This window comes from Scardinius erythrophthalmus, assembly GCF_964197995.2.
Source record: "Scardinius erythrophthalmus genome assembly, chromosome: 1".
Taxonomy (NCBI): Eukaryota; Metazoa; Chordata; class Actinopteri; order Cypriniformes; family Leuciscidae; genus Scardinius; species Scardinius erythrophthalmus.
Window position 1 is genome coordinate 20874841 of NC_138221.1, and position 72089 is coordinate 20946929.

At 38.1% G+C, this 72089-nt stretch overlaps 3 protein-coding genes across 6 annotated transcripts in view; all 3 read left to right on the forward strand.

Annotated features, from left to right (window-relative positions):
• Positions 1 to 7964: 7964 nt before the first annotated feature.
• LOC308687762 (uncharacterized protein) lies at positions 7965 to 10630 on the forward strand. Its single transcript, XM_081360486.1, has 2 exons — positions 7965 to 8416; positions 9364 to 10630. The coding sequence occupies exons 1-2, from the start codon at positions 8257 to 8259 to the stop codon at positions 10494 to 10496; spliced, it is 1293 nt and encodes a 430-aa protein (XP_081216612.1). The 5' UTR covers positions 7965 to 8256; the 3' UTR covers positions 10497 to 10630.
• Positions 10631 to 23406: 12776 nt separating this feature from the next.
• On the forward strand, positions 23407 to 43315 carry LOC308690266 (uncharacterized protein). 2 transcript variants are annotated; one of them, XM_081364637.1, is made up of 4 exons: positions 23407 to 23548; positions 26911 to 27164; positions 36128 to 38000; positions 42610 to 43315. In XM_081364637.1, exons 2-4 carry the CDS (start codon positions 27005 to 27007, stop codon positions 42647 to 42649), a joined length of 2073 nt encoding a protein of 690 aa, XP_081220763.1. In that variant the 5' UTR covers positions 23407 to 23548; positions 26911 to 27004; the 3' UTR covers positions 42650 to 43315. The 2 variants fall into 2 exon arrangements, with proteins under 2 accessions (XP_081220763.1, XP_081220762.1); XM_081364636.1 differs by having other exon boundaries at positions 23420 to 23548; positions 35978 to 38000.
• Positions 43316 to 67864: 24549 nt separating this feature from the next.
• The window catches only part of LOC308696810 (uncharacterized protein), a 16079-nt gene continuing 11854 nt past the window's right edge, over positions 67865 to 72089 (forward strand). The window contains exon 1 of one of the 3 annotated variants that reach the window (XM_081375709.1): positions 67865 to 68039. The gene's annotated coding sequence lies outside the window, so the exon portion shown is untranslated. The remainder of the gene's footprint in view (positions 68040 to 72089) is intronic. The other 2 variants (XM_081375710.1, XM_081375711.1) reach the window with 2 other exon arrangements.

Consider the following 72089-nt stretch of genomic DNA (forward strand, 5'->3'; position numbering starts at 1 on the left):
ATTCTGAATTAGTATTTTTGTTTTGTTTCCAGTCCAAATATCTAAAAATTCTTACATCAAGAAGCATTTACTAGAGAAGTAAAATGACATAACAAATTCTATTTTGTTTTAAGATAAAAAGGTCATTTAAGGAATTTTTGCTTAGAACAAGCAAAATTATCGGGAAACGGGTCACATGACCTAGCAGGCAGCCAGAAGTAGAGTTCTCAACGGGTCGGGTCGGCCCGACAAACCCGACGGGACCCGCGGGTTGGGGCCGGGTTCGGGTCGAAAATATAATCAAATGACTCTGGTCGGGTCGGACCTCGGGCTTAATCTTTTCCGCTCAGTCAAAAAAAAAAAAAAAAATTATTAATCATCGCTGCTGTTCACTGTAAAGAAAGTCTGGCTGCTGCGTGTAACGTGCACCATGAGAGCGGCGGGGGCAGACCTGATGCCGCTGTGTGCACGCCTTTAGCCTGGAGAAGAAGATGGAGTTGGTGAGAAGTAAATTTGCCGCAGGTGAATTCACCGTCGCTACTACAGCCTATTTATATATTTAAAGTTTATTGTTTCAGTTGTTTGTATTGTTAAAAGGGGTAAACATTGAAGGATGATTTAAATTCCCATCTGCTGATCATGATAATGGCCTACGTGTATGAGAGAAAAAAAAATCTGACGCGGCGTCGGGCCGCGGGCCAGGTTCGGGCAGATAATTCATGTTTATGTGTCGGGTTACATCGGTCTGGGCTTTAAAAGCCACGGGCCGGGTCGGGTCGGGTTGTAATTTTCAGGCCCGTTGAGAACTCTAGCCAGAAGCACAGTTGTTCTTAAACAAATCCATAACCATCCATGGTATTTATTTATATGTTTGACTAAATCATGCCAATAATGTAATCTAGAGATTATAAACCTTGGTTCTGTATGATTACTTTGAAAAATACTGCACGGATTGATGAAAACTGGGAGAAGTTTTGGAAGCCAATATGATTGAATGGCCGATTCAGCTTTTGACAACAACGTCACTTGCGGATCGTAAAAAAACACATGCAAATGTTACAATCAATCCCAAACTTCACCTAATTCAATTAAATGTATATTCTATCAAAAGTATTGGGTTTGAAACAAAAAAATAGTCACCTTCATAGCGGATTTTGATGCCAAACACGAGAGAAATGTTGCTTCGCTTATAGCTTTCTTCTTACGGCAGCCATCTTGAAAATTCGAATGTGAGAATCAACGTGATGACGTAATTTATGTCACTAGTATATGGGCTTTAGAGGTATTCACAAAGCAAAGATATGACAGATTTCCTAAGTCACCAACGCGCCTGGCGCTGATCACCTGCTGAGAACACAGCCGCGGGAACAAAGCGCTTGTGCGTATATAGGTCAGTTTGTCACATACCTACAATGTTTAAGTGACTGCAGTGGCTCAACCATAAGTTTATCAAGCGTCGAGAATACTTTTTGTACGAAAAAAAAAAAAAAAACGACTTTATTCAACTATTTGGTTATTTGCTTATTCGGGTTTTTTTTTTTGTGTACTAAAAGTATCTCGTCGCTTGATAAATCGTCAGTTTCTGCACATAAAAACTGTTACGTGTTAGAGATCTAATTACTTCAATGTAGGTCTAGTAGGGGTGGGCGATATGGCAAAAAAACATATCATGATTTTTTTTTTTTTTTGGAAAAATCACGATTCACGATTTTATCACGATTCTTGGTTGTTGGTTGTGTTGGTTTTACTATTTTGTGACTGAGCATTACAGCCACTAATGTCCAGTGCCGGCCAGAGGCTTTTTGGGGCCCTAAGCAGAATTTGATTTGGGGGCCCCCTCCCACCACGCGGAGTCACCTGTGCTTGACGATTATTGACACAAATGTCACGCTATAATGAATTATAAATTAATACAATAAGGTTATGTATTAATACAAAGTAAATACTTAATAAAAAATAGATAGCCTACTTAAAAAAAAGTTTTTAACTTTTTCTTTAGGCTACTCTTTTACTAACTGTTTGAAACTTCTGAAAACAAACTGTCACAAAACATATTAAATAAATTATTTGCAAAATATCATCCAACGTTTTGCAACACTTTGCAGTTTGAATGATGTCTTGTATGAACATGACGGAGTATGTTTTTATATTTCCACTGTTTGATCGCGCCCGCGCCTCACACAAACAAACACACACACACACACACACACACACACACACACACACACACACACACACACACACACACACACACACACACACACACACACGCCTGTTCGTTATAGCCGTAATAGAATATAATAAAATAGTCAACCTAACATATATAAAAATTACACTGCTATGTTTAAATAGTCAGTTGTACAATTCGTACATTCAGCATAAGCTCCGCTCCACTGTGATGTTTCCAAGCACATTTTAGCGCAAGTGAAGAGGATGATTTTTTTCCCCGTCAATATTGGAACGTGAGTAAAGTACAAAGCCTAGAATAGTTTACCATCCAAATACATCGCGAATGTTGAAACATTTTGATTCTTTTGAGAGAGATACGTGAGCCCAACGCCGCTTACTTTCACTTTCGCTTTAAATTATTTCGTTTTGGCTTGATTATAGTTATTTTTTTACTCTTGTTCTGTTCAGAATATTATTACATTTAAAGGATAAATCATTGATTTAAATGTAAATCATCAACCATTGATCAAATCCAATTTTTGTGACTTTGCGCACGAATTGTCTATGCACGCGAGGTTATGCGCATGACTCAAACACTGGCAGACACAGTTGTTGTAGGCAGGTATATTGATCATGAAATCAGAATTTTCTTGTCTTGAATTAGTCATTAATTCATTCATTTATGTCACTTGTTTAAGTTAATTATGTAAAAAAAAAAAAAAAAAAAAACTCGATTGTCGAATCGATTGGGGGCCCCCTGGTGGCCACGGGGACCTAAGCAGCCGCTTAGTACGCTTATGCCTCGGGCCGGCTCTGCTAATGTCTATATTTTAAAAACAAAGCCTTAGGTAACAAAATATAACATAAAAAAGAATGACAGACAGGGGCGAAGATAAAAATATTTGTCATTATTTTCTTTGTTATTAAATATTAAGATCAAAGATACACATTACACATACACAACTTAATATACAAATTAAATAAACAGTGCTTTATGTTTTCAGATACAGTAAGTGTATTTAACAGTAGCCTTGAAGAAAGTAATTAAATGAACAAGAATGAAAATAAAACAAAACATAGACTTCACTGTACAAATTATAAATTGATACTTATTAAAGCTACTATTAAAGTGATCAGTCAAGAGCGGTGAGTGATTTTCTCTTTGCATTTTGTTGTTTTATTAACATTAAAGGTATAGTTCTCCTAAAAATTCAAATTGTCATAATTTACTATCTCAAGTTGTTTTAAACTTGAATAAGTTTCTTCTGTTGAAAATAAAAGTTACTGAGCCACATTCTTCAAAATATTAATATTAGAAAAATATTAGAAGGAAATTAATACAGGTTTGGAACAACATTAGAGTGCTTAAATAATGAGAATTTTTATTTTTGGGTGAGCTATCCCTTTAAGGACAAGCGGCAGCGTGTTTACTATTGCTACTGTCTCTCTAACGGCGCTGATCCACTTGTCTGACACGACTGTCGCGTGGTGTCGCAACGCCTCCCCACATTGGTACGTTGAGGGCGTTTACCGCTATGGGCGTGGTTCTGACCGAGCGGGAAATGTAGCGTATTAGAACAGAGGACCAGCGAGAGACTTCCCTCCGTCTCCATATGCTGTTCTTCTATTTGATAGACGCGCCGCGTTTAATGGAATTCATTTGCATAAAGATGGGCATCGGCCAGCTTTTTGACGCGCAGCACTTTTTCAAATGAAGCGCCGCCTTCCCGGAATGCTTTGCGGGTGCGACAAAGTCGCTTGACGTCACCCATAGGAATATAGTGGAGTGCGGCGCGACAGAAGTGTCGCACGGACAAGTGGATCAGCGCCGTGAGAGCTGCGCGCGACGCGTCTAATATAAACGCATTTGACAAGCAGATTTTCTCTCAGTTTTCTTAAGTTTGCTTTCACTTTAGACATAACCGGCTTTGTTTATGTAAACCTTGTGTATTTGACAGTATTAGCACAATAAGACTCGAAATATTACTTGGTGATATAATCAGGTGCTGATAGACAGGCTTTTAGTGCATGTGAGCTTCACATGTATAACTTAACGTACGCACTGAGAAACGCGCATCAGCACGCAAATTAAATGTTTAACCAACAATTATTGCACATGCAAATTATTAACTTTTGTGAACTGCAGTGTCCCGTTCAGCTGCGTTAACATTTTATGTGGATATACGTCGTATTGTTCAGTAGGGCAGACTGATAGAGGCACCAGAACAGCAACTGATAGATGCACGATACTACGATATTTCTTAAAAAGCAGGTGGTGGAGACATTTTAATAGTCCACGATCAAAAATCATCATATCGCACACCCCTAAGGCCTAGTTATCATTAAATCAAACCAAACCATGTTTCAGTTCATAGTTAGGCTATGTTGGGTGTTTGAAGATGAGTGTCATTAGTGCTTGTCTTTGTATTATTGATGTTTTATCCATTTCTTGGGTGTCACGATTCTCCAAATCCTCGATTCGATTACATTTTCGATTCTAAAGTCACGGTTCGGTTCGATTCGAATTCTCGATTTAAACAAAAAAATTCCACGCACAAGCTATGCCATTTTTAGACTTTTATGCAATATAATAATGACCTTTGTTCGCAATGTACCACACACTACATTGTCAAATTTAAAACGTTTATTAACAACATAATGTAACAATAACTTATATCTTCAGTCAATTGGAAACTTAAACAATATAACCTATTACCTATTATAGTCCCGGGGCTCCCTGGACTCCTCAGAGCAGTCACAGGCGAATAGCACGGCGTTTTAAATTGGGTTCCCACAGCGTTTGCAATGCAGTACGAGAGAACGTTCTCGTAAGGGACCGTACTTGGTTACTTGCGTAACCTCGGTTCCCTTAGAGATAAGGGAACATTGCGTTGCCTTGCCTTGCCATGCTATTTCGCTCACATCTGGTACTTTGCTTCTGTCGATTTAAACCTAAAGTCCTTTGGCGAGTTTTCTCTGAATTTATACACTTTAGCCGCGTCCAAATTGGCGCGCTCGGGGTTAGCAGGGCGCCAAGCGCTCTCATTGAACCGCACGTCACTGCTAACTCGCCATAGGTTCGTGCAGTTGCCGCAGCACAGACAATCAGCTCGCTCAGATGAGCTATAATGCTCTCGCTGTGCAGCTGCTATGTGTTTTATAACCCTCTGGGGTCTATGGTGTTTTTGGGGCCCTTGGGATGTTTTGACATGCCCTGACATTTGTGCTTTTTTCAGTTATTTATAAACATGTTAATGGCAAAGGTGTAAATTCACTCTATATAGCACAAACAGGGCTGCCATAATATGTGAGCAACATGTATGTAGATGTTTGTATCTTTAAAAGAATAATGCGTGGTTATTGAAAAAACTAAAAATGAAAGATGCTGAAATAAGACAACAAAACTCATACTTAATATATGTGTCCACAAGACTTTTGAATAATGGATGTTGTCTCTTCGAGTTCTTAGTCTTGCTTTATCGTTCACAAAAAAAATACATTGATTTAAACTATGTAAAACAGGTTTTGCTTGGAAAGCCAATATGCGAGGGGGCGTGAACGAGGCGTGGTTAACACCTGAGAATACAATGTCCCACCCATTACGCGTAATGGCTTGCATAATGAGCCATTCATTCAGGTGTGACACTGACTGAGCCACAAGAATGAATGCAAGGACAAAAGATATATTTAGAAGACTTGTACTGACCATTAAATATTTTGCTTACATCTATATTGTAAATATGTTTAGCTATTTTAACAAAAAAAATTATTATAGGCCTACATTTTATCATATGTATTCATTAGTATGAATAAAGCCAACATTGGAACAGCTAACATCTTAGTTGATGACTTTATTTTTGACAAAATATATATCAACGAAATGTTGTCTTTCATATATCTGTAACATCGCTGCCGTTCATTCATTCACACACAGAAACGTGATTCACTTGAGAATGAAAAAAAAAAAAACTTACTACAGTATTCCTCAGCTCAGCTGAATCTGTTGCTCCTCGAAATACCAGCACTTCTGAGGTACATTTTCCATTATTATTATTACAATAGTATTATTCCTTTTCTTTATTTGGAAAAAAGCACTACACTTTGTTTTCATTGTGAGTATACACAAAAAAAATACACGCTTAACAGGATCGATTGATGTATGAAACTCCTATGGAAAATCAAAGTCAACAGAGTATTTTTGAGTCTCTTTTACATTGATTAAAAAAAAGCAAGCTGGTATCGCAGGCAACACCGCCAACCCCAGGGGGTTAAAATAAAGGCTTCAATATTCTCGAGAAAAGGAGTTTTACCTATTACAGGCAAGCTGAGGTGACGTGACATATGGGGCGTGGCAGCATCGATTTCAGCATTCCATTTTTTGATTTGATAATCGAGAATGAGCATTAATTTTGATTGAAATCGTGACACCATTATCTTTCAATAGAGCTGTTTTATAGGCTTTTATCATGTATCCAGACTCAAATAATGTGTTTCTAACAGCAGACACTCAGAATAAAGTGAGATGATCTACTGATGATCCTGAATGGCTTGTTGAATGAGTGTTGATAGTCTGAGGCTCATCAATATTAACAGATCTGCTGAAAACACTCTTTATTTCATGACAATAGTTCCTGTTTCCACCTCATTTATTATGCTGATGTCTTCAGATCTCCTGTAAATTGACACTTGAAACTCATTTCATTGGTGTGAATATAGACCGAGAGAAATTGTTGGTTTCTATATAGAAAGATAAGCCGTGTTTCCATTAAAGATTCGTGCAAAACTTTTGCGAATTTTTTTATTTATTTATTTATTTTTCTCTAAATATCTATAAAAAACTATTGCGACTAAAACATAATTTTTTCCTCTTGCCATAAGTCATTCCAAAAATCATGGCAACTGACGTTGGTAAGTTTATATATCACAGCCACATACCGCACTAGACATTATTATGATTGTGGCATTTCTTTGAGGTTTAGAATCCAGTATTTCTGTCATTCTTTTGTCTTTTATGAATTTAATAAAGAACTCCGTCTCGTATTCTGTCCAAACACACCGCGCCTTCTAAGGCTACGTTCACACCGCAGGGCTTAATGCTCAATTCCGATTTTTTTGCAAGGCCGTTCACATTTCCAATTAAATGCGACCTTTTGTGATCTCCTGTGTGAACGTGAAATGACCCAGAAGTGACCCGCATGCGCAGAAGAGTACTCAACGGTCAACGACGTCACTTGTTGTTTGCGGAAGTAGTTACACATGGATGTCGACAGTGGAGCTCGTTTAGCCTTATTAAAGTTATTTTCACAACGGAGCCAGCACAATTTCAATCTTATCGTTTTAATGAGAAAAATAAAAAGGAGGAGAGCAAGGTTTTTGGCCATGGCGTTTTGTGGAGCAGTGGTAGCAACGTCGGTACAGCGAAACGTATGGGTTCGGAGTCGCAGCCAGGAGTGGTGGGATACTGGTGTGAGTGGCTTCACTGATACATATTTCATCAGTAACTTCCGAATGTCCAGATCCACTTTTGATTATGTTTGTGAGCGCCTTCGATTTACTCTGTCACGGGAAGAGACATGTCTGCGGCAGCCCATAACAGTGCAGAAACGCGTTGGAGTCGGAGTGTATTGGCTAGCAACAGGTGCGTGCTATCGTACAATAGCTAACTTGTTCGGCATAGCCAAGTCTACGGTCTGCTCCAATGCATCAGGTGACTGTAAATGCGCAAAAACTGTTTCTATTGCAGTTTTGCGAAATATTTCTTTTTCAAATTGCCTAAAAAACCACCTCATGCGAGTGTAAAAACTTTTTTGCGATAAATGGGAGTTTTTGCAAAATTGACGTGTTTCCATTGAGCGTATTTTCAATTCGCAATTTCAACATGCGCAATTTGAAGGGTAATGGAAACGCGACTATAGACATAAATGCTTAAATGTCATTTAGTATTAAAACAAACTCAGTAACTGATAACTTTGTTTTTTGCAGATCAGCTCCTCCCACAGCAATCACATCATCAGTGAAGCTCCTCCCACTGTAATTAATAATCAGCGAAGCTCCTCCCACAGCACTCACATCATCAGTGAAGCTCCTCCCACTGTAATTCTCCAATAAATGCTGGAATATTCCCATCAGCTACAAGTGAAGACGAGCACAATGCATCAGGAAGAGCTGATATCTGTAAAGACTGAGTTTATTAAAGAGGACAGTGAGAACATGAGTGATCCAGAACCCTGCAGAATGAAACACACTGAAGATCCTGAAGAACAAAGAGGTTAGTGTTTCTACTTCATTCAATTATGATGCTGAAGAACAAATTCAAGCACTTCATCACATTTAGATTAACAGTTACACTATGAAATAGGTACTGGATTTTAAACAAATGTTCAGTAAAGAGAGGATTGAGAAACTTTCTAATTGATTGTCAACATCAGGCCAAACTAAGTGTAATTTTAGCTCTGGTTCACAATTTTTTTGCAACCATGTTAACAAAATGTCTGACATTTCTCAACATAGTTTACAACATTGTTTTTTATGCAATAAACATTAAACTGTATTAAGTAAATTAACTTTCCAGAATTGCTGACAGGATTGTAATCATAACTTAAGCAAACTCTAATTTTAATTTAATTTAAAACTGTTAAAGCCGCTGTCAGTCTAGACAAATTTATGCAATGGTCATGAATTGATGTCACACTCTTTTTGTAATTTTTTTTATTTTTTTTTAACAACTACAAAAGCAATCAGATAAACTAAATAACAAATACTAACTAGGTTAAAAAGTTGCTTGAGAAAGCCTTTTAAGTTTGAAATAGCTAAGAGTTTTAGTTTAGTAGTTTTAAAAGCTAGAATGTTAGATAGATAGATGAAATAGCATTTCAGTAAGTTGACTTAAAAAGCTTATCAGTAAGTAAAAGGAATATCAATCTAAAAGTTATTGTCAGTATTATGGCCATGTTTTATATATATATATATATATATATATATATATATATATATATATACAATTTTTTATGTTAATATTATTATGTGTCAATGATCTAATTATTAACATTGTACCTTATTCATGGATAGTTTCAGGGACATACCTAAATCATTTATAAAAGTTAGTCTAAACGATTACAATATTTTGGGGCTCCTTTTTAATTCCTTTTACTTCATTTTTCTCTCATGGAATTTTTATGTTCTAAAAATTAAATTATTTTTTTTCTCTCATTTCAGACCTGATGGAAGTAAAGGAGGAGAGTGAAGAACTGAGTGAAGTGGAGGAGGAACATCATGTCAAACCTGGAGAAAAACCTTTGAGTCGTTTAAAGACTAAAAATAAATTTATAAACAAAAGAAGAGCCAAGAAATCTTTCACCTGCAATCAGTGTGGAAAGAGTTTCACAACCAAACAAAGTCTTGAGCGTCACTTGAGACTTCACACTGGAGAGAAACCGTTCTCATGTGATCAATGTGGAAATAGTTTCAGTCAATTAGCAAATCTTAATGTTCACATGAGAGTTCACACTGGAGAGAAACCGTTCTCATGTGATCAATGTGGAAATAGTTTCAGTCAATTAGCACATCTTAATGTTCACATGAGAGTTCACACCGGAGAGAAGACGTTTACATGTGATCAATGTGGGAAGAGTTTCACACACAAACAAAGTCTTGAGCATCACATGAGAGTTCACACAGGAGAGAAGCCGTTCACATGTGATCAGTGCGGCAAAACATTTATTGGGTCATCAGCTCTAAAAGCACACCTGAAAGTTCATACAAAGGAGAAGTTATATTCATGTTCTGTGTGTGGAAAGAGTTTTTCACTGCTGCAATCTTTACATACCCATCAGAAAACTCATACTGGTGTGAGAGAGTACATGTGCTTTGAGTGTGAGAAGACTTTTATAACAGCAGCCAGTTTAAAACAGCACGAGAGAATTCACACTGGAGAAAAACCTTACAAGTGTTCACACTGTGACAAGAGATTCAGTCAGTCATCATCTCTGAAATCACATGAGAAGATCCACACTGGAGAAAACCCTTACAAGTGTTCACACTGTGACAAGAGATTCAGTCAGTTAGCAAATCTGAAATCACATGAGAGGATCCACACTGGAGAGAAACCTTACAAGTGTTCACACTGTGACAAGAGATTCAGTCAGTTAGCAAATCTGAAAACACATGAGAAGATCCACACTGGAGAGAAACCTTACAAGTGTTCACACTGTGACAAGAGATTCAGTCAGTCATCATCTCTGAAAAGACATGAGAGGATCCACACTGGAGAGAAGCCGTATACATGTGATCAGTGTGGGAAGAGTTTCTCTATTAAAAGTCAGCTGAAGACACACATAAAGATCTGTTAGATCCAGGGCTGGAAATGGCTGAGATTCACTGGGGGACTCTAGTTGGGAAGATTTTGTACTTTTAATGACTAGATGTACTTAAATATGAAATATGATATAATCTGTGATACCATTAAACAGGCTAATTTCATGTTTCCTCCTAACAATATTTTCTTAATTATCAAGACAACAACATTTAGGGTTTTTCTGTGGCATAAACACATTTATTCAACACAATCTCTACTTGAGAAAATTACCTGTATGAGTTTGTCCAAATTAAAGATGCATTGTCCAGGAATTTGCATACGCGGTGCATTGAGAATTGAACAGGTCAAATAAACGTTTTAAATACATTTGTCCTTGGGTTATAATGTTTTGGATGGTACTCATCAGAATAAAGAATCATTTGCACAGGGTAAGATTTGTGAAAGTGTACATAAGTTTGCAAGCGTAAATTAAATCTGCATGCACAAGAGAAGATTTGTAAAGGTGTAAATCACCTTTCAAGTGTAAGAAAAAAATATTTGCAGCATTTTACTGTTCTTCATAAGTGAATGAATAAGTGGCGCATGTATTGTAAAGCTGCAGCTTCATGCTGGCGCAAAATAAATAGGATCTGTATTCGTCTGACTTTTCATTTTTTTTCACGTTTGCCGCACAAATACATCCATAGGCCTGTGAACAGCAATTTGCGACCGAAAAACAGCAGAGTCAGAAACTGCAAAAAAACAGACTGGTCGCGTAAAACCAACCTTTGTGTAAAAAAATAAACTGTTGTAAAAGTCTGAATGACTTGTTGTGTGCATGGGGCAAAAAAGTTCCCTAAATAACCCGATTTGTACAGTTGAGTCTTTCTTTTAGCTGCGCTTACAGTTTTGGCACGATTCTCTCACTCATTGAGTTTTGCAACTGAGGAGGGTCTTCCACCTTCTAATGTAGCCAATCAGATGAGCTTCTCGCTGACTCTCGATTTATTCTCATCTCGTGAGCTTAGAATTATAAGGTTCTATCTCCGTTTAGGGTAGTTCTGAGATATTGAGCATCAAAGTTTTTACATCCCAGCAGGCAAAACTGTTATGTAGTATAATCTACTATTATAGTTCAACAAGACCATCACCCTACAGGTACTTTGAGGATAGCATATCAAAATCCTGGCACATTTGGAAATGGGATTTTTTAAGATGGCCCAAATGGAGATAGCACCTTATAATTCTGAGAGCTCTGATTCTGTTTGGAATTATAATAATAATAATAATAATAATAATAATAATATTAAATAATAATTATTATTATTATTATTGGAATTATAAGGTTCTATCTCCACTTTTACAAATAAAACCCCACATTTCAAAGAATAAATGTATATAACCATTGATTTTAATCAATTTATATATTTATAATACAAGCACACAGCTTTTAGTATATAATATAATATATAATAGTATAGTATAGTATACATCAAAGCCAAGAAAGTTTGTAAGAAAAAAATGTTATTTTTATTTTCAAAGAATATGGACCTGGAAAAATTACAGCTAAACAAAAAATGTTTTCTTCACATACTACACCCCACTCCTCTGTACTGTAAAAACATTTAGGAAGCAACTTACATACATTAAAAAATGGTTCATTTAGTAGATTAAAACATACAAAATATTGTGTAACATCATGAAAGTTATGTTTTCATCCCTTTCCACCCCCACCCCCTCTGTGCACTGAAAGACTTTAAAAAATGAAAGATGGATTATTTAGAAAGAAAGATAGATTAGTTAGAAAGATAGAAAGATGAATTAGTAAGAAAGAAAGAAAGATGGATTAGTTAGAAATAAATAAATAAAGATGGATTAGTTAGACAGAAAGAAAGAAAGAAAGAAAGAAAGAAAGAAAGAAAGAAAGAAAGAAAGATGGATTAGGTAGAAAGAAAGAAAGATATATTAGAAAGAAAGAAAGATAGATTAGTTAGAAAGAAAGAAAGATGGATTAGTTAGAAAGAAAGAAAGAAAGATTAGTTAGAAAGAAAGAAAGATGGATTAGTTAAAAAGAAAGAAATAAATAAAGATGGATTAGTTAGAAAGAAAGAAAAATAAAGATGGATTAGTTAGAAAGATAGATTAGAAAGAAAGATGGATTAGTTAGAAAGAAAGATAGATTAGAAAGAAAGATGGATTAGTTAGAAAGAAGGAAAGATAAATTAGTTAGAAAGATAGAAAGATGGATTAGTTACAAAGAAAGAAAGATGGATTAGTTAGAAAGAAAGAAATAAAGAAAGATGGATTAGTTAGAAAGAAAGATAGATTAGTTAGAAAGAAAGAAAGAAAGAGAATGAAAGAAAGAAAGATGGATTAGGTAGAAAGAAAGAAAAAAGAAAGAAAGAAAGAAATAAAGAAAGAAAGATAGATTAGTAAGAAAGAAAGAAAGAAAGAAAGATGGATTAGTTAGAAAGAAAGATTAGTTAGAAAGAAAGATAGATGGATTAGTTGGAAAGAAAGAAAGAAAGATAGATTAGAAAGAAAGAAAGATGGATTAGTTAGAAAGAAAGATTAGTTTAGAAAGAAAGAAAGATGGATTAGTTAGAAAGAAAGATAGATTAGAAAGAAAGAAAGATGGATTAGTTAGAAAGAAAGAAAGAGAAATAAAGAAAGAAAGATTAGAAAGAAAGAAAGATGGCTTAGTTAGAAAGAAAGATTAGTTAGAAAGAAAGAAAGATGGATTAGTTAGAAAGAAAGAGAAAGAAAGAAGGAAAGAAAGAAAGATGGATTAGTTAGAAAGAAAGAAAGAAAGAAAAAAAGAAAGATGGATTAGTTAGAAATAAAGATATATTAGAAAGAAAGAAAGAAAGAAAGAAAGAAAGATAATGTTATTAAAAATTTGTAGATTAGTTAGAAAGTTAGAAAGAAAGAAGGATTAGTTAGAAAGAAAGAAAGAAAGAAAGAAAGAAAGATGGATTAGTTAGAAATAAAGATATATAAGAAAGAAAAAGAAAGATAGAAAATGAATGAAATTTCAGAAAAACTTTAGACGTTTTTAAAAGTTGAACTTATTGTAGCTTGAGCACCGTTCTTTTAGAACGCCATATCAAGCGGGAGATGCTGCAAAAGAAGCGAGCGCAACAGTTATACACGTTCTTCTAGCGCCTACACGTCCTTCTAGCGATCAGCGTTATATTAGCAATTTCAGCCAACTTAAAAGCTCCTCTGACCACCTTGACCTCCTCCAGAACGACGTTCAGGTGGTCTGGTGCAGCCAAAGCTTTATTTCCAAACTTAAAAAGCTGCTTTGTTTCGGCTCCCATTTTGATAGCCCCTGATCCGTCATGTCAGGTCGTGGTGGAGGTCAGAGGTGGGCGTAGGTGCGGTTCTTTCCCACCACAGAAGACAAGATGGTTGCCTATTACTATCCATGATTCTGATGTGCAGATTGTTGAGAAATGTAAATTCTTGGGTGTGACTCTTTCTCACGATTTGAATTGGAGCTCAAATACGACTAACATTGCTAAGAATGCGAGACAGCGCCTCTTCTTTTTACGTAGGCTTCGAGAGTTTACTCAAAATACTAAGATTCTTTTGAACTTTTATTTTTGTGTAATTGAGAGTGTCTTAACCAGTAGTATAAATGTGTGGTTTGGCAATCTCACTTTAAGAGAGAAGAGGGCTTTGAACAAAGTGGTTTGCTCAGCCAGCAGGACCATTGGCTGCACTCTGCCATTCCTGGAGGCCACATATAAAGCTAGACTATTGAAAAGAGCTTTACAACTTGCTAATGATGCTTCAGGCCATCCTGCAAGGGCCTTTTTTGAAATGCTTCCCTCGGGGAGAAGGTATCGCTCGGTCAAATGTTCCACTGATCGCCATTTAAATAGTTTCTTTCCCCAAGCTGTGATCACTTTAAACAAAGCATTTTTAAAATAGGCTTTTAAATTTTTTGTATAGATTTTTAATGTACAGTATTTTACTCTTAAGACTTTATGTGGCATTTGCTTGTTTGTTTTTTGTGTTGTGTCATCGTAAGTGTCGACTTTGCACTTTGAGCTTCTTGTACATTTTTTCCAATGTGGTTTCATACTGCAAATGGCTAATAAAGTGAATCTGAATCTGAAGATGCATCCTTGCGCGTTTTTGTTCCATCATCTTATCATCTGCCGAACGTAACTATAACATTGGTAACAGAGTTGTTGGCAGTCCAGTTAGCGTTGGAGGAGTGGCGCCATTGGTTAGAAGGGTCAGGGGTACCTTTTAACGTTTGGAACGATCACAATAACTTGGAATATATCAGATCCGCCAAAAGACTCAACTCCTGATTTTGTTCTTTCATATGCCCAGGTTCCAAAAACATCAAACCCGATGCCTTGCCTCGTATTTTTGATCATTCCAAATGCCCGTCCACTCCCGAGTGCATTTTATCTGAGAGACTCAGGGCGTTTTTCCACTGGGTTCGTTTGCTGCGGTCCGAACCCGAGTGCGCTAGTTCCCGGCGCCCCCCGCAGCGTTGGTCTGGTTTCACACTCAATTAGTTGTATCGAACCCAGGTGCGTTTGCAGTGATCTTACGTCATCGCAAATGCACACGGAAAACGCATGAAAAACACTGTTTTTTTGGTGCTATTATGCACAACATAGTGAGAGACAACTACGTTTATTTTCACGGGATTGCTCGGTAGTTCTATGAAAACCCAACTGTTTTAATTTGGCGCTGAGCAATGCATAAACGTCTGCATTCTTGTGTGTTGTATTTAACTGCTCCTGTATGGTTTGTTCTCCACAAATTTGAATGAGGCACCTCACCTCTTCAGTGTCCCACAACGTTCCCCTGCCACTCATGGTTGTCGTGTGTGAGGAAACAATGATATCGACAGTGATACGCATGCGTGGGATACTATACTTTCTGAACAAGCGCGCACCCGAGTCCGTGTTGCTTGCACATTAAGACGCGAACCGCGCTACGGTTCGGGAGCAACCGAGCTCAGACCACCTCCTCCAGGTAGTCTCGGGTTTGGAACTCTAGTGCGCACCCGGGTCCGATGACAGCGTTCACATTAGCGATTTTGTGTGCCCCGGTCCGCACTAAACTGCCAGTGTGAAAGCGCCATTATTGACTCCACACTCACATGGGAGATTGAGTCGAGGGTCAACACGGCCTTTAAAGGGGTAACGCCTCTGCCCGGTTGCCCACCGAGTCGATTGTTTGTGCCGGAGGAACTACGGTCTGACGTCATTCGGTGGGGTCATTGTTTCAATGTAGCTCGTCATCCGGGAGTAAACAGTACCAGTTTGTTTTTGGTTAAGCAAATGTAGCGATATGGACGAAATCCATACCATCTTTTCAATTTTTCTAATGGGCGGAAAACAATGAGTAAATTGAATATAAAAGAGAGCTTTTTATTTTTTTATTTTTTTACATTTCTTTTCTTTTGGTTGAAATTGAACAGGAAAAACTGAGTTTGAAAAAATAACTTTAAGACATTAGTGAATGAATCAAGGACTCTCTTGGCTTTTTTTGTTGTTGTTTTGTTTGTGAAATCTTGAACTGAACTTGAACAGCAATCTTTTGTCATTTGTCATGTGAGGCAAAGAAAAAATACAAACTCTGTGTGAAAATTGAACTTTGTGTAATTGTTTTTTTTTTTTCTGCAAAATGGTTTCTTAAAAAAAAACCATTTGACCTGAAACCCTTCAATCTCTGAATGAGTGTGTGTCATTTAAGCCCTATTCTATGTTATTGTGGGTAAATTAAAACCTGTGTTTCATTCACACATTAATCTGCTGGTCCCGGTGTGTTGAACACACTGTTCTGATGATGCAAGAGTTGCAACTATGGCAGCTGAGAAGGCCATTCTTTGTGTTTTTTGTGAAGAATTTTCGGAGCCTGATGAAGTCGGTATAAATATGTGTTTAATTCTACAAAATATGCCCGATGTTACAGTTACTGCACTTGCCGCCCAGAACAAAAGAGAACATCCCAATCGAGTGCAGGGATTGCTGAAACTGAAATGGAAGCACACATCTTACCTAATTCAGACTAAAACACATCTATTTAGCCTCACATACTGACTTTATTTGTAGTTCATACTGTTTTAATACCCTGTATTTTCTTTCTCATTTTTAGGAAAATCACTTAATTACCATTGTTTATTTCTATACCAAATGTCATACACTTGCAATGAAGCTAAAAATATAAACAACTGCATCATTATGTTGATATCCTATAATTTTACAATTCCACAACATAAAATCTGGCCCCCTTTAAAAAAGTGTGGACACCTCTTTTTAAGTGAGAGTTCCCTTACGAAAAAGAAGTTTATTCAAGTGTGCTATTAGTATACTTCTTTTCAACTAAAAAGAAGAAAGCATACTTTCAGTCTACATTTTATATATTTCTCAAAAAATATACTTTAAGTACTTCTCAGAAATATACTTAAATTACACTTAAATGTACTTGACTTATTCTGAGAGAAAAGTCCAAGTATATTTGGCCAGTACTTGTACTTAATCTTTTGATCGAGATATACTTAAAAGTTTAATAATTCAAAGAAAAGAAAAAACACTTTTCAAAACACACACACACACACACACACACACACACACATATATATATATATATATATATATATATACTGTATATGTATATATATATAATATTAACCTACATGTTTTGCCCTTTTGGAAATGACAACAGCTTGAGTTGACAGTATCTGTCCCCCAGGTGTGTCCACAACATCAAATCTGGCCCCCTTTAAAAAAAGTGTGGACACCTCTGTTTAAGTGAGAGTTGTGGTTTATAGAGAAGTGGACATTGTATAACATGTCATTATATTAATCAATTAAACTTGAATATACTTTCACGGCCGGCTCGCAAGCCGTGTCAAAGAAGGAGACAACACCTTGGATATTGCTCAAAAGAATAACATTTATTAAAGTAAAAATAATTAAATGAGACGGCAACGAGACGAAAAGCAAACAAACAACGGAATCCAGGACGCAAACGGCACGAGGATGGGAGAGCGCGCCCCGTCACAGCTGAAGGACGCTGCTTTAATTGCCGGCATCAGCTCCAACGCATTCTCATCCTAGGGCGTCATATACTGACGCTTTTGCCATTTCGTCTACATCCAACGCACATGTCACCCTTGGCACGTCAATATGAGACGCACAGAGCTTTGTTCGGTTATGGGTAGGTTTAGGTCTGGGGTAGGGTTAGGGTTAGACCGCTAGGAGGCGCCTTCTGGCCCATATCTATCTGCGTCTCATACTGCGTCGAATATCGCTTCTGCCTAGTCCATATTGGAGAGTATGGATGGTCAAGCGATGGGGGTGTCTTTGCTGGCTCAGCCATAGGGCAGGCACTAGATGCAAAGAAGCCGGAGGTGCCAGATGAACAGCATCTTCCAGGATTAGAGCATCTGGGGAACATGCCATTCACCATTGTTGGGGATGCAGCATTCCCATTAACAACCTTCCTGATTTGGCCGTACCCTGGTCGGGACTTGTCTACACAACAACGCATCTTCAACTACAGATTGCCTCGAGCACGAATGTAGCAGAAAATGCCTTTGGCATTTTGTCATCTCGCTGGAGGATCCTGCATAGCAGGATCAACATACACCTTAATAAATAAATAAACAGCCTTATTTTGTCAGCTTGCATCCTGCACAACTTTCCTCTCAAGCCAATGGAAGTAGAGAGGTGGCTGAATACCAGTGCCCCAACTACTGAATCGATGGAGAGCATTTCCACTGTTGGTGGAAACAGTTTCCACTGTTCCAACAGAGGCCTACAGAGTTCGAGACACATTCTGCTCTTATTTCAACTCTGAGGGACATGTACCTTGGCAGAATGAAATGGTTTAATGGTCACCATAAGTTTAACTACAGTATGTATTCAATTTAATTGATTTTAGAATTGATCACTTCTTTAAAGCTACACTGTGTGAATTTTTCCCCCATCTAGTGGTGAAATTGTATATGACTACCCAGTGAATATTTGTTTCTGTTCCTCTCAATTCCGAGGGCGTTTTAACTCCTACGGTGGCCGTATTATTCCAAGATTAACATGGCTTCCAGTTATCGACTTCATCCATGACAATAATAAACAATACGTCTAAAATGAATAAAACTACAGGACAGATGTCAGGAGGTAAACGTCACCCTTGGAATCGGCTATCCCAGCATAATCAGATTAGGCTAACGTTACAATGTGTACAAAGTAAAAGCAATTAAAAATAACTAAAATTTACCTTGTCCTTTTTTTTTATATAGCTTAAAAAATTGCGCCTTTAAAACTATTCATCACCTGTGATCCGTCGCAGCCATAGACTGTAAAAAAATATTTTTTTTATGCAGCACAGATTTATGTTACAAGGTAAACAATACTTTTTCACTATTGACGCGAGGATGAAGTTATACTAGAGGTCGTTCTGGCGTTATGCACAACCATGCTATGGTTAGACAAGCAACTATAAAACTTAAAATTTACATGAATTACAACAGGCTGAATTACCTGTCGAGAAGAAAGCAGGCAACCTCGGCGTCCGTTTTAAAATCTTTTCTCCTCACGAGCTCTTTCCATCTGGGAAAAGTTACTCCAATATTGTCTATGGTCTTGCTGATTTGTCTGTCGCGTCGACGTTTTAATTCTCTCTTTCAAGTGTGAGTACGTACACACACACACACACACACACACACACACACACTATCTTTCAAATCTGCCGGAGCTCGCGAGTAATCTCCCCCTCGCATTCATTACGGTGTCACTGAGTGAAAAACGCAAAAGGCGAAGCTTGAATTTACAGGTATGTCCCTCTTTGGCTAATGTAGTTTCAAGATGGAGGGGCAACATGGCGACCAGCATTCGAACCCCTCACCCGTATGTACTTTCAATGGCAGATTATAAACTTAAGAGAATACTTTATTACTTGAAAGAAGTAAATATACATTAATGAGCACATATATTTTTGAAAGAACTAAGTGTTTTTTGCTAAGAATCAACTAAAAAAGTTACACAGTGTAGCTTTAATATATTATGCTTGCCTACCTCATAATTTAGTCTTTGATTAGCATTACTATTAGATTAGCACTAATCAATTATTAGAATTATTACAAATCAATTTCAACATTTCTTATAGCTAATAATATGATTTGTTTGTTCAATAAAACAAAGATGTTACATATTTGTTGCTTAAGCTATTGGTTTAATTTTTAACAAATTAATATTCCTATGGTGCACTGAGGCAGGTTATTGGAGTCTTAATTCAACATATGAAGATTTATTTATGGAAATATTAGAGTCAGTTTGTGGAAAAAATATTGTTATTTTATGACATTATGAATTTAAAATGTCTGTACTGTACGTTATTTTACTGTACAATTATGCAGGGAATCGTCATTATGCAGATTGAGGACTGATGTTACTCAGAAAACGGGTTATAAGTTTATTTCATTTGAAGTACTTGTACTAAATGTTACGCTCTTAGATGATAGAAAAACATCCCTATTATCTTTAGCCTTGGCTACCGTATATAGACCACCAGGGCCTTACGCTGATTTCCTAAAAGAATTTGCAAATTTTCTCTCAGATCTATTGGTCAATGTCGATAAAATATTAATTGTTGGAGATTTTAACATACACGTAGATAATCAAAATGATACGTTAGGGGCTGCGTTTATAGACTTATTAAACTCCTTTGGGGTTAAGCAAAACGTTACCGGACCAACTCATCGTTTTAATCATACACTCGATTTAATTATATCACATGGAACCGATCCAACCGATATAGATATCATTCCGCAAAGTGATGATGTAACTGACCATTACATGGTAACTTGCATATTACGTACCCCGGTAATATATCATGCTGCGCCGCGTTATCGATTAGGCAGAGCTATCCTTCCATCCACCATAGATAATTTTTCAAATTGCTTATCGGATCTGTCTCAGCTGCTGCCTGAACCTAAACAAACAGATGAACTAGACGAACTAACCAGCACTATGAGCACCGTTCTCTCTGGAAAATGGGATATTGTTGCACCTATAAGACTAAAAAAGGTCAGAGAGAAAATTAAGGCACCATGGTACAACAATACTACGCGTGTTCTAAAGAGAGAAACCCGTAATTTAGAGCGTAAATGGAAACAAACTAATTTAGAGGTTTTTAGAATCGCTTGGAAAGACAGTACATCACGTTATAAAAAGGCCCTAAAAGCGGCCAGGGCTGAGCATCTCCGCAAACTAATAGAAAATAACCAAAACAATCCTAGGTTCTTATTTAACACCGTGGCTAGACTAACAAATAAACAAGCGTCACCTGAACAAAATATTCCGTTACAGTTTAGTAGTAATGATTTCATGAATTTTTTCACTGAGAAAATAGAAAACATCAGATCCACAATTGTAAACGTTCAATCTTCAATCGCGCCTTATAATTCAGCCTCGATTATCACCCCGCAAGAACAATTACAGTGCTTTACAACTATAGAACAAAAAGAGTTAAATAAATTTATCATTTCCTCTAAAACAACAACATGTTTATTAGATCCCATACCAACTAAACTATTGAAAGAAGTGTTACCTATAGTGGAAGAGCCTCTCCTCAATATTATTAACTCGTCTTTATCTTTAGGTCATGTTCCAAGAACATTTAAATTGGCAGTTATAAAACCTCTCATTAAGAAACCACAATTAGACCCAAATAACCTAGCAAATTATAGACCCATTTCAAATCTTCCTTTTATGTCCAAAATATTAGAAAAAGTTGTGTCTGCCCAACTGGGCTCTTTCTTGCAAGAAAATGACACCTATGAAAAGTTTCAGTCTGGGTTCAGGCCGCATCATAGCACTGAAACTGCGCTCGTTAAAATCACAAATGATTTACTCTTAGCTTCTGACCAAGGCTGTATCTCAATACTAGTTTTACTTGATCTTAGTGCTGCGTTCGATACTATAGATCACACAATACTCTTAGATCGGCTACAAAACTATACCGGTGTTCAAGGACAAGCATTAAGCTGGTTCAGATCATACCTATCTGACCGCTACCATTTTGTCTATTTAAACGGAGAAAAATCGATCATAACTCCAGTAAACTATGGAGTGCCGCAAGGATCTGTGTTAGGCCCTCTATTATTCTCAATATATATGCTGCCACTTGGAAATATTATAAGGAAACATGGAATTAGTTTCCATTGTTATGCTGATGACACTCAACTATATATTTCATCACGGCCGGATGAAAACGCTAAATTATCCAAATTGACAGAGTGTGTTAAAGATATAAAAGATTGGATGACGCACAATTTTCTTTTATTAAATCCAGATAAGACAGAGGTAATACTTATCGGTTCAAAAAACCGCCCACAAAACCTCTTACAATACAACTTTAACATAGTAGGGTGTCCTGTTACTTTATCCTCTACAGTAAAAGACCTGGGTGTTATATTAGATTGTAACTTGTCTTTTGAAAATCATATTTCATATGTTACAAAAACAGCATTTTTTCACCTTAGAAATATTGCTAAATTACGTAACATGCTATCTGTTTCTGATGCAGAAAAGCTAGTTCATGCATTCATGACCTCGAGACTAGATTACTGTAATGCTTTATTAGCTGGTTGTCCTGCATCCTCAATAAACAAGCTACAGTTAGTCCAAAATGCCGCCGCTAGAGTTCTTACTAGATCAAGAAAGTTTGACCATATAACACCAATTTTATCATCACTACATTGGTTACCTATAAAGTTCCTTATTAATTACAAGGTATTGCTACTGACTTATAAAGCCCTAAACGGCTTAGCTCCAGTTTATTTAACGGATCTTCTATCGCCCTATAATCCATCGCGCTCTTTAAGATCACTAAATTCGAGGCTTCTGGTCATACCTAGGATATCCAGATCCACCAAAGGAGGGAGAGCATTTTCACATTTAGCACCAAAACTCTGGAATAGCCTTCCTGATACTGTTCGTTGCTCAGATTCGCTCTCCCAGTTTAAAACTAGATTAAAGACGCATCTCTTCAGCCAGGCATTCATATAATATTTTAATCTTACAGTTAAATCCGGTCTCTACTTCATAAACGCCAGAGGAGAACTGGCCCCCGACTGAGCCTGGGTTCTCCCAAGGTTTTTTTTTCTCCATTAGGTCACCTAATGGAGTTTTTCGGTTCCTTGCCACTGTTGCCTTTGCCTTGCTCAGTTGGGGATGCTTAAATTGATTAATCGATTCACCAGTGCTATTGATCTGCATTACCAAACGTGGATGTTTTACACCAGAAACAAACACTGATGTACTATTTTATTTAATACTGTGAAGCTGCTTTGATACAATCTGTATTGTGAAAAGCGCTATATAAATAAAGTTGACTTGACTTGACTTGATGTGTCTCTTATACCTACACACATCTGTGCCATTTGCTTCACAGGACACACACACACACACACCCACACACACACACACACACACACACACACACACACACACACACACACACACTTATGCACACTACATACTACTGATCTAGTGGTTTCTAACATGTTTTGTCTCATCTGACAGCTTATAATCTGAACAGAATTGTGCTGAACTTAATTAAGATATCCTAATGTACATTCTAGATACTGGAACATAAATAACTTTAAATTGATCAGATTATTTATATTGGGGTCAGATAACTAACTAAGAAAGAACTAACTGCTCATTTTCCTTCAACTGCTTTTTGATGATATTATTGGTTCAAAATAGTACTATAAGCCTTCAAGGCTTGATTATGTTTATGTGATTCAGTCTAACATGTGTTCATGCTTCTTAAAAAAAATATATATATATATTATAAGAAGCCTCTCCCTCAGAAATACACGACGGACTCTGATTGGTCAGCTTGGCCCAGTCTGTGTTGTGATTCGCTAAGCGCCTAGTTCACGCTGTCCGGAAGCGTCACGCCGTTACCATATAAGCAGTCGCATGTGCTCCGGTGTAATGTAAACACAGCCGTCAATATTGCCTTATCAATTTCAGCCCGAATCAGATTTAGAGAATATTAGCGGAGGAATCAAGCAGAACTTGCGCACGAACGGCTGTTACAGGACGTTTCAGAAAGGTATGTGTTTTTTTTTGTAGATGTCTCATACTTTTTTATATACGCTGTTATTTGTAAATGCTAAGTTACTGCAAATGCTAACTTACTGTTTAGGCCTATGTTAAAACACGCAAAAAGTTCATAGCCTACAATCGTTGTATGAGAAAGAAAGAAAATGTTTACACAGAACCATGTTTAATGTAACGTTCCTGTAGCCATGATATAATTTTTTAATATGCCGTGTTTCAGACTTATCCCTTGATAAAACATGAACAAATACATACAGTGAACTAGAGTATTTGTATAATCTGACATAACGTTACATTTGACAGTAATATATTATTTAGTTACAGCCACAAATCTAACACTAAATCTGAAAAGGGTATTTTAGTTTTACAATATAACTGTATAGGAAACAGTGCAACAAATAAATAATTATAAATTAATAATATTTAGAAAAAAATCTCTTTACAACTTTCTAGAAGCTATTTTGATAGATAAAAGGCATTTCAGTTTTTAAATATGAAAGTCCAACAGAAACTTATACTCAGTCTCTCACTACAATCAGTGTAGTGAAATAAGAGACTTTAGTAATAGAGTACACAAATAAATCTCAACTGAACAATTAAAGGGTTAGTTCACCCAAAAATGAAAATGATTTACTTGACAGCCCAGATAGTTAGTAAAGACAATGTTTAAGTGACTACAGTGGCTCAACCATAAGTTTATCAAGTGACGAGAATACTTTTTGTGCGGGTAAAAAAAAAAAAAAAAGACTTTATTCAACTATTTGGTTATTTGCTCTTTTTTTTTGCGTACAAAAAGTATCTCGTCACTTGATAAATCATGATGATTGTCAGTTTCGGCACATAAAAACTGTTATGTGTTAGAGATCTAATTGCTTTAATACAGTGTAGGCCTAGTTATCATAAAATCAAACCATCTTTCAGTTCATAGTTAGGCTATGTTGCGTGTTTGAAGATGAGTGTCATTAGTGCTTGTCTTTGTATTATTGATGTTACACGCAGTGTAAGGGGTGACACTCTACAACATCAAGAGTGCAAAAAATTCACACACACACACACATACAAACACACTTTTATGCACATACACACCAATAAATTCAGATTACAAAAAATCTGTTTTGAATTTTTAAAAATCACAGCTTCATTGGAATGTTACGAAACTTGGTGACTTTTCTGGCATTAGGTATGTGAACACAGAAAAAAATTGAGGTCATGATCCGAGCATGCTAAGTGGTCGGAAAAAAAATAGTCACACTCATGGTCTTATATATATATATATATAATTAATATAATAATTATTAAAATTATTAAAATAATAATTAATAAAATGTTATAAACCTTGGCAAAAAGTATTATTTGAGAATTTCTAAAAAAATACAATCAATCCACATCTTAAAAGTAAGTAATTTGGTCCAAAAACAACTAGAATTCACAAGCATCTCCATTTAGAGCTATTACAGGCATCTAGTGGTAAACCCATTTTTCTGAAAGCCTAGTCTCTATTTTAACCGAAAATACCGCATAAAAAAAAAAAATAATAATAAAAAAAAAACATTATTTTCAATGGCAAAAAATGGACAATAAATATTGCATAAATATTAATAAGTTCAATCAAATTGTCTCAAAATACTAAATTAAAAAGAATAAATATTATAGAACAAAAATAAATTGCATTGGTTTTTACTGGGATGGAGGAAGTTTCATTTTTAGGTGTCCGGTCACTTCTGACCGGGAAGGCACTGAGTGTGACTGCTAAACGAAGACTCTCTTAAACAATCTAACCTATTACATATTATAGTCCCGGGGCTCCCTGGACTCCTCAGAGCAGTCACAGGCGAATAGCACGGCGTTTTAAATTGGGTTCCCACAGCTTTTGCAACGCAGTACGAGTGAACGTTCTCGTAAGGTAACTTATTTGGTTACTTACTTAAGTAAACTCGGTTCCCTTATAAGGGAACATTGCGTTGCCTTGCCTTGCCATGCTATTTCGCTCAAATCTGGTACTTTGCTTCAGTCGAGTTAAGCCTAAAGTCCTTTGGCGAGTTTTCTCTGAATTTATACACTTTAGCCGCGTCCAAATTGGCGCGCTCGAGGTTAGCAGGGCGCCAAGCGCTCTCATTGAACCGCACGCCACTGCTAACTCGCCATAGGTTCGTGCAGTTGCCGCAGCACAGACAATCAGCTCGCTCAGATGAGCTATAATGCTCTCGCTGTGCAGCTGCTATGTGTTTTAACCCTCTGGGGTCTATGGTGTTTTTGGGGCCCTTGGGATGTTTTGACATGCCCTGACATTTGTGCTTTTTTCAGTTATTTATAAACATGTTAATGGCAAAGGTGTAAATTCACTCTATATAGCATAAACAGGGCTACCATAATATGTGAGCAACGTATGTAGATGTTTGTATCTTTAAGAGAATGTTTATGCGTGGTTATTGAAAACTAAAAATGAAAGTTGCTGAAATAAGACCACAAAACTCATGTGTCCACAAGACTTTTGACTAATGGATGTTGTCGCTTCGAGTTCTTAGTCTTGCTTTATCGTTCACAAAAAAACAATACATTGATTTAAACTCTGTAAAACAGGTTTTGCTTGGAAAGCCAATATGCTAGGGGGCGTGAACGAGGAGTGGTTAACACCTGAGAATACAATGTCCCACCCATTATGCGTAATGACTTGCAAAATGAGCCATTCATTCAGGTGTGACACTGACTGAGCCACAAGAATGAATGCAAGGACAAACGATATATTTAGAAGAAGACTTATACTGACCATTAAAGATTTTGCTTACATCTATATTGTAAATGTTTAGCTATTTTAATAAAAAGGTTACAATAACAACAATTACAATTTCAACAATATTTAAAGTGTACTCTTTTCTTTGTAAAAAAATTATTATAGGCCTACATTTTATCATATGTATTCATTAGTTTGAATAAAGCCAACATTGGAACAGCTAACATCTTAGTTGATGACTTTATTTTTGACAAAAAAAAATTATATATATATATATATATAAACCTCATTTTTTTGAGGTTTAGAATCCAGTATTTCTGTCATTCTTTTTTCTTTTATGAATTTAATAAAGAACTCCGTCTCGTATTCTGTCCAAACACACCGCGCCTTCTAAGTCAGGTGACCTGTAAATGCGCAAAAACTGTTTCTATTGCAGCGTAAAAACTTTTTTGCGATAAATGGGAGTTTTTGCAAAATTGACGTGTTTCCATTGAGCGTATTTTCAATTCGCAATTTTAATTTGCGCAATTTGAAGGGTAATGGAAACGCGGCTATAGACATTTTGCTTTAATGTCATTTAGTATTAAAACAAACTCAGTAACTGATAACTTTGGTTTTTGCAGCTCAGCTCCTCCCACAGCAATCACATCATCAGTGAGGCTCCTCCCACTGTAATTAATCATCAGTGAAGCTCCTCCCACTGCAATTCTCCAATAAATGCTGGAATATTCCCATCAGCTACAAGTGAAGATGACCACAATGCATCAGGAAGAGCTGATATCTGTAAAGACTGAGTTTATTAAAGAGGAAAGTGAGAACATGAGTGATCCAGAACCCTGCAGAATGAAACACACTGAAGATCCTGAAGAACAAAGAGGTTGGTGTTTATTCTTCATTCATTCATGATGCTGAAGAACATTCATGTTAGAAACATTCAAGCACTTCATCACTTTTAGATAAACAGTAAAACTATGAAATGGTAAGTGTTCTTGTTTGTTTACAACAAATGGTCAGTAAAGGGAGGTTTTAGAAATTGTTAAATTGACTGTCAACATCAGGTCCAACTAAATATTTTAACCGTTTTATTTTACATTTATAACAGGCTCACATTTTTTGCAGCCATGTTACCAAACATTTTGACATTTCTCAATATAGTTTGCTGGGTATTGACACAAGTTTTGATTAAATATCTATTCACAAGCTTGAGATTTGATTGTTTTGGATATACTGATGTATATCAGATTAAGTACATGCTCTCAAGGAAAGAAAATCTCTCAAATAATGCTGTAAACTACAAATGGGAGTCAGTTGGTACTACACTACTTTTAATATTGAAGGTTACAATTTACTGATTTGTATACAAACTAGGGATGGGCGATATATCGCATGCGATTGTTATGCGCATCTCGTCAGTAAAGCCAGTTCCTTGATTAGTAGTAAATCACCTTCACCTGCTTTCAGATGGAGCGGCATTTACTACAAAGAGCCGTAGTTAACTGACAAGCTGAGCCAAATCACATCAATATCGCGGACGTATCGGCAGCAATAATTAATGCGACATGGCTCAGCTTGTCAGTTAACTACGGCTCTTTGTACACAGCAAAAACTCCAGTAAATTAACACTGCTGGGAGTGTATGAGTCCACACTCAAGAGTGTTAAAGTTAATGAGATAATTAAGTGATTAATTTAGTGATGATTGAACATTATTGAAGACACCTGATGTTAACAAGCAGAATCACTGAAGGAGAAAATCTCAAATTGTAAGTTACCATTGTGGTGATTGGTGTTTGCTTTAGTTGGGCTCTTGACCATTATATGTTTACTTTAGATTTTGTTTGGCTGTTGTATCTGAATTGTAACTGCCAGTTGAACAAAGAAAAAAGTGATCTGTTGCTGTTGGTTACATTATAACATTCATCATTTGAACTTGATCACTGAACTCATTAAGATCCTTCATTCTGACTTCGATTTATGTTGTTGGTTAGAGAATCTGCAGAAGATGGCCAGAATTTTTTATATAATTTAAAGGATTTCTTAAAAGTTGTTTTTTTTTAAAAATCGTTTTTTTAGGCACACACAGATGTCAAGATTCAGTCTATGCATCTCAACAATGGTGACGAGCAGAATATTCAATTAGGAAAAGTAAATTACATAGACAATTCAGATCATAATTTATTCATACCGCAATGCATGATGGGAGCCATTAATGAGTTGTGATTGGTGGCAGCCACTGCAACATGCTTTATTATTGTCACCATTGTTGAGATTCACAGGCTGATTATTGATGTCTGTGTTTTAAATGAATTTATTTAAATGTCTTTTGATCAGAACAATGTTTATTAAATATTTTGAATTATAAGTAAAGTACTGATAATCATAGGCTGATGAATCACTAATTTGCTGCTAACAAGTTAAACCAAACTATCTCAATAAGTTTGCTTTTTCAGATCACAGCATGATTATGTCATAACATAACCAACACTATAAGATAACATTTTACTTTGTTCATTTAACTGTTATAAATCAATAACAGCAGACAAACAACAGTAAATATTAAAGTAAACATATAATGGTCTAGAGCCCAACTAAAGCAAACACCCATCACCTTAATGGTAACTTACAATTTGTGATTTTCTCCTTCAGTGATTCTGCTTGTTAACATCAGGTGTCTTCAATAATGCTCAATAGTCACTTAATTAATCACTTAATTATCTCATTAACTTTAACACTCTTGAGTGTGGACTCATATACACTCCCAGCCCCAGGAGTGTTAATTTAACACCGCTCCATCTGAAAGCAGGTGAAGGTGATTTACTACTACTAATCAAGGAACCGGCTTTACTGATGAGATGCGCATAACAATCGCATGCGATATATCGCCCATCCCTAATACAAACACTTAAATTACATTCAAGGATGTTTTTTTATAATAGTAAAGTTATACTAACTTAACAATTACATAATCATATTTCTACCTTTAAATATTCACATTTAAATGGTGGCTGTCACAAAAACTTTACTGATTTATTCAAACATGCATTAAATATCGAACATTAAAAATTATAATGCATATGTAATGTGGTGCATTTATATATTTATGAAAAGGCTCCTCTAGAATTTTTTTTTTTAGCTGACTAGCAAGTTATGGTCACTGAATATGGTTTTCTTTTTTGTATGATTTATTTATAATTTTAATGATACATACATAAAGAAAATAAGTAAACAACCAAATAAATAACAAAAAAGGTAAAGCACAAAAAGTAAAAAAAGGAAGTAGGAAAATAAATCTAAATACATTCTCATCAGCAGATGACACTGGAAAACTGAGAAATACTGAGACACCAACAAAGTATTAAGTGCACTTAAAACTGAATTCTAAACATCATTGTAGGGCTGGGTGATAAAACGATAACGATAATTATCGCGATATAATTTTTCTCGATAAAACGATATCAAGAGGTCGATAAATGTTTGATAATGTTTATGCACCAAAAGGGGAACAAAACTCATTTGAACCGCGCGCCACACGGACCGTTTATCTGCTCGGCTCGAAGTCCAAACGGCAGCGCAGCGCGAGCTCACTAAAGTTAGAGCAGATGCGTTTACTCTGATCGGTCTCGGTCACGAGATCCAGTGAGAAGCGCTTGAATTCAGCGAAGAACACAAATGATCAGTGATTTAAACCAGTTTAAAGGCAGATGAAACAGCGCTGATGAACAGGGGAAACACTGCGCAGCGATACAGTCAGAAGGCTTTTCCGTCTACAAATTCCCATCATTTACCATAGATTTACTGTAACGTTAGCCTAGTAATATTATGTGTGATTTAATGTGGCTTCTGTCACGCCACATTAAACAGCGCCAAAACTGTATTTATTTTTTTAATTTTGTAGTAAAATTACCATAATTTCGAACCGTAGACTTCGTTTCACACCAAAATTAAGAAAGAATAAAGATTATGGCGATTTATTGGATGGGATGTGCGCTATACAATGTTCCGTTCCTTCATCAACTGAAAACAGGATAGACTAGGGATGTCAATTTTCACAAATTCCCATGATCGATCGTCGTTTAAATTAACGATTAATTAATCGATTAATCGTTAGCCTTAATACTGCGATATGCGTCAACTGCAGTGGCATATGGCCAACAGCATGACAGGGTCTGCAAATGCTAATGTTCCTCACCAAATCAATTAGAATGGTTTTAAATAAAAGGGCTAGTAGGATTGCAAATGTTTCGATGTGATTGATAATTAAATTAATTATTTAATAATCAAATATAACTACTAATACAACGCGTCACCAGCGCCGCCTCATATGCGCTAGAATGTGTGACTGTTGTGGACGCGCTCTTCCTGGAACAACTGCACGCGCTGAATGAATCTGCAACCGTTAAACTGGAGCACTTTGCTAGCACGTTATTTATCTAAAAGAAACGCATCCTATATGAGATTAATCAGATATATTTAAAATAAACAATATTACAAATTATATCTGCACAAAATGACGCAAATTCATGCACAAGTGAACTTGAACTAAGTTACGTGCCATTCATTCAGAACTACTCCTTTTGTGGACGCGCTCTTCCTGAAGCAACGCGACACGGCAACTAAACCCAAATAATTCACAATGTTTTATTACAATATTGTTCTCTTTATAATGTTATGTAATATTACAGTCCCAATAGTCATTATTAGTCATGCACTGCCGTTTGAGCTGCGCGCGCTGAAGCTGACGCTTTACTACAGAGTTCTTTACCAAATGCATCCAATATGAGATAAATCAGATATAGATAGGCATACACAAAATAAACAGTATTAAAACTTACATTTGAACAAAACAAAAGGCTGCGAATGCACACGCAAACTTACATGATGATGAAGGTGTAAAATGGTCCCAAACATAACTCCGGCGCGCTCGCTTTACATGTTTCGCGGTTGAGCAGCACGCCGCGAACCCGCATGAAGACCTGCTTAATCGATGATCGATAAGTTCTATCGATTAAATGTATTATCGTCGATTAATCGTTGACATCCCTAGGATAGACTAATCGATTCTTGGGATTTAAGAATCGAAATCGGTTCGTAAAAATAAGAATTGATTAAAATCGAGAAATTGATATTTTTTACCCTAATAAACAGTAAACTGTATTAAGTAAATAAGCTTGAATCCCAGAATGGCTGACAGTGGATAGGCATAACCTATTTATCGGTTTACCTGTCACCAAAGAACACTAACCAGAAGAGTCTCCGAGTCACTCCTCAGATTTCAAACACACTCCAGTGAGGAGGAAAATGATTCCCCATCACTAGACACCAAACTTGTGTTTGATTTCTTTATATGTGGTCGAGTGGTTATTTTGGGGGTACATTTTTATAACATTTTTTCATAATTTTTTTTTTAACTTTTTTTTTTTTTTGACAAGAAAAACAAAAACAAAAAACAGACAGACCAAGGGGCACCAGGCATAATCATCATAGTTAACAGAAATGCTCAACATCATGTTAAAACAACAACAACAACAAAAAAACATCTCACTTTGTATTCAGATAAGATATCCAGTTTTTCCAATATGCTTCATTTCCTCCTGGCATGTCTCAAAAAGAAAGTCAAATGTTCCGTAACATACATTTCCCATTCAGCAATTGTCAGGGACTTTCTACTTAGCCATTTCCTAGTTATTGCAAGCTCTGAGCCGATTATTGACCTTATTTCCGTCACCACCTCTACCCAATACAAAGAAATAATAAGACACTCCCAAAAGATATGAAAATGACCAGCAGACATATTACCACACATTCTCCAACACTGACCATGCTCAGGATTGTTGCTCTGTGATTTCTTTATATTCTCCAGTAGTGTTAATATGTTTATTGAAGTGGTGCCTCAGTTGAAGGTATCTGAAGAAATCTTCCTTCCCTAAATTGTCTGTATCTATGAGTTTTTTTAAAGGTATCCAAACCGTCAGTGGAAGATATTATACAGTACGAAGTGATACCTGAATTCATCCAGTGTTTGAATCTGCCAATCTAGCTGGTGCGAATTCTGTATCATAATTCACCCAACGTAATATTAGTACATTCTTTCAAATTCCTTATTTTTAGTTTGTGCCAGATGTTAAAAGGGACTGCCATCGAATTAGTTCATTTGTTCAGATGTTTCTTCAGGAGAGTTTTTTTGCCCAGTATAGATTGGAGAGGTATGCTTATTTGATTTTGCTCTAGGACCTTCCATTTTGCATCACACTCAGGGTCACACAAACATACCAGAGAACGCAACTGTGCTGCTCTATAATAGTCTTCCAAGCACGGTAGAGCCATACCACCATGTCCTTGGGGAGTTGTAATGTTTGAAATCTAATTCTTGGTTTTTGTTTTCCCCAAATAAAAGATGAGATAATTCTATTCCATTTACTGACTTGTTTGGGAGGTACTTCAACAGGCAATGATTGGAAAAGAAAAATCAGCCTGGGTAGTAGTTTTACATGTTCATTGGTAATAATGACCAACAGTTTAAATCTTATCAGCTGTTATAGGAATGTAATTGTGGTCATAAATGGCAGAGATCTCTTTAGGTATGTGTATCCCTAAATGTTTAGGCCTAATTGTATTACCTTTCCATTTAAATTGACAGATTTTGTAAATGATTTCTCGTGGTTCATAGTCGAAAGTAAGCGTTTGAGTTTTATGCAGATTTAATTTATAGCTGGAATATGAACCAAATTCTTTAAGAAGAGATGATAATTTGGGCAGGCTTGCATTAGGACTGGTAAGTCTCACAAGTATGTTGTCCGCATATGCACATATCTTATGTTGTGTGTCTCCTATTAATACCCCTGTTATATCCTTGTCATCTCTAATTGCCTGCGCCAGAGGCTCTATAAAGAGGGCGAATAGGGTGGGACTGAGGGGACATCCCTGTCAACATCCCCTTTCAAGAGATATTATTTTAGATAAGTCCCCATTTATTTTAATTCTAGCCGTAGGGGAGGAGTATAGGGAGTTCAAACATCTAATTACCTGGTCATCAAAACCAAAGCGTCTAAGGACCAAATATATTTCCATCAGACAGAGTCAAAAGCCTTTTCGGCATCAAGACTTGCAGATTCCATGTCACTGTTTCTCATGTGGTCAATGAGGTGGAGAGCCCGTCTAAGACTGTTTGGTCTGTGTCTATTCAGTTTTCCTGTCGTTTTGCAAGTATTGACGCATATAATCTATAATCTATGTTTAACTGATATGTCTATAAGAGCTACAGTCTGTTTTGTTTTTACCCATTTTAGGAATCGCTGAGATTACTGCTGGTCTCCAGGACAGCGGGGTCTCACCACCTCCCAGAACATAGTTTAAACAATCCTTAAGCATTGGTGTTATTGTTTCCCTGAGGGTTTTATACCATTCTGATGGGTACCCATCGGCACCTGGCATTTTATTTGCTTTCAATCTTGATATTGCCTTGTTTATTTTACCGTCTGTTATCCCCTGGGTTATTATTTTGTTTTGCTCTAGATGGTAAATCTAAACATGTTAGAAAGGATGATATGACAGCTGACTTACTTGTCCGAGATTGAGCATGTAATTTTGTGTAGTACATTTCAAAGGCATTTTTTATGTCTTCTCCAAATTATTATACATCTCATTGGTCCTGGGGTCCTTCACTTTATGTATAAATCGCTCAGCCTGTTGTTTCCGTATTCTCCATGCAAGTAGTTTCTTAGACTTAGGGCCATTTTCATAGAATTTTTTTTAAATTAATTTAGCTCTCTTCTCTACTTGGTTTTCATATAGGTTGTTTAAGGTTTGTTTAGTCTCCATTATGAAGCCATTCCACTCCATTATTTCCATCTCTGAAGTATGCATTCTACTTCCAAAACAAGAGGGGAAGCCCTACAAGCGTGGACCAAAATCTCTGATCACCTGAAATCAGAACAGTCCACATAGAGAAAACAGACATAAATTCCCAGATGTGGTCAGTTTCCATTTCTCAAGCTTTCATGAATGAGAAGATTTGCCTATTCTCATATTACCTCCCGGAGATACAGTTTGACGTAGAAATATGGTAGGCTACACTCTTACTGGCCGTTTCAAACGTTACTCAGTCACTCATAGCACCTTCGTCGCGTCCAAATCCCTTTAGTTTCTCCTGGATGCGTTTCATGTGTGCATCCCAGTGACGACGTGGTGTAGCATCTGCCGTTTCCCAGGGAGGTGGTCTCCGTCTCGCCGCGGTTGTAGCACGGTCTTCCGCCGGGGTCCCGGCTCTGAGTTTTGCTGGGTGAAGAGTCTAAAAAAAAAGGAGCCCCTGTTCTTTAAGCGTCTTTCTGATGGTGGAGTAAGCCTTTCTTTTCATAACTATTTCGGTTGGATAGTCTTGCTAGAAAAACACTTTTCTCCCATCGTATTGGATGTTATTCTTTTTCCAGGCCGTGCGAAGCACCAGCCTCTTTGGTTTTATACTCCAGGAAATAGACAACCATAGACCTCGGGTTAGCGCCTTGTGGTAGTTTGGCTCCAAGGGACTGGTGACAATGTTGTATAGCGAGGGTGACAGCTCAGATTTAATAAATGTCTCTAAGAACTCCTGTACATTGTTTCCCCTCGGCTCCCTCTGGGATCCCGTGGATGCATATGTTGTTTCTGCGTGAGCGCGACTCCAAGTCTGTCAGCCGGGCTTGTAGTTTGTCTTAGAGCGCCAAAATGTGGGAAAGCAACTCACGGTTTTTTGCACCCCGCTCCTACATGTCAGCCACTCTGTGCTCCGTCTCCTCGACTCTGTCGGTTATTTTTTTTAAATCAGTAACGATAGCGCTTAGCTTCTGGCTAAAGTCTTCCCTGAAGTCCACCAGTTCCTTCTTTAGTGGCCCAATTGTTTCGGTAAATTCTTTTTTCAAGTCCAAACAAACCGCCTTTATCTCGGCAATAATGTTAGCTTGGATAGCTTCCATAGCCTCGTGGTCAGCTTGCTTACTAGCACCGTCGTCAGTATCTCCACTTCCAATCAGAGATTTATTGTCTATGGGTTTTGTTGCAATCTTCCTTTTGTCATTCTCTTGTTTCCCCCTTTCATTCTATAAATGACAAATTTTCCTATCTGGATAACCAGTATTTATTTCGGGGGAGTAAGACTGTCTGGGAGCCTCTAACTTATGTTGCTGAGAGCGTCCACGCCATGTCGGAAGTCCTTTCATAACAATTTTAACAACTTTGTTTTATTCATTTTTTTAAAAACCTTTTTTTGTACATACAGTACAAACCATTGTTTATTTCAGAATAGATTATTTTGTATGGAGCCTATTAAATCTCCTGCTGTTTATTATGTCATCTGTTATAATAAACAACAGTTAAGCTGAAAAAGAAAAACAGTTCTTGAATTGAAAACATTATGGCACTGTTGTTTATGTTTAATGTGTTTATTACATTCGATAAGTGTGTCATTGATCAAATATTTTAATAGTTCTCTTGACAGAAACATGGGATTTGTACCTATAATGTTTTAAAAGTAATAATTGGAGGATTTATGTTCCTCATTCATGGAGATTTTCAGGGACATGCATAATTTATAAAAACTCATCAAAATGATGGGAATTTTTTAGGGCTCACTTTATGTCCTTTAACTTTATAATCATATTTCTCTCTTTGAATTCTGATGTACTGAAAACGCAATTAAGCTTTTTGTTCTTTCATTTCAGACCTGATGGAAGTGAAGGAGGAGAGTGAAGAACTGAGTGAAGTGAAGGAGGAGAGTGGAGAACTGAGTGAAGTGAAGGAGGAGAGTGAAGAACTGAGTGAAGTGAAGGAGGAGAGTGGAGAACTGAGTGAAGTGGAGGAGGAGAGTGAAGAACTGAGTGAAGTGAAGGAGGAGAGTGAAGAACTGAGTGAAGTGAAGGAGGAGAGTGGAGAACTGAGTGAAGTGAAGGAGGAGAGTGAAGAACTGAGTGAAGTGAAGGAGGAGAGTGGAGAACTGAGTGAAGTGGAGGAGAAACATCATATGAGAAAACCTGGAGAAAAAGAATCTGAGATGCCTGGAGAAAAACCTTTGAGTCGCTTTAAGACTAAAAGCACATTTTTTAAGAAAAGAAGAGCAAAGAAATCTACAACCTGCACTCAGTGTGGAAAGAGTTTCGCAAACACTCGTAATCTTGAGATTCACATGAGGATCCACACCGGAGAGAAGCCGTTCACATGTGATCAATGTGGGAAGAGTTTCACACACAAACTAAGTCTTAAGATTCACATGAGGATCCACACTGGAGAGAAGCCGTTCTTTTGTAATCAATGTGGAAAGAGTTTCACAGCCAAACAAAGTCTTGAGATTCACATGAGGATCCACACTGGAGAGAAGCCATTCTCATGTAATCAGTGTGGAAAGAGTTTCACAGCCAAACGTAAACTTGAGATTCACATGAGGATCCACACCGGAGAGAAGCCGTTCCCATGTGATCAATGTGGAAAGAGTTTCACATACAAACAAAGTCTTGTGATTCACATGAGAGTTCACACTGGAGAGAAGCTGTTCAAATGTGATCAGTGTGGAAAGAGTTTCACAGCCAAACATAATTTTGAGATTCATGTTAGAGTTCACACTGGAGAGAAGCCGTTCCCATGTGATCAATGTGGAAAGAGTTTCACATCCAAACAAAGTCGGGAGATTCACATAAGAGTTCACACTGGAGAGAAGCCGTTCTCATGTGATCAATGTGAGAAGAGTTTCACAAACAAACTAAATCTTGAGATTCACATGAGAGTTCACACTGGAGAGAAGCCGTTCACATGTGATCAATGTGGGAAGAGTTTCAGATCCAAACAAAGACGGGAGATTCACATGAGAGTTCACACTGGAGTAAAGCCATTTACATGTTCTGTGTGTGGAAAGAGTTTTTCACGGCTGCAATATTTACAAACACATCAGAAAACACACACTGGTGTGAGAGAGTACATGTGCTTTGAGTGTGAGAAGACTTTTACTACAGCTGAACATTTAAGATGGCACCAGAGCATTCACACTGGAGAAAAACCTTACAAGTGTTTAAAGTGTGACACGAGATTCAGTCAGTCAAACCATCTGAAAACACATGAGATGATCCACACTGGAGAAAAACCTTACAAGTGTTTACAGTGTGACAAGAGCTTCAGTCAGTCAGCACATCTGAAAACACATGAGATGATCCACACTGGAGAAAAACCTCACAAGTGTTCACAGTGTGACAAGAGATTCAATCGGTCATCAACTCTGAAAACACATGAGAGGATCCACACTGGAGAGAAGCCGTATACATGTGATCAGTGCGGCAAAACATTTCTTTGGGCATTAAGCCTAAAGTCACACCTGACATCTCATACGAAGGAGAAGCCACATTCATGTACTGTGTGTGGAAAGAGTTTTTCAGTGCTGAAATCTTTACAAAGTCATCAGAAAATACACACTGGTGTGAGAGAGTACATGTGCTGTGAGTGTGAGAAGACTTTTATTACAGCACAATGTTTAAAACAGCACCAGAGGATCCACACTGGAGAAAAACCTTACAAGTGTTCACACTGTGACAAGAGATTCAGTTATTCATCATCTCTGAAAACACATGAGAGGATCCACACTGGAGAGAAGCTGCACACGTGTGATCAGTGTGGAAAGAGTTTCTCTATTAAAAGTCAGCTGAAGATACACATGAAGATCCATGCAGTGGAGAAACCACATCACTGCAGTTTGAGATCACGGTGAGTAGTTCATCTTTATACCCTGAGAAACAAAATCTCTTCTGTGTAATTTAAGCCCCTTTCACACAGAGATTCCGGAAAATACGTAGATAAAGTGACCAGGGATTTGATCCGGGTTCATTTGATTTTGGTTCATTCACACTGCCAGTGATTTTCCGGAATCAGTCAGTGCTTTCACACACTTCCTGTAAAGACACATGGCATCGATGTGACATGTAATGTCTCAGCAGCGTCTTAAGTTTGATTATGAGCTGCGATTTCTCTCTTGAGAAACTACGCTTGTGCAATTTTTTTTCTCTGTTTCGATCATAAACTAACGCATTACGATTGCGTGATCGATTCTGGCCTCATCGTCATCATTACAACACGGCATTGATTACGGCTTTTGCTCACACAGTGCGCGTTCCAGGAACTGAACACGACAATGTTACTAGGTCCCCAACTCGGCATCGATCCCGGAATCAATCCCGGGTCGTGTTCTGGCAATTTCCCAGCAATTTCTCTTTCTGACATTGCCGATTATGGTGAAGATAAAACTTCAAACAGTATTTTCATATTTTCTAACAGCAGTTCATGTTTTTGTATTTGCTCTGGTGCTTATCAAGAATACAGAGACGAGAATCTTCCAGATTCTTCCTCTGTTTGTTAGAAAGGCGTTGGAAACTATGTGATTGCTTACAGTTTACATGTCAAGCATGCGCCATCTAGAGTTTCATGACCAAACTAGTGATTTCTAACACAAATCATCTTCATGACATTAAAATAGATCATAATTGTGCACAGCAGTTGATGACCAGATATGATGAGATTAACCCTCTGGGGACCAAGGTGTTTTTGGGGCCCTTGAGAAGTTCTGACATGCCTTGACATTTGTGCTTTTTTCAGTTATTTATAAACATGTTAATGACAAAGGTGTAAATTCACTCTATATAGCACAAACAGGGCTACCATAATATGCAAGCAACTTGTATGTAGATGTTTGTATTTTTAAGAGAATAATGTTTATGCGTGGTTATTGGAAAAAATAAAAATGAAAGTTGCTGAATTAAGACCACAAAACACATATTAAATATGTGTCCACAAGACTTTTGACCAATGGATGTGGTCCCTTTGAGTTCTAGCTTCAAAATTATATGAAAATAGTCTTGCTTTATCGTTCACAAAAAAAAAATACATTGATTTAAATGGTGTAAAACAGGTTTTGCTTGGAAAGCCAATATGCGAGGGGGAGGAGTAGTTCACACCCACTCTGCATAATGACTCTGCCTAATGAGCCATCCTTTCAGGTGTGACACTGACTGAGCCACAATACAAGGACAAAGGATGTATTTAGAAGAAGACTTATATTGACCATTTAAGATTTTGCTTACATCTCTCTTGTAAATATGTTTTGCTATTTTATTAAAAATGTTACAATTACAACAATAATTACAATTTCAACAATATTTCAAGTGTACTCTTTCTTTGTAAAAGAGAAAAAGAAAAAAGATTATAGGCCTACATTTTATCATATGTATTCATTAGTTTGAATATAGCCGCATTGGAACATCTAACATCTTAGTCTATGACTTTATTTTTGACAAATATATATATATATATATATATATATATATATATATATATATATATATATATATATATACAGGGTTTTTCCTGGCTCAAAATGAGGCGGAGGTGGTAAAATCCTAATAATGTATTTTAATAATAAGGTATTTTTTGTTGGGCATCATATAGCCTAATGTGTTTCCCACATTTATTTTTGTGGGTGTAGCTCGGCACCTCTAGGGGGGTCCGGGGGCATGCCCCCCCGGAAGAAAATTTTGTACATTTTAAAGATAAATTCATTAATCTGGTGCACTTTGAGTCACCCGAATCCACTGTTAAAAATAAATAATCCACCCGCAAACCGCCCATATTCTTTGATTTAGATATCTGCATCTGATCACCACATTACAATTATTCAAATTCTCAGTGTTAAGCATGATGGTAACATATCACACTGAAGTAGGCTGATTTAAAATGAACTTTTATTTAAAATAAAAGTTCTTCCTTTGCCAAAATTACATTTCCTGTTTTTACATTTTTTTGTACCTTATATAAAGGGCATTTCCCCCCTAATTTTATTACATGCATGCTCCATTTTTCATTTCAAATTCTTAAATTTGATCAATATATTCAATTAAAATAATAAGACACAGGCTGTTACCAATCAAATTAAATAATTTACATTAAATATTATAACTGTATTAAATGAGATTAATTTAAATATTTTTGAATATACAAATAAGGAATATTGAAAAGAATGATACTTTATGAAACTAAACCGCCAGTAGGAGGCAGCAGGCGACCGTCTTAATGAGCGAGTCATTGAGTCATTCATTCAAACGATTCGTTCAAACGGCTGATTTATTCAGAGTGATGCAGTTTATGAATGGATCATTGAATTTTTGACTCAACCGATTCGTTCGAAACGCTGAATCATTCAGTAATGCTTCAAGTGTTCGTTGCTGTGAGATGCGCGATGGTGCGTGATCTTTGTTTGGAACTATTTTCGCTGCAGAAACAGAACAAAAACTGTCATTGCGTCTAAAATGTAAGTGACTTAATTTTAACTGTTTAAAGAACTGTTATGAAATCAGTCTCGGTTTCAGTCTTGATGGCATTCAGGAAAACAGCACTCTTGTCGTGTGTAGCCTAGGCTATTGTTTCTTAACAACATTCTTAACAACATTGTTGCAACATTGTACCGTCAGTACATTAGGTAGGCCTATTATTATCAACTATAGGCTATCAATCGCCACTTACATTAAATTAAATTAAACAGAATCATCCTCACATTTTCGGTGATTCCCTAGATATTTTTTATTTTTAAATAAAAAATTGTTTTAATCAGGGTATTTGTTCGGTTGGACAAGTAGTACAATTCTCTCTCACTTTTCCCTTAAAAAAAAAAGAAAAAAAAAAAACACGTGTCCCAGACAAGCGTTATTGTCAAGCCTTGATATTTTCCTTGATGGGTTTTCCCTGAAGAGAATTAACGTTACGTTGTTGAAAACGAAAGTAAAAGTGACGCACGTTCATTTCGTTTTACCGTGATGAGAGTTCCGTGTCTTTATTAAACTCAAAACATTATAATTTATCGGTCATCCACCCTCGATTAATTGGAATGGAATGTTTGTATTGTATTACTTGGCCCGCCCGACCTGCGGATTATCCGCGATCCGCGCAGCACTATACGGGTTGAGAATGGACACAAGCCGGTAACCGCAACAGAACCATCACGGTGGAAAAACTGTATCTGACCATGTGACTGTCCGAATTTTGTCGAGAGCCGGAGGCGGCACGAAATTTTACGGAGGCGGCCGCCTCATAATTCTCTATGCAGGAAAAACCCTGTATATATATATATAAAACGTTAGATATGAGCAGAAATTGCTAAACAAAAGCTTATTTTATGTGGCAGTATATTTTACAGTAGCCTAAAAACTGTACCCAAATCTAGTCAACAAGTGACTGACTGTAGCGTTGTTTTTTATGAAATATTAGGGCATATAAATGCTAATTTGCAGTTTAATACGTTGCTTGTACAAATACATTTTATTTCAACATATTCCAGTCGATTTTTACTCATCTCAGTAGGCTATAGCAAAGCAGTTTATTCTTTCACACACAGACGCGCGATTTATATTTAGGCTAAACAGTCTTTACAAATATGTACCCTTCATTCATCTCACAGAAAGGCGAGTCATATTATAGAAATGCGATTCATCTTTTTGCGGTTTGCATAGGCCTACACTAACGTTATTCCATAACGTTATTCCACACGTGAGAAAAGAAAACAGCCTACCTCACTCCTCAGCGGGATCTGCTCCTCATATCAGGATATATTGTTCCTCATATCAGCACTGTTCTGAGGAATCTTTTCTCCATAAGGTAGGCTATATTATGCCTCACTCGATCGCGACGCGCTTTGTTTACAGCTGATGTGGGCGTTTCACAGATCTTCAATAGTTCTCAGAATTTGCGTTTGAATAGCACGCGCTCTCCGTGGGCGTGTCACATTACTGTGAATTAGCTCGTAATGAGGTCGACTGGAGTCGCTCTCTTTTTATACAGATTACAGAAGCTGATAATATTTGTTTTTTATATAAATGACTTCATTTAACAGATGCGATCTCAAGCTTTATGCCCGTGGGTCTGTTTGCCTGTTTGACTGAATTTTCGCGGAGTTATAGATCATTTTCGAACGCGTTTCAAATGGGAGTTTACGGATAGAGAGAAGGCAGAAATCGCATCATGTTAAAGTTTCTTTATTTGTCAAAAAGCAAAACACTTTATTTTTATTTTGAGTATACAGAAAAAAAATAGAAACTGAACAGGATCGATTGATGTATAACACGAAAACTAAAGATCAAAATTAACAGAGCATTTTGTGTTTATTTTTCATTGCTAAAAAAAAAAAAAACGAGCAAAACGCGCCGGCGCGTTTTTGGTCCCCAGAGGGTTAAAATGATTATTGAACTCATCAGTGATCTTGACTTAGAGCTTCACTTTTCATTTCACATTTGTCTCTCATCTGAAATCTCACTTGATTTAATGTTTCTTTTAGACCTGACGGACGTGAACAAGAAAGGAAGAACAAAAGGTAAAAATGTGCCTCAGTGTAAAAAACGCTTCACATGAAGACTGAAGATTCACATGAGAGTTCACACTGGGAAGAAGTGGCTCAGGCTTTCGCCCTAAAATCACATCTGCTTCTCATTCTGAAGAAAGACCATTTAACTGTGATCAGTGCGGTAAACAGTTTCATTGGGCTTCACTGATTCACACAAAGGAGAAGATTCATTCATAATTCTACTGCAGAAAAGACACGGCAGTGTGTGTTTCAGTGCACGAAGTCCTTTAACCACAGAAGATGAGCTGTAAGACCACCAGAAATTTCACACTGGAAAATACAACACCACATCAAGAGATTCAGTCTGTCAGAAACGCATGAAATGATTCACTGGAGATAAACACATCAGACTTTTATTGTTAATGAATTTCTATCACTCAGTTCTCTTTTATAAAGGAAAGCAGTAGTTTTTTTTTTAAATGAACACAGTAGTGTTCTTGTGCTCTCATGGTCCAGGAGCTGAAGAAGAAACCATAAAACTTTTGAGAGAGACGTGAATCTTTCAATTGTAGTTAATGTTTGTATTTGCTTCCAAAAATGATTGATTAAACTCATTTATCATTTTATCACCAACTCATTGTTATTGTACATTTTTTTATCAATATAGCTTTTAAATGCCTAATAAATGATATTTCACCACACACATGACTGACACTGAATGAGATTGCTGTCTGTCTACATTATTAATAGTAAGGGTGTCACGATTTCGATTTTAAATCGAAATCGATCGAAATTAATGCTCAATCTCGATTGTCGAATCAAAAAATGGAATCGTCGATGCTGTCAAGCCCCCATGTCATGTTGTAACGGCCACCTATTGTTATAGTGTTCATGACATGAATGTTGTCTATGCCTTTAAGATGACATGTTATTGTATGCGCGCTGTTCAAGTGAGCGCGTGTGCAGTGAGAGAAGAGTTTTGCTTGTGAGAGGAGAGAGATGACATTTCTACCGACTGCTCCCTTGATTTACTGTGTTTACGTTCTACTTTTATTTGTAGCGTGTTTTCAGAGTGTTTTTCCCCTGTTAATATTCGCTCTGACATGTATGGGAAGAGTGCATTAACTGAGAGGAATTATATAAAGACTCGTGGAACTACCATCCGTTTGCGCTGTCTTTTCTATTTATCCTGGGCAGACTTAAAACTCTGACAGCGTTACAAATTGGCGCCCGAACAACTGGATTCACTGGTCATCTCTTGTCCTTTATCTACAAGGAGGTTCGGATTGTTAGTTTTTTTTTTGGAAGAGGTTTTCGTTGCTGGAGTTTTTCCATTCCACCGTGCTGACTAGCTTGCTAGCTATGGACACCATGCGGTCGGTGCGTGACTGATTTTCAGGTGATGTTGTTTTTTTATGTTGGTTTTGACTGATTTCCAATACTATTTTCGTGGATCGCCCGAATATTGACTGTTTTCGTAGTGTACAACCATTTGGAGGATTTTTTTTTTTTTTTTTTTTTTTCTCTCTCAACGTTTTTTCTTGTGGAATGTGGATCAATAACTGAATTGAACTATATTGAAAGAAACAAGCCAATCATATTTTTTTTGTGTTGATCGGACAGTCATTAACGGATGACAAAAAGGGAACATTAAAGTGAAGACTGTGAAACACTTCTGGGACATACTTGTTTTTTTGTTTGTTTTTTGGTGTGCCTATCTGTTCATTTCAAATCAGCACGGGCGGTATAGATTGCATTTGGAAAGGACACTTGGTTGAGTAGGCTACATTTTTGTTGAGACTATTGTGCAAAACCCTAATTTTTCATCATTTCATTTTCATAATTTTTTTCTGATACTTTTTTCTGTGTGGGTAACATTGCTGTGTTATACTGTTGTGCAGCATATCTTGGTTTGCAGTTAAAGCTGAAAAACAGGGCAGAAGTTAATTTTCTGAGTTTTTACATAAACACACTGCTGTTTTTCTTGTGGGTATAGAAAAGTTAGCAGTTAGTACAAAGTTAGTACAGCTTTTGACTCATATATTTGTGTAAATTTACGGTGTCTTGATTTATTATTTGCATTTATTAATTGATTGTGATTTCATACATAATGACTACTCGCCCTGACTTTCAGTCTGACTTTACTGACTGGCCCGCAGATGAAGACTCTTTTCTACAACAGGGAGCGTCACAGCATACTGTTGAAGATTTACAGTCTCAAAACAAGCTGTTACAAGCAGAAGTGGCAGTGCTGCAGCGGTGCCTTCGCGAATCGATTGATCTACAAAAGGACATGATGGACCGTTTAACACATCAAGGGTGTACTGTGCCTGTGACCCCACATCCAGCTCCCAGAGCCAGCTCAACTCCTTACAGTTTAGGGCAAGCTAAGTCAACAGCTCAAAGGTCAGTGCCAGTCAATGTAACTTATAGCTCTGTACCTACATTTTCTCAACCACTCACTGTGGATATGAGTGCCACAACAAATGCACTTACTGCTATGCTTAACCAATCACGGCTCGAGCCACCCGTGTTTGCTGCAGATGGTTCCCTGAATCCTGAGGAATGGCTTCAGTCTCTCAATGTGTATAGGACCTCCCTGGATCTTTCAGATGTCCAAATTCTCCTTGAGCTTCCACGTTTTCTGTCAAAAGAGCCAAGAAAATGGTTCGCTGCACTAAGCACACATTTGACCAGTTGGAATCAGTTCTGTGAGTTCTTTAGGACAGTCTTTTTGCCTTCGGACAATCAGGAACGTGTCCTGAGGGGCATTTTGGACCATATGCAGATGCCAAATGAGCCTCTGCCGACCTTTGTCGCTCATATGTTGGGTGAGTTTCGTAAGCTAAGGTCCCCTCCCCCTCAACTAGAGCAAATAGACTTGATAAGGAAGCATGTGCTGGAGAAATATAGAGTTGCTCTTTATGGTACACCCATACCGTCAGTCATGGACCTTCTTTTGCGGGCTCACGAGCTTCATGCAGTCCTTGGTCCAAGTTTTGAGTGTCCTCCTCAGAGACAAGCTAGCAGTATGCCTAAAAGGGATGTTCACTGTTTTAAGTGCTCCTTGCCAGGATTCACCACTCGTACTTGTCCAAATTGTAGTCTAGGAGAAAGACGGCGTTTGCCTCCAATGGAGCCCCCAGAACCCCCGAGAGATACAGTCAATAGAGTGTCGGACGTTGGACGGATGGATGGCTCTGACCAAGCCATGGGTGAAGGAAACATGGCACCAGACTTTGCCCAGAGGGGAAACTTCAGAGGAGGGAGGACGTTCAGACGAGGCAATCCTCCCTCCAGAAGATAGATGTGCCTCGCTTACCTGATGATTCCGTAAATGATCAACCTGAGCTGTGTCATGTGGAGGATATTGCTTCCACGTCCTATTGGAATACCCCGTTCAGAGTGAAGGTTAATCTTTATGGACAAGTTTTTGATGCAACTCTTGTCTTCTGCCACTGTCTGAGAAGGTTGGAGAATCATCGCTGGAAAACGAGCAGCAACACAAATTAACTGAACTGCTCAAGTCCTTAAGTGGGTTGTTTGCTGGACATTTAGGACGCACCTCTCTAGTGGAGCACGAAATTGTTACAGCTGATGCAAAACCGGTCCACCTTGCCCCGTACCACACTTCTCCTGCTAAAAAGGAACTCATTGAATCTCAGATCGAAGACATGTTGAGAGAAGGATTAATTGAACCTGCCTCTGGTCCTTGGGCTGCCCCAGTAGTAATTGTACCAAAACATTCAGGAGAGCCAAGGTTCTGTGTCGATTATCGTGCACTAAATAAGCTCACTGTTAAAGACTCTTATCCTCTACCGAGGATTGATGAATCTCTTGACTTCCTGGCTAGAGGGACTTTCATTTCCACCATTGACTTGGCCGGAGGCTACTGGCAGGTGGCAGTGGCAGAGAACTCCAAGCCAAAGACTGCTTTCATTTCCCACTGTGGGTTATTTCAGTTTCGGGTCTTGCCTTTTGGATTGTGCAATGCGCCCGTCGCATTTCAAAGGCTCATGAACACAGTCCTTGCGGGTCTCATCTATAAGTCGTGTGCCGTCTACTTAGATGATATTGTGGTGGCGTCGCCTACTTTCGAACAGCACCTTGTGGACCTGAGAGAGGTTCTCACCAGGCTGGGATCTGCTGGACTGTCTATTAAGCTGGCAAAATGCCAGTTCTGCAGGAGCGAACTCACCTTTCTGGGTTACAAAATCACCCCAAATGGTATCATGCCAAATGAGGAAAAAGTGAGAGCAGTGACTGATTTTCATACCCCAGCTAATGTGAAACAAGTCCGACAGTTTCTGGGAATGACCAGCTATTATAGGCGTTTCATCCAGGATTATGCCCGACATGCGGAGCCACTCTTTGCGTTGACCAGGACGGATGTTCCCTTTGTATGGTCAAATGAATGTCAGACGGCCATGGATTATCTCAAGGAAAAGCTGACTTCCGCACCTATTTTGACATTCCCGGACTTCTCTCTTCCTTTCTATATCCATGCGGATGCGTGCGACAGTGGACTTGGCGCTGCACTCATGCAGAAGGACAAAAATAGCAGGGATGTTGTGGTGGCCTATGCAAGTCGTGCCCTCCATAAGTCTGAAAAACCCTATTCTACTCCGGAGAAGGAGTGCTTAGCGGTCATCTGGGCCCTCGAACACTTCAGGCCTTATATCGAGGGTCTGCATGTGACTATTTTTTCAGACCACAGCAGTTTACGATGGCTTATGTCGCGCCCAAACCTCTCTGGCCGGCTGGCTAGGTGGTCTCTCAGATTGCAGGATTTCGACTTTGACATTGTCCATAAGCCGGGGACAAGTAACAGTGTCCCTGATGCACTTTCCCGTAACCCTGTTCCTTCTGGTAGTGTACCTTTGGGACTTCTCCCTGATTATGCCATTATTGGGGGACTGGACCTGCGTGCTTTACCCCCTGTAATGTTTTCAGATCGGGAGCACATTAGGCAGCTGCAGCTCAACGACCCAGAGACTGGAAAGCTTCTGCGGATGTTGGAGGCTCAGGGTGTGAATAGCACTGAGGAGTTGTCTCAGTATGAGATCCAGGATGGACTCCTGTACTTTGTGGATGACAAAGTGGCTTGTAATCTCCACCCTATGAAGCGCCTTAAACTGTATACACCTACGGCTATGAAAAGGAGTTTGATGGAATATTACCATGATCACCCGATGGCTGGTCACTTGGGCATGACGAAGACTATAGCGCGGCTGAAACTTCGATTTTACTGGCCAAAAATGTCGTCTGACACTAAGAAGTATGTTGCCTCCTGTACTGTCTACCAGTTCACAAAACCAAGCCAGAGGAAACCTGCTGGGTTCATGGTTCCCATCCGCCCTCAAAGACCTTGGGAATATACTGGAGTGGACTTTGTGGGTCCTTTACCGCGCACACCCTGTGGTACTGCTTACATTCTGGTCTTTGTGGACTATTTTTCAAAGTGGGTGGAGGTTAGTGCAGTACGGGAAGCGACCGCCCAAGTTGCTGCCAGCAAGTTGCTTAGCGAGGTGTTTGCACGACATGGGGTGCCTCATTACCTGATCTCGGACAGAGGGTCACCATTTGTGAGTGAACTATTCAGGCATGTTCTTACCACACTGGGGTCGGAACACAGACTTACAACTGCGTATCACCCCCAGACGAATGCAACGGAGAGGGTGAATCGGACGTTGAAGACTGCCATCCGTGCTTACGTCGGTAACAAACACACTGCTTGGGATCGTTACCTGCCCCAAATTTGTTTTGCTTTGAGGACTGCACCACACGAGAGCACTGGCCAAAGCCCATCCATGTTGCTGTATGGACGAGAATTGAATACCCCTCTTGACCTCATCACTCAGCCGAATAGTGATGGTGGGGATGAACCTGGTATCCCATACCCGGGAAGCTTGGAGTCATCGATCAGAGAGGCACATGATCATGCTAGGTCCGTTTTGGATGAGAACCATGACAAAAGAAAGAAGTACTACGACAAGAGACGTCGGCTTGTGTCTTACTCTGTAAATGAATTAGTCAGAATTAAGACTCATCCCCGTTCGGATGCACTGGCGAACTTCACGGCTAAGCTAGCACCTCTATATGCTGGCCCTTACCAAATTGCACAAAAACTGTCGGAAGTGAACTACAGACTCATAGACGCGAGTACAGGGGCGGACGCTGGTGTATTTCATGTTGTAAATCTGCTTCCTTTTCGTACCTGGGAACCGCTTGAGTCAGAGACTGAGCCCACAGGGGTTTCTGTTGTAGAAACATCAGCTGTCAGTTCTTTGCTTGATGAAGTGCCGGAGGAAACAGAGGATACTGCCGGTGCTACTGCCGTGAACCTACCAGACTTGGGAATCAACGTTGACTATGGTCTCCCTGTGACGTCCAGTGTTCATGATGTGTCAGGAAATGTGGACAGTGTTGATAAGTTGCCTGACCTACAGGTTGACGTTGGGTCTAGAAACGATGACTTGACTGTTAGTGATAATGTTCCTGACAGACATCATTATGACTTGAGACCTCGACGTGCACCGAGAATCACCTCAGACTGGTCGAGTAATAGGTGGACGAATGTGTACCACACAGACAGACTGGACCTTAAATAGTGTTTAGATTACGTAAATATGTGTTCATTTGCTTGGTTTGTCACTGTGAAAGGTAGAAGGTTTAAATTTGAGAAAAGGGAGAATTAAGAATTAGTATTAGTACTTAGTCTTTCGACATGCTTGTTACAATGTTGTACACAAAAAGAGAAACAGTGTAAAAAAGGATGTCCTATATTCTGTTTTTGTTTGGTTACACGCTGTTTTCATTTATTTGGAAAATGCTGCTGCAGACAATGTATTTTGGTCCATCTGTACTGTCATGTATGCCAGTGTGTACCTTAATAATACCTTCTCCAGTATGGTTCTGTTGTTTTGACAACTTTTCATGTATGAGGTTGTTTAAAGTGATGCTGTACTCAGTTGTGCACGGCTGAGGGCAGCCTTTACCTTCCTGGGGGGGATCTGTAACGGCCACCTACTGTTATAGTGTTCATGACATGAATGTTGTCTATGCCTTTAAGATGACATGTTATTGTATGCGCGCTGTTCAAGTGAGCGTGTGCGCAGTGAGAGAAGAGTTTTGCTTGTGAGAGGAGAGAGATGACCGCTCTACCGACTGCTCCCTTGATTTACTGTGTTTACGTTCTACTTTTATTTGTAGCGTGTTTTCAGAGTGTTTTTCCCCTGTTAATATTCGCTCTATGACATGTATGGGAAGAGTGCATTAACTGAGAGGAATTATATAAAGACTCGTGGAACTACCATCCGTTTGCGCTGTCTTTTCTATTCATCCTGGGCAGACTTAAAACTCTGACAGCGTTACAATGTCAGCTCGGCTTGCCAAGCGAAAAAAAAACCACACGTGTTGAAGTGCTGCTCAGAGCTGCCAACTCTCACGCATTCACCGTGAGACACGCAATTGACACTTTTCACACATTCTCACACAGAGAAAAATTGCGAAGCAAAGAGGACACGGAGACCGCCAGACTAGAGCAGGTTACTTTATGATATAAAAAAATCTCAGCTCTCAGATTCTGTCAATTTTATTACGAAATTCAAACAATAAATACCGCTTTGGCGCTTGTAAATGTTACGTGACAGATCCCTAGCGCACGTGAACCGATCATCTACTAGCTAATAGTAAAAAAAACACGAACACTGTTGAAAGATACTGTACAACTTACCGAAATGTATATTCCTCATACATAATATCAATCAATCAGTGTTTTTCGTCAGCGTGAAGAGGTCAATAACATAGCTGGAGAACAATTATGTCACATTTACCTCAGGAAAGCCATGTGACCATAAAATAGGCTATAGCACGTAGTTGGAAAGAAAAAATAGCTATAGAGAGTATTTTGCTAAATATGTGTTCTATATTACATATTATATTTTTTACTTAGGCTTTATCTTTAAATAAAGTTGTTATTATAATAAAAAAACGCATTATATTTAATTATTTTTAACCTTAAATAGTAGCCTACTAACATAGGGCTCTCTGTATGTTTACAGCATTAGGTGAGTTTATTTTTATTCATTTTTTTTTAGACAAATTAACACCTATCTTGTGTAGCCTACCTAATATTTATCCAAATGAGTCAATATTAAATCAAATCACAATAATTGAATTGAAATAATAAAAAAAGTGTAGCTTACCAGAAATTGTACCATGTAAACATTGTAACATGTTGTCACTAATCCTAATAAAATTCAGTTTAGTTACTAAAATGTTAGTGACAATCACAATACACTTATTGTGATGCAATTTTTTTTACAATCAAACAAATCGAGAATCGAATCGAACCGTGACTTTAGAATCGAAAATGTAATCGAATCGAGGATTTGGAGAATCGTGACACCCTTAATTAATAGTTTTACCCTTGATATGCAGCAGACATGTTCACAAGTCCCTAAATGCCTAGTCCAAGTCAGGTCTCAAGCCTTACTGTATATCTATTTAAAACAATAGTTCTTTCGACAAGTTATTTTAATTAACAGTCTTGTAAACAGCCCGAGGGCCCTCAGAGCAGGGTGGAAGATGGGCCCACAAGGACGGATCAAAAGGTAACAAAAGGATAGAATAACGACAACAATAAAATCCTCCGGAAGTGTGCATGTGGAGGGGGCTGCATATCCATCAAGGGAAGATGAAGAGTACGAAGCAGGCAGACCAGCAACCTCGCGCAGGTTAGATGACAGGGTCCAGAAGCCGGGAGAGCAACACCAGTGCTGCAGGATCCACTGGTGCTTAGTCTCCTGAAGTGGCAGAAGGAAACCCCTTGATGGAGAAGGTACCCCACGAACACGAGGACACCAGCCCACCAGAGGCACACCCGACAAAGCCGGTAACAAAGCAGCCAGGTAGGTGCGACAAGATCAAACGGCCAAAAAGCGAATGACCGGGTGGCATGGAAGAGTCCCATGCTGACGTAAGCCAATTGTTGGAGCTGGCATTGAGAGCAAACTAAACATTGTTGGGGACATCATCTTTGAGGCATGCAGAGAGGGGTTTGGTGAGATCAGTAGGAAAGAACCCATAGCCCCAGGCAAAAGAAGAAGAGAGAGAGAGAGAGATCGAACAGCCCAGGAAAGCAAGGCGCCAGCTCAGTCGGAACTGGAGAAAGGCTGCATCTCAGGAGAAGGAAGGCCTGAAGGAGCTTTGGGATGAGGTCAGACAAAGCCTCGCCAGGTTGAGGAGAGTGGAGTGAACTAGGAGGAGGAAGAGAAGAGAGAAAGAGAGAACCAACTTTTTCAGAGATCCCTTCGAGTATGCCCTGCAGTTGTTGGGCGAGAAGAGAAGTGGCAAGTTGAACATCAGTAAGGAGGAGCTGGAGCAATACATTTAGAACCAGTACAGTGACGACAAACGAACATCACAGCCTGGTTCTCTAGGGTATGTACCATGCCCAGTCCCCCCAACTTTACCGTTTGACAGTTCTCCACCTAAGCCAAGTTCACTCCTGACCTTGGCACCTGCAGTCTCTTCTCTGCTTCAATAAGAGCTTCCACCTTGTCAGAATGTGTACTATCTAACTGTCCGTCAGGAATCTGCTTTATATACAATAACGCTTTGTCTCAAATACTTGAGAACCATGCTCCTGTTAAAACGAGACTGGTTCCATCTACTCGTGCCTCACCCTGGTTCACTGAGCTATGAACAATAAAAACTGATGGTCGCCGCCTAGAAAGACTATACAGGAAAACTGGACTTATCGTGCACTATTTGGCTTTTAAAGAACACTTGCTTAACCCTCTGGGGACCAAAAACGCGCCGGCGCGTTTTGCTCGTTTTTTTTTTTAGCAATGAAAAATAAACACAAAATGCTCTGTTAATTTTGATCTTTAGTTTTCGTGTTATACATCAATCGATCCTGTTCAGTTTCTATTTTTTTTCTGTATACTCAAAATAAAAATAAAGTGTTTTGCTTTTTGACAAATAAAGAAACTTTAACATGATGCGATTTCTGCCTTCTCTCTATCCGTAAACTCCCATTTGAAACGCGTTCGAAAATGATCTATAACTCCGCGAAAATTCAGTCAAACAGGCAAACAGACCCACGGGCATAAAGCTTGAGATCGCATCTGTTAAATGAAGTCATTTATATAAAAAACAAATATTATCAGCTTCTGTAATCTGTATAAAAAGAGAGCGACTCCAGTCGACCTCATTACGAGCTAATTCACAGTAATGTGACACGCCCACGGAGAGCGCGTGCTATTCAAACGCAAATTCTGAGAACTATTGAAGATCTGTGAAACGCCCACATCAGCTGTAAACAAAGCGCGTCGCGATCGAGTGAGGCATAATATAGCCTACCTTATGGAGAAAAGATTCCTCAGAACAGTGCTGATATGAGGAACAATATATCCTGATATGAGGAGCAGATCCCGCTGAGGAGTGAGGTAGGCTGTTTTCTTTTCTCACGTGTGGAATAACGTTACGTTAGTGTAGGCCTATGCAAACCGCAAAAAGATGAATCGCATTTCTATAATATGACTCGCCTTTCTGTGAGATGAATGAAGGGTACATATTTGTAAAGACTGTTTAGCCTAAATATAAATCGCGCGTCTGTGTGTGAAAGAATAAACTGCTTTGCTATAGCCTACTGAGATGAGTAAAAATCGACTGGAATATGTTGAAATAAAATGTATTTGTACAAGCAACGTATTAAACTGCAAATTAGCATTTATATGCCCTAATATTTCATAAAAACAACGCTACAGTCAGTCACTTGTTGACTAGATTTGGGTACAGTTTTTAGGCTACTGTAAAATATACTGCCACATAAAATAAGCTTTTGTTTAGCAATTTCTGCTCATATCTAACGTTTTATATATATATATATATATATATATATATATATATATATATATATATATATATATATATATATATATATTTGTCAAAAATAAAGTCATAGACTAAGATGTTAGATGTTCCAATACGGCTATATTCAAACTAATGAATACATATGATAAAATGTAGGCCTATAATCTTTTTTCTTTTTCTTTTTTACAAAGAAAGAGTACACTTGAAATATTGTTGAAATTGTAATTATTGTTGTAATTGTAACATTTTTAATAAAATAGCAAAACATATTTACAAGAGAGATGTAAGCAAAATCTTAAATGGTCAATATAAGTCTTCTTCTAAATACATCCTTTGTCCTTGTATTGTGGCTCAGTCAGTGTCACACCTGAAAGGATGGCTCATTAGGCAGAGTCATTATGCAGAGTGGGTGTGAACTACTCCTCCCCCTCGCATATTGGCTTTCCAAGCAAAACCTGTTTTACACCATTTAAATCAATGTATTTTTTTTTTGTGAACGATAAAGCAAGACTATTTTCATATAATTTTGAAGCTAGAACTCAAAGGGACCACATCCATTGGTCAAAAGTCTTGTGGACACATATTTAATATGTGTTTTGTGGTCTTAATTCAGCAACTTTCATTTTTATTTTTTCCAATAACCACGCATAAACATTATTCTCTTAAAAATACAAACATCTACATACAAGTTGCTTGCATATTATGGTAGCCCTGTTTGTGCTATATAGAGTGAATTTACACCTTTGTCATTAACATGTTTATAAATAACTGAAAAAAGCACAAATGTCAAGGCATGTCAGAACTTCTCAAGGGCCCCAAAAACACCTTGGTCCCTAGAGGGTTAAGTACCGTACAGCCCTTAACGATGCTAGATCCTCTCATTTCACCTCTACCATTAGGAATTCCAAGTGCAGGCCCAAATCACTCTTTGCAATGGTTAACAATCTCACAAATCCACCACAACATGTTATTTCGGGCTCTGTAAGGCTTGTAAATAGCTTTTCTCAATTCTTCTCCGATAAATTGAAGTCAATCACTGCATCAATAATCAAAAACACTCCTCATATAAGTGACTCAAATGTTAATTTAAAGATAGCTGCTTCCGCTCACTCAACAAACTATCTCTCTGCTTTCACTCTAACTACTCCTGCTGCCATAAGTGACCTAATTGTGACATCAAATTCCACATCCTGCCAGCTTGATCCTACACCTACTGTTTTGCTTAAGTTGTGTGTGCCCGAGGTTGCACCCTTCTTAACACACATGATAAACTGTAGTTTTGCGTCTGGCATTGTTCCAGCAGAATTAAAAATGGCTGCGGTGACCCCCATTCTAAAAAAAAAACAGGCCTAGACCACCTAAATATGGACAATTACAGACAAATATCCAACTTAACATTTTTAAGCAAAGTCCTTGAAAGGGTTGTTGCTTCACAATTGCGATCACATTTGGATGGTAATGGTCTTTTTGAACCTTTTCAGTCTGGTTTTCGCCCATCACATAGCACTGAAACTGCCCTTCTTCGGGTGGTTAACGACAGTCTTTTGTCCATGGATTCAGGGCTGATAAGCATCTTGATGCTCCTTGATTTAAGTGCTGCTTTTGACACAGTCTGCCATGAAATAAGGATCTCTAGGCTTTCTGATCTTGGCATCACTGGCTCTGCTCTTTCCTGGCTCATTTCCTACATCAGCGACAGAAAGTATTACATCACTATACAAGGGTTTAGATCTGCCACTGCTTCACTTACATAGGGTGTTCCCCAAGGTTCGGTTCTTGGCCCTCTATTGTTCATCTACATATATCCACTTGGTGACATCATACGCAGGCATGGACTTAAATTCCATTGCTACACTGATGACATTCAAATCTATCTTACCACCAGTTCCGATAGGCCATTTTTGCCTGACTCACTCACTGCATGTATCAGGGACATCAAGCATTGGATGTCCCTGAATTTCCTCAAATTAAACGATAAGAATTGGTTCAACTGCCTCAGTCAAAAGGATGGACCAGTCCTTTGATATTGATGGAATTCACGTTAAGCCTTCGTCATCAATTCGTAACCTTAGTGTCTTATTCGATCCAACTCTATCTTTTGGCTCTCATATTTCTTCTCTTGTTAAAAACTCTTTTTTCCATCTTCGGAATATTGCTCGTCTACGATATTCTCTCACTTTAGCCGATGCTGAAACATTAATTCATGCATTAATCACATCACGCCTGGACTATTGTAATGCCTTATTTCTTGGTCTTCCCAAAAAACTTATTTCAAGATTACAGTATGTTCAAAACTCTGCAGCTAGAGTTCTCACCTCCACTAGGCGTTCTGCTCACATTACTCCTCTGTTTCATGACCTTCACTGGCTACCTGTGGCATCACGTATCCACTTTAAGGTATTGCTCTTAACGTTCAAAGCATTAAATGGTCTTGCTCCCCAATTCCTGTCTGACCTACTCTACCCTTACCACCCTGCCCGGTCGCTTAGATCAGCTGAACTTGGTTTATTGTCCATCCCTCGTTTCCGGCTGTCTACTGTAGGTGGAAGGTCCTTTAGTGTTAATGCTCATCAATTGTGGAATTCGCTACTACATAATACCTCATCTGTGGCTACTTTAAAGACCCAGTTAAAAACATATCTATATAACATGCATTTTGGATAATGTGACTATCTGTATCCTATGTGACTGTAATGTATTTGTGGGTGTTTAAATGTATTGTAATGTACAATGTAAAGCGACCTTGAACTATGGAAAGGTGCTATATAAATAAAACTTCTTCTTCTTCTTCTTCTTCTTCTTCTAAGCTGCGAGAGGTGGAGGAGGTAATCAAGAAGGCAAGGTCAGCATCAGCACCAGGGCCGAATAGACACTGTAGAAGCTAATGAAAACAGCTTGGAGTGGCAGCAAGCCGTCTGTGTATTCAAGTCAAGTCAAGTCAAGTCAAGTCAACTTTATTTATATAGGGCTTTTCACAATACAGACTGTATCAAAGCAGCTTCACAGTATTAAATAAATTAGTATATCAGTGTTTGTTTCTGGTGTAAACATCCATGTTTGGTATGCTAATCAATAGTATTGTTGAATTGATTAATTAAATTAAGTATCCCCAACTGAGCAAGCCAAAGGCAACAGTGGCAAGGAACCGAAAAACTCCATCAGGTGACCTGATGGAGGTTAAATAAACTGGAGCTAAGCCGTTTAGGGCTTTATAAGTCAGTAACAATTCCTTATAATTAATACAGGACTTTATAGGTAACCAATGTAGTGATGATAAAATCGGTGTTATATGGTCAAATTTTCTTGATCTAGTAAGAACTCTAGCGGCGGCATTTTGGACTAACTGTAGCTTTTTTATTGAGGATGCAGGACAACCAGCTAATAAAGCATAACAGTAATCTAATCTCGAGGTCATGACCTAACTTTTCTGCATCAGAAACTGATAGCATATTACGTAGCTTAGCAATATTTCTAAGGTGAAAAAAGGCTGTTTTTGTAACATATGAAATATGATTTTCAAAAGACAAGTTACAATCTAATATAACACCCAGGTCTTTTACTGTAGAGGATAAAGTAACAGGACACCCTACTATGTTAAAGTTGTATTGTAAGAGATTTTGTGGGTGGTTTTTTGAACCGATAAGTATTACCTCTGTCTTGTCTGGATTTAATAAAAGAAAATTGCACGTCATCCAATCTTTTATATCTTTAACACACTCTGTCAATTTAGATAATTTAGTGTTTTCATCTGGCCGTGATGAAATATAGATTTGAGTGTCATCAGCATAACAATGGAAACTAATTCCATGTTTCCTTATAATATTTCCAAGTGGCAGCATATATATTGAGAATAATAGAGGGCCTAAGACAGATCCCTGCGGCACTCCATAGTTTACTGGAGTTATGATCGATTTTTCTCCATTTAAATAGACAAAATGGTATCGGTCAGATAGGTATGATCTGAACCAGCTTAATGCTTGTCCTTGAACACCGGTATAGTTTTGTAGTCAATCTAAGAGTATTGTGTGATCTATAGTATCGAACGCAGCACTAAGATCAAGTAAAACTAGTATTGAGATACAGCCTTGGTCAGAAGCTAAGAGTAAATCATTTGTGATTTTAACGAGCGCAGTTTCAGTGCTAGGGTGCGGCCTAAATCCAGACTGAAACTTTTCATAGATGTCATTTTCTTGTAAGAAAGAGCCCAGTTGGGCAGACACAACTTTTTCTAATATTTTGGACATAAAAGTAAGATTTGAAATGGGTCTATAATTTGCTAGGTTATTTGGGTCTAATTGTGGTTTCTTAATGAGTGGTTTTATAACTGCCAGTTTAAATGTTCTTGGAACAAGACCTAAAGTTAAAGATGAGTTAATAATATTGAGGAGAGGCTCTTCCACTACAGGTAACACTTCTTTCAATAGTTTAGTTGGTATGGGATCTAATAAACATGTTGTTGTTTTAGAGGAAGTGATAAGTTTATTTAACTCTATTTGTTCTATAGTTGTAAAGCACTGTAATTGTTCTTGCGGGGTGAAAATCGAGGCTGAGTTATAAGGCGTGATTGAGGATTGAACGTTTACAATTGTGGATCTGATGTTTTCTATTTTCTCAGTGAAAAAAATCATGAAATCATTACTACTAAACTGTAACGGAATATTTTGTTCAGGTGACGCTTGTTTATTTGTTAGTCTAGCCACAGTGTTAAATAAAAATCTTAGATTGTTTTGATTATTTTCCATTAGTTTGCGGAGGTGCTCAGCCCTGGCTGCTTTTAGGGCCTTTTTATAACGTGATGTACTGTCTTTCCAAGCGATTCTAAAAACCTCTAAGTTAGTTTGTTTCCATTTACGCTCTAAATTACGGGTTTCTCTCTTTAGAACACGCGTAGTATTGTTGTACCATGGTGCTTTAATTTTCTCTCTGACCTTTTTTAGTTCCTTTTAAATGGTTCCTGTTATATTTAATTTACACCTTTTTAAACTACTCTGTGATATCTGTGATAGAATATGATACAAGAGAATAATATGTGCTATTAAGATTAGGCCAATTTTGGGTACTGACATATTACTTATAGTTCTTAGGGAAACGAGAGAACAAATCCAATGAAAAGGGCACTCAAAGAGCTACAATGACTTAATAACATTATTTTTCTAATTTTCAGATGGGGATGTGAACATGAACAAAAAGCCAGAGAGACATATGAGGCTTACGCTGCACAACATCATCAGGACCTAAGTGTTCGTGATGCCGGTCTCCACATTGATACCTCCCGTCCCTACCTTGGAGCGTCTCCAGATGCCTTGCTGTCCTGCTCCTGCTGTGGCGATGGTATTTTGGAAATCAAGTGCCCACACTGTGCCAAAGACATCGGAGTCCTCAGTGCCACTGAAAAGAAACATTTCTGCATTGAGAACATAGATGGTACACATTGACTTAACAGAGATCATCAATACCACTACCAGGTGCAAGCCCAGTTGTTTGTGACGAAGCGGAAGTTTTGTGACTTCATGGTGTGGTCTACATCCAATTTTTTTATACAGAGAATTTTGCCTGATGCTGACTTTTTTACAGAAGCAGTGCAGAATGTTGAGGCCTTCTATATTGTCAATATAAATATAAATTGAAACATGTAGGACAAACGTTATAAAAGAAGTTGTATATGAGTGTACTTTATGTAATTTAGGTTGCCTTTTATAAACGTGTTGAAAGCAGCACGAGGTCTGCTCTGTGTTGTTGTTGTTTTTTCAACTTGAGGGTGAGTATATGATGACAGAATTTTCATTTTAAAGTGAACTATCCCTTTAAATAGCCACACATGTGTCGATGTTTACATTGCCTCTAACATAAATGTATGCACATCAGAGAGAAGCATAGACATTTAAGTGGCACCAAATTCTGCGTTGTTATTTGTGTCAGATCCAGATGACACTGTTAGAGACGGGTGATCAGTGTATTCCTGACATTAAGCTAACGTTAGTTACGTTTGTGAATGGGTAACGTTAGACTGCACAGCCCTATCACGCTAGCTGGTACTTGCTCGTTATATAGCTAACTTAGGTTACTCAAGTTACAAATGACAATTTGACTGGGTCTCCATCTGGACAAGGATGACGGTATGGTATTACACAAATGAAGTACACGTAACTGGGAAATACATGAACCTTACCTTGTAAAAAATGCTCGCTGCAAATCCTGGAGTACTTGGAGGGCTGCCAGTCCTTTCAGCTGATGGCAGCAACCCATCGCTGCCTTCTCTCCCCATCAAATGTTATTCGATAAAAAGATATATTGGCTTTACCCTGTCTATTAGCACAGCCCACGGCACAAAACGAAATGACCATTTTACAAGAACGAACACAAACACGTACTCGTTTGGCTTGCCGTCCGTCTACAGAATAGCTCTTCCGCCGTCCGTCATGGCGTTCAGAATTCGCGCGAGTAGAGCGTGACGTCACGTGTAAAGGGTCTATTCTAGATTATTAGAATCTTTAGAAGTTTTTTTCAGAATTAAGTAGTTGGAAATTACTAGTAATTCATGTTTTTATATAAACTATGCATTCCGTTAATTTTGTGAATTGGTAAGTTATCGCCAGGCCGTGAAGAAATATAGAGCTGAGTATCATCAGCATAACAGTGAAAACTAATGCCATGCTACTTAATGATATCTGACCAAAGGTAGCATCATGTACAGAGTGAACAGCAACGGTCCTATTACTGAGCCTTGTGGTATGTCATACTGAACTTGTGGTCGATTAAACATCTCTTCATTTACATTACATTTTCATTTTCAGCTACAAACTGATATTGAATAGGAAATTACTAGTCATCCATTTTTTTATATCAGCATACAGCTACGTCATGACCAAATCCTTGTTTAATATTGACCAAACAACATTTAATTCAATGTCCACATAATCTGTAATATTTGGTCACTTTTGTACAATAGACATGCAACAGCCACTGTAATTTATTAAAAAAGAACTTGTGCACAACAAAACATGCAAACTCAGAGCGAGGGGTTAAACTTTTATTTTAAAATTGTGATGAACAACAATTTGTATATTTGGAACATATGTATGTATTCTCCTTTGTTAGCGTAGATTTACAAATGAGTTACAAATTTGACAAAACTTGTGAAATGGCACAGACTGTGTTCCCAGATGAACGTTAAGCAACCCAAACTCACAGCATGAGAATCCCAAGACGCTCCACACATATGAATGATAACAACTATGCAAAAGTTAGACAGTCAAATCACTCCATCTCCACCTATAGCTGGTGTGTGGTGATGATTTTGATAACTGTGAGTCTCGGGCTGGTTTGTCTTCTTCTGTTCATCATCATCTCATACTGCAGTATTTCATGATATTAATATCATGAAATTGCGATATCACAATATCGCAAGTTGTTTTAAACAAGGTTGTGCGGTTTCTCTCTGCTGTGGATCCTCTCATGGGTTTTCAGAGATGATGACTGACTGAATCTCTTGTCACAGTGTTAACACTTGTAAGGTTTTTCTCCAGTGTGAATTCTCTCATTCAGTTTTAAATAGTTCTGTCTAATAAAAGTCTTATCACATTCAAAGCACATGTACTCTCTAACACCAATGCGAATTTTCTGATGTGCATGTAAAGTTTGACGCTGTGAAAAACTCTTTCCACACACAGAACATGAATGTGGCTTCTCCTTCGTATGAACTGTCAGGTGTGCCTTCAGGTTTGATGACCCAATAAATGTTTTGCCACATTGATCACATGTGAACGGCTTCTCTCCAGTGTGGATCCTCATGTGTTCTTTAAGGGATGATGATTGTGTGAAACTCTTCCCACACTGATCACATGTGAATGGCTTTTCTCCAGTATGAACTCTCATGTGACGCTCAAGATGATGTTTGTTTGAGAAACTCTTCCCACATTGATCACATGTGAACGGCTTCTCTCCAGTGTGAATTAACATGTGAATCTCCAGACTTTGTGTGGTTGTGAAACTCTTTCCACACTGAGTGCAGGTTGTAGATTTCTTGGCTCTTCTTTTCTTTAAAAATGTCTTAGTCTTTGAGCGACTCAAAGGTTTTTCTCCAGGTTTGACATGATGTTCCTCCTCCACTTCACTCAGTTCTTCACTCTCCTCCTCCTTCTTCACTTCTATCAGGTCTGAAATGAAAGAAAAAAGTTTGATTGCATTTTCAGAAAATGAAAAAATTCAAAAAGAGAAATATGAAGTGAAAGGTCATAAAAGTGAGCCCTGATGTAATCACTTTTTACATTTTGTATTTTTGCCTTTTTGTAAATTAATTATACGTCCCTAAAACTTTCATGAATGAGGGACATTGATATTCCAATTATTATTTTCATTATAGGCACACATCATATCTTTCTGTAGTGAAAACTGTTAAATAAATGTGATCAATAACAAGATAATATAATGTGATATTGTCATTAAAATATACACTACTGCCATATTTTAATACCAACTTTTACACTGAAATTTAATTTGTTACTAAACGTTTTAAGTTATTAAGGGCCGGCCACACTAGACCTCTCCTTCCATTGAGATCGCACTGTAAAAAATTGCTGTAAAATTTACAAACTTACTGGCAATTTCGGTAGCTAGTAAACCTGTAAATATACAAGAGTCCATAAATCATAAACTCCAATTATACTGTAAAACCAGAAAAACAAGAGCAGCTGTGAATTTACAGTTCTTTACTGTAATATTAGTAAGTATGTTAACAACACCACTGAATTAAAACTTAAGTTAACTCATTTCATTTGAGAAAACTGATTATCTAAAAATTGGTTAATTGCCATTAAATATTTATACTGTGGATTTTTTTTTTCTTCATTTTTCAATTCCCTGCCACTTGAAAACAAAGAAGCTCGTCTCTGGAGGACTTGGAGTTAAACTTTTCTTTGAGAAAAAAAACAAAGAACGGCACTTAAGTCATTCTTAAAAAAGGAAGATGTGTTCGTAGTTTTGCCGACCAGATACAGCAAAAATGTTATCTATCAACTAGCTCCGCTGGTGGGAAAACGCTCTGGTTGGTTGTAGCGCTATCCTATTGCATGCAGAGGGAATCTAAAAGACAACCATATATCCCGCCCCTCGGATTGAGCCCTGCCAATTGTGAGTTCCCAGACCCAATATCTTGATGTGGATCTGGCTTGCCAGGCTAGCTCAGATATGGTCTAGTTCTGGTTTATTTCTTTGCTCTTGGCTGATGTAAGGGCCACCCATAGGCCCAATGACGGAAATCCAACGGCCTGGGTGAAGGGATAATGCGTGTATGTTTTTTCAGTGCTCCAGTGAAGTCCACTTAATTTATTAGAATTTAGTTTCAATATTACTTTAGCTCTACGCTTAATCTGACTCCAATTTCAAATGATAATCAAATTTAGATTGTGTTTCTTATTAGAAAATAATCATAAATATTGATAATATTTTCAATTATTAATTCACTAAGGGACCCGATGCCGCACAGAGTCACATGCCCCGGGTTTACGTGGATCTCACAGACACAGCCTCGCCAGTCTGATCTTGGTCAAAGGGTGCAGGGTTTGCTAATACTTCTTAAAGGAGAACTTAGTAACTTTTTTAACTTAATAAAACTGTCTAGAAATCATTTGGATGGTTAAACAACCTGTTCTGGTGATATTGGTGACTTTCCCCGCTCCCCCCAGCGTTCCCTGGCGGAAAACCAACCTTGCAACTTGGGGACTACCGTCCCAGCAAGATAGAAATTGGAAGTCTTATAGGAGACATATCATGCTTTTAAATTGTTCCTTTTTACATATAAATCATACATTTGTAGTCTATATAAAGCGGAACTGCAATGCTTGGGTCTGAATTCCTCATTATTATAGCTCCACAGGCCCCTTTTCTACCCCTTTTCTGAGGTGCGTCTCAATCAACCCGTTTTGGTGCGGTCTCTTTAAATACAACTGAGACACTTCATACCCCGCCCCTCTACAGGTTGCAGAGGTTCAACTCCACCCCGTTCAGCCATTTTTGTAGTTTGATAGCAGAGATACGATTATCTAGCGGCACAGAAACTTTTTATTCACACGTTATTAACAAAATGTCAACAACGGAAGACTTGTCCATCCAGCCTTACATGTTCGAGCCAGAGTCGGAGCAGGAGCGAGATGAAAATGAAGACGACGAATCTGCAGAACAACGTCTTCATATGGATGTATCGCAATGGTGTGTACTGTATTTACACATGAAACTTTGGTCTTCCGACCTTTTACCACCGTGTCGATTTATTTTGATTAATATGTGCGAGGGAGAGAGAGCAAGACAGCGTCTAGTTTGGAGACGGTGATGTCTTGTTTACACTTTCGCCTGGCTCTGAAGAGAGAGAGTGAGCGCGCTCGCGACCGGGTCTCTCTCTCTGCTCATTCTTTCAGTTAAACATGCTCCTGTCACAAGCGCGGCAGTTCATCTACATTAGACGGTGTAATGAAGTGTGTGGGTTACTACATCCAACAACCGAACATTTTAACTTACCCTCTCGTAACTTCTGCATCCTTTAGCTTGGACTACAAAATTGCAGTGAGAAATAGAAATGGCGGATTGCTCGAAGTGTTGGGCCAGGAGTCAATGTCCTTATTTGGCAGTTCCGCTGCAAATACTGTGACGTATTAGTTCACAAAACGTCATAGATAACAGAAAAATCGGAACAGGTTGAAAAATATGACCAAAACAGAATATAAAGATATCAACGAAGCACCTGAAGAGAATAATTTCATATTTTCTGTACTTCTAAACACTCCAAATATACAACAAAATGCATTTAAGGGCTAAAAAAGTGGATTTAGCATGATATGTCCCCTTTATGAGAAGCGAGAACGAGCGTGAAACAAGAATTGCTTTACGGCAATTCGACATAAACACACGCATGTATGATGTATTACCAGATTACCCACCTCGGTAGACAGCTCCACACGATACAGTTGGCTTGCTCCGATCAAAACAAACGCACATGAGCAGCGGTAGAGAGGGGGAGGAGGCCGCCGCAAGTGAGTTTTCTACGACCGTGTTGTGAAATATACGCCCCCCCCCCACACACACACAGAGCTGTAGGGGGAGCTCGTGGGGAAAGCATGCGACAACAAAAGGGAAAATCAGCGAAGAAGTGACTAGAGTTCGCTAGAGTTGCCGAGTTCTCCTTTAAGTCGGTTGCCTACTGCTCACTCATACAAAAAAGTGTAGTTTATTTAGCCACTTCCGTACAACTTGCCAAGTCAGTGATAGACAGAAATCAAAAGGTCTTCAGATGACGTGCCTACTTCTCCATTCATACATGCACCTTTAGTTTGACCTATCCTGGACACAGAGCTGCGGCAGGAGATGACCATTTTCACTTTTTAATCACAAAATTTCCGTTTCAGCTTCTTCTCATGTTCTGCATTGTAAGAATGTTGTGTTCTGCCCTCAAAAATGGCGCCGGGTCGGCAAATGCCTGTATGTTGTGACGTCATGTGGGAACTATGTATAGCAAGGAGACATTTGAATTGTTTATTAATAAAGTGTTTTTTTGTGTGTGTGTCAGTGTCGGGCTGGAAAGATGAAGTGGACGATGCTGACTCGTCATCTTCGCATTGATGAACACGCCTATAGAGAGAAATGCACATTTCATACGGAATACATAAGCATATGCTAGTCGGTTTATTTTCGTCTTGAATTGTTTTGTTTAAAAGTAGACAATTCTATATGGAATAACTAATGGAATATTTTTTAAATTTGCTGATAATTGGGTGACCAGATCGCAAACCAGAATTCAAAGCCGACAAAGTTTACATTTATGGGCTCACTCACAACTCTCTCATTCATCATGAATTCAAACTTTTCCATGACTGCGATATAACATTTAATTGTTAACTTATTATTTCTTTTGTAAACAAAGCTTTGTGTGTCATAATATTAATGTAAAACAGCATTTTTTTTGCCGAACCACCGCCGGTACTACTCAGCCACTGCGGTGGCGCTTTACAACCGGTGCGGTTGTCAAGTTTACCGGCACATCCCTATGTTCCGGCGCAAATTTCCCTGGTGGTATTTTGCAGTTTCAGAGAACAATTCCGCCACACACCAGGAAAAACCTAGTCTAAAGTCAGTGGCACGTTATTCAGAGGCTATATTAAGGGCGCATGCTTGGAAAAATATTGCAGTATGTCATTCCGGCTAACAATGACACGGGCAATTAACTGAACCCATACTTTGTGTTTTAGATTACACAATTCTGTTTTTTGTTGAGTTAATGATTAAACAAGTCTTATTTACTTTATTGGAAAAAAAAAATTAAAGGACACATACCATGCTTTTAAATCGTTTAAATCGACATATAAGTCATACATTTGTAGGTATATAAAGCGGAACTGCAATGCTTGGGTCTGAATTCCTCATTATTATAGCTCCACAGGCCCCTTTACTGATGTGCATCTGAGAGCAACTCGTTTTGGTGCGGTCTCTTTAAATACAATTGAGACACTTCATACCCCGCCTCCTCTCCAGGTTGCAGAGGTGACACTCGGTTCAACTCCACCCCGTTCGACCATTTTTGTAGTTTGATAGCAGAGATACGATTATCTAGCGACACAGAAACTTTTTATTCCTTGTCCATCCAGCCTTACATGTTCGAGCCAGAGTCGGAGCAGGAGCGAGATGAAAATGAAGACGACGAACCTGCAGAACAACGTCTTCTTATGGATGTATCGCAATGGTGTGTTACTGTATTTACACATGAAACTTTGGTCTTCCAAACTTTTACCACCGTGTCGATTTATTTTGATTAATATGTGCGAGGGAGAGAGAGCAAGACAGCGTCTTGAGAGAGAGAGAGAGAGAGAGAGAGAGAGAGAGAGAGAGAGAGAGAGAGAGAGAGAGAGAGAGAGAGAGAGAGAGAGAGAGCGCGTGACCAGGTCTCTCTCTCTCTGCTCTTTCTTTCAGTTAAACATGCGCCCTGTCACAAGCGCGGCAGTTCATCTACATTAGACGGTGTAATGAAGCGTGTGGGTTACTACATCCAACAACCGAACATTTTAACTTACCCTCTCGTAACTTCTGCATCTTTTAGCTTGGACTACAAAATTGCAGCGAGAAATAACAATGGCGGATTGCTCGAAGTGTTGGGCCGGACGTCAATGTCCTTATTTGGCAGTTCCGCTGCAAATGCTGTGACGTAATAGTTCAAAAAACAACATAGAGAACAGAAAAATCGGAACAGGTTGAAAAATATGACCAAAACAGAATATAAAGATATCAACAAAGCACCTGAAGAGAATAATTTAAACTTTTCTGTACTTCTAAACACTCCAAATATACAACAACATTTAAATGCATGAAAAAAGTAGATTTAGCATGATATGTCCCCTTTAAACTTTTTCCAGGTTTTTTTTTTTGGTTCTGAATTTTGAGTTATCAGCAGCCAAAAATGAGTCCATGTCTATATGAAATCCCAAATTGATTATATTAATTGTGATTAAAATGTAGTTTTCCGATATATATAAAAACACCTCAAAAGCATGTGGAAAAAGTATGTGACTTGCACCAAGGGATCTCACTTCCTCTGGCGGGAAATTCTGGAAAGCAGTGAAGTATTGTCACTATTCTTCTCTCATTAATTTGTACAAAATGTTTAGTATACACCAATAGTAGATTAATTATTTGTCAAATCTAGTATTGTGATATTGCAGTGAATCTCTCATTCACTTTTTAAAAACGATAATATGGTGAAAACCCATACAATTCTGTTTTTAGACATGCCATGTGGTATCTGGTTTGAGGTTAGTTTTTAGAGCTAAAGCACAAAATGGTGGAAAATGTTAACTCTGTTAACGTCAACACAATTTATCTATAACAGCTGACAGATTTTTCCGTTAGTACATTGATGTTCAGTATTAATATTTTACATGTTACAAGTTTAAGATCAGCAAATATTGAAAATGTTGAATTTAAAGGGCATATTAGAGTCAGATAACTAAATGCTCATTCTCCTTCTGCTTTTTAATCCTATTATTGGTTCAAATTACCACTGTAAACCTCCAAGATTTAAACAATATTTTTTTCAGCATCTGTTAAAGGGTTGATCAGCTTTTTCTTTCTTCCGCAGGATTGAATGTGTTTAGGCTATGTCTATGTGGTGCAGTCTAACATGTGTTCATGCTTCATTAAAAAAACGCATTATTTTTCATCTAGTTTACCTTTATTCTGCACCGCTGTGTCCCTCCTCGCAAACCTATCTGACCATTTCCATGATTTCCTGGTTATAAGAAGCCTCTCCTTCAGAAATACACGACGGGCTCTGATTGGTCAGCTTGGCCCAGTGTGTGTTGTGATTAGCTAAGCGCCTAGTTCACGCTGTCCGGAAACGTCACGTCCGTTACCATAACAGCAGTTGCATGTGCTCCGGTGTAATGTAAACACATGCGTCAATATTGCCTTATCAGTTTCAGTCTGAAACAGATTTAGAGAATATTAGCGGAGAGGAATCGAGCAGAACTTGTGCACGAACGGCTGTTACAGGACGTTTCAGAGAGGTATGTTATTTTGTAGATGTCTGAATACTTGTTAACTTATATAACGTTACGCTGTTATTTGTAAATGCTAAGTTACTGCTAATGCTAATGTTTATGTTAAAACACGCAAAAAAGTTCATACAATCGTTCTAACTCTTAATATTACAATCCTCGAAGAGTTTATTTGATCTCTCTCTCTCTCTCTCTCTCTCTCTCTCTCTCTCTCTCTCTCTCTCTCTCTCTCTCTCTCTCTCTCTCCTCTCTCTCTCTCTCTCTCTCTCTCTCTCTCACACACACACACACACACACACACACACACACGTAGCCAAATATCTGTCGTCAGAATATGAGCACATTACGAGACTAACCATGGTTTACCACAGTAAAGAAAATGTTTACACAGAACCATGTTTAATGTAACCTAATACCTGTAGCCATGATAGAATTATTCTATACCATAGACATAACCTCTTCACATTAAGACAAACAGGTAAACTAGAGTATTTGTTTTAGCCTATCTGACATACATTTGACAGTAATATATTATTTAGCCACAGCCACAAATCTAACACTAAACTGAAAAGTGTATTTTAGTTTTACAATATAACTGTATAAGAAACAGTGCAACAAATGAGTCTATATAAAAATTATATATGAATAATATTTGAAAAACATAATCTCTTTAAAATTTAATTTCCAGAAACTATTTTGTTAATAAAAGGCATTTCATTTTTTAAATACGAAAGTGCAACAGTAACTTATACTCAATCGAAGTAGTATTATTGAGGTTTTATCCATGTCATATTTTATTATTATTATTATTATGCTGATGTCTTCAGATCTCCTGTAAATTGACAATTGAAGCTCAGTTCATTAGTGTGAACAGACTGAGAGTAATTGTTGGTTTCTATGTAGAGATACTAGGGCTGCATGATAACAAGAAACATGATAATCACCATTATTTTGCACAAAATTGTAATCACGATTATTAGCCTATACATACATATACATACATTATTTACATGCCAAATGGAAATAGAATAAATTTTTAAAAAAACTGTCATGTCCAACCGAGCCTGGATTTGTGGGTCACTATATTTTTCATTTACCTTTCAAGACTTACGAGTTAAAAAAGATGAAGAACTGGCTTTACAAATGACACGCTGATGTACTTCTCAGCGGACGGAGTGCATCTGTAAACTCAACTAGAGGCTTCAGGGATTTGTTGATCACCTCTAGCACATCCATGTCCTGCCATGTTGGTATAAGGTGCCTGGACTTCTTGTCAGAGGACAGGACATGAGCAGTGGCCTTCTGCTGCTCAATGACTCTCTCTATCATGGCCTGATGTGATCCCCACCTAATGGGACGCTCTGTTTTTAGTGAGTGCTCCGGGAGCTTTAGCTCATTTTGTGCTGCTACAAACTCCCTCTTAGTGTAGGAAAAGGTGCTCATAAGCTTTTAGCAGAGACACACAACCCTGTCAGTTCTTGGATCCTTCATAGCATTCTCTGCAGAAAAACAATTGTCAGAAAAACATTGTCAAGCCAAAAGCATATGAAGTCTACAAGTAAAAATAGTAAAAGGACCAAATGTGTTAATTTAAAATGTTTTTGTTGTTTAACAAAAACATGACCTAAGAAAGAACGAAATTATGAACACTGATCCAGATTTATTACTTAATTAGCTCATGATATCTAATGCATTTTAATGCTAACAAATAGAGCATTATTTTAATTTGACCTGTAATTTTTTATATTTACAAATTATGTACACCTACATGAGACTATTTATCAGTAAACACTGCTTTTTTTCTAAATTCTGCTGGGTGCACATACGTTCACATATTGTATCGAAGGGTGGTGTGGCGCAATGGATAAGACACATGCCTTTGGTGTGAGAGACCTGGGTTCGAATCCACTGTGAGACACCAATGTGTCCCTGAGCAAGACACTTAACCCCTAGTTGCTCCAGAGGCATGTGACATCTGACATATATAGCAATTGTAAGTCGCTTTGGATAAAAGCGTCAGCTAAATGAATAAATGTAAATATAAATGTATTGTGTGACCAGCCAAATGTCGCTGGCTTAATCTTAAATACAGTAGGCACTCTGATTCCATGTATGGGGCACATATACAGGTGCTGGTCATAAAATTTGAATATCATCAAAACGTTGATTTATTTCAAGAATTCAACTTAACAGGTGAAACTAATATATTATATAGACTCATTACATGCAAAGTGAGATATTGCAAGCCTTTATTTGTTATAATTTTGATGATGGCTGACAGCTTATGAAACCACGAAATCAAAATCCCAGAAAATTAGAATATTACTTAAGACCAATACAAAAAAAAAAAATATATTTTTAGAAATGCTGGCCAACTGAGAAGTATGAACATGAAAAGTATGAGCATGCACAGCACTCAATACTTAGTTGGGGCTCCTTTCGCCTGAATTACTGCCGACATGCAGCGTGGCATGGAGTCAATCAGTCTGTGGCAGTGCTCAGGTGTTATGAGAACACAGGTTGCTCTGATAGTGTCCTTCAGCTCTTCTGCATTGTTGGGTCTGGCGTATTGCATCTGCCTTTTCACAATACCCCATAGATTTTCTATAAGGTTAAGTTTGCTGGCCAATTAAGAACAGGGATACCATGGTCCTTAAACCAGGTACTGGTAGCTTTGGCACGGTGGACAGATGCCAAGTCCTGTTGGAAAATGAAATCTGCATCTCCATAAAGTTGGTCAGCAGCAGGAAGCATGAAGTGCTCCAAAACTTCCTGGTAGACGGCTGTGTTGACCTTGGACCTCAGAAAATACAGTGGACCAACACCAGCCGATGACATGGCACCCCAAACCATCACTGACTCTGGAAACTTCACACTGGACTTCAAGCATCTTGGATTGTGTGCCTCTCCATTCTTCCTCCAGACTCTGGGACCTTGGTTTCCAAATGAGATGCAAAATTTGCTCTCATCAGAAAAGAGGACTTTGGTCCACTGTGCTTTATTACATCCAGAGTCAACGCAGCCGTCTACCAGGACATTTTCAGAGCACTTCATGCTTCCTTCATTTTCCAGCAGGATTTTCACCTGCCCACACTGCCAAAATAACCAAAACCTGGTTCAATAACCATGGTATCACTGTGTAATTACTGTGTGATTTCATGTAATATTCTAATTTTCTGGTATTTTGATTTTGTGGTTTCATAAGCTGTAAGCCATAATCATCAAAATTATAACAAATAAAGGCTTGAAATATCTCACTTTGCATGTAATGAGTCTATATAATATATTAGTTTCACCTGTTAAGTTGAATTCTTGAAATAAATCAACTTTTTGATGATATTCTAATTTTATGACCAGCACCTGTATATTATTCATATGACACACAAACACAAGTAGACAAGACCTGTTTAGTTCAAAAGCTCACTCGCCACAGCAAGACACAGATCATGAGTGAGATGACGAGACAAGACGAGAGACAATGTTAGTATTTTTTTTTTTTTTTTTTTTAAGCTGACAAAGAAGCACACATCACAAGGACATGAACACACAAAAATAACACATTGTACTCTACTAAATGATCAGGGAAATAGATGGTAAATAAACAGTGTAAATCATTACTAATAAATGGCAGACAAAAAAAATAAATAATATGTAGCAGGCCTTTTGCTGTAGAGATAAAGACTCCCTATCCATCCAGGTGACATTTCTTGTAGTGTTTCATGGTGTGGTACCTCTCATTGCAAGGCACAACACAAAGACCCACCCCACACTGCCTGCACATGTATTTTGTCTGACGGCGGCCTTTAGGGCGGGTCCGATCAGAACAAACTACACAATCTGGGTAACCATCAGCCTGGCAGATAAAGTGGCGCTCAGTGAGTCTCTGTGGCAAGTCTCCCAGTGAGGACAACTTCCGGCCTTTGTTGCTCCCTTTCCTGGAGAAGCCTTCCAGTAAAGCAGTGATGACATCCTGCACGAAGACTTTCAGGGGCTTGTGAGGAGCAGCAGCGCAGCGGCAGTAAATGATGTGGGCATTCACCATGCTTACACTGAGAATGG

Excerpts from the sequence above, each read along its gene's own strand:
- LOC308687762 (XM_081360486.1), top strand. The coding sequence starts at position 8,257 with ATGCTGGAATATTCCCATCAGCTACAAGTGAAGACGAGCACAATGCAT. Across the intron at positions 8,417-9,363 it reads AGATCCTGAAGAACAAAGAG|ACCTGATGGAAGTAAAGGAG; the intron begins GTTAGTGTTTCT and ends CTCTCATTTCAG.
- LOC308690266 (XM_081364636.1), top strand. The coding sequence starts at position 27,005 with ATGCTGGAATATTCCCATCAGCTACAAGTGAAGATGACCACAATGCAT. Across the intron at positions 27,165-35,977 it reads AGATCCTGAAGAACAAAGAG|ACCTGATGGAAGTGAAGGAG; the intron begins GTTGGTGTTTAT and ends CTTTCATTTCAG. Across the intron at positions 38,001-42,609 it reads CACTGCAGTTTGAGATCACG|ACCTGACGGACGTGAACAAG; the intron begins GTGAGTAGTTCA and ends TGTTTCTTTTAG.